Source organism: Oryza sativa, chromosome 6 (genome assembly GCF_034140825.1).
Source record: "Oryza sativa Japonica Group chromosome 6, ASM3414082v1".
NCBI classification, from domain to species: Eukaryota; Viridiplantae; Streptophyta; class Magnoliopsida; order Poales; family Poaceae; genus Oryza; species Oryza sativa.
In genome coordinates, this window is record NC_089040.1 from 17152971 (window position 1) to 17208479 (window position 55509).

At 43.4% G+C, this 55509-nt stretch overlaps 3 protein-coding genes, 1 long non-coding RNA gene and 1 pseudogene across 5 annotated transcripts in view; 2 read left to right on the plus strand and 3 right to left on the minus strand.

Moving 5' to 3' along the window:
- Nucleotides 1-202, plus strand: part of LOC9269452 (protein RADIALIS-like 1) — a 12530-nt gene extending 12328 nt beyond the window's left edge. The window contains exon 4 of the mRNA XM_015785897.3: nucleotides 1-202. This exon is cut by the window's left edge and continues 315 nt beyond it. The gene's annotated coding sequence lies outside the window, so the exon portion shown is untranslated.
- A 2529-nt stretch (nucleotides 203-2731) lies between these two features.
- On the minus strand, nucleotides 2732-4756 carry LOC9270989 (uncharacterized). Of its 2 annotated transcripts, none has more exons than XR_010742199.1 (4): nucleotides 4262-4756; nucleotides 4059-4130; nucleotides 3641-3978; nucleotides 2732-3084 (listed from the first exon to the last, which is right to left on the minus strand). It is a non-coding gene; the product is annotated as an uncharacterized lncRNA (long non-coding RNA). The 2 variants fall into 2 exon arrangements; XR_010742198.1 differs by having other exon boundaries at nucleotides 2732-3300.
- An 11653-nt stretch (nucleotides 4757-16409) lies between these two features.
- On the minus strand, nucleotides 16410-22563 carry LOC136357005 (uncharacterized; annotated as a pseudogene).
- A 1854-nt stretch (nucleotides 22564-24417) lies between these two features.
- Nucleotides 24418-26623, plus strand: LOC107281276 (polygalacturonase At1g48100-like). Its single transcript, XM_015786832.3, has 5 exons — nucleotides 24418-24772; nucleotides 24884-25015; nucleotides 25283-25447; nucleotides 25555-25596; nucleotides 25695-26623. The coding sequence occupies exons 1-5, from the start codon at nucleotides 24527-24529 to the stop codon at nucleotides 26454-26456; spliced, it is 1347 nt and encodes a 448-aa protein (XP_015642318.1). The 5' UTR covers nucleotides 24418-24526; the 3' UTR covers nucleotides 26457-26623.
- A 14992-nt stretch (nucleotides 26624-41615) lies between these two features.
- LOC107276286 (uncharacterized) lies at nucleotides 41616-44993 on the minus strand. The gene is made up of 8 exons (XM_066311728.1): nucleotides 44487-44993; nucleotides 43704-44391; nucleotides 43442-43561; nucleotides 43041-43351; nucleotides 42873-42948; nucleotides 42200-42426; nucleotides 41851-42096; nucleotides 41616-41621 (listed from the first exon to the last, which is right to left on the minus strand). Exons 1-8 carry the CDS (start codon nucleotides 44808-44810, stop codon nucleotides 41616-41618), a joined length of 1998 nt encoding a protein of 665 aa, XP_066167825.1. The 5' UTR covers nucleotides 44811-44993.
- Between the last annotated feature and the right edge of the window lie 10516 nt (nucleotides 44994-55509).

Sequence of the window (55509 nt, forward strand, 5' to 3'; positions counted from 1 at the left end):
GTTGTTTGCGTCTTTCGTTGTACTGCTCTCGTGTCTCCATGTCTACGTGTGTTTGTAGTATTGTGACCCACCCACGAGGCTTGTCGATCGTTGGCTGCCGGCTGGAGATACGCTGGCCAGCTGATGGCCGATGTACGTTAATTGTCCGTCTTCTCTGCATGTCTAATCTATCAAATATCTATCCAGTTTGTGCTGTGCTGCATTGCCAGATTGTCTGACGGGAAGTTCTTCGGGTCTATGAGGTTACTCGATTGCAGGTGCCGACTCTTTGTGCCTAGTATGCACTTTCTTGATTTTGGCGCGCCACTGGATTGTTCGAGTGATGTATGCGAATCTGGGATGCTTTTGTTTTTTTTCCTCCTACTTGTTATGCGAGTCTGATCTTTTGGATGGCCAGAAATAACCGATTTGGCAAAGCATGGTTACGCACATATCTTTTTGATGGTCAGATAACCGATCTTTTTACTTGTTCTTTGTTGTTACCATGACATGTGATTTACTTTACTTGACTATGAGGGTTATCGAACCTTTTGATGATCGAAGACAGACAATTTTACTATATGAAATTGTGGAACAAAACTAAGCATTATAAGATAGCACCAAAGGCAAGAAAGGCATTTGGGCTGCCATGAAAAATAGGCTAAAAAACTATATGCGAGTCCCAGATAAAAGCATAATCGCTATCGTTAATATGTACTACTTCTATCCCATAATATAAGGCGTACACACATTCCAAGATTCAACTTTAAAAACATTTAACCAACAATTATTATAATATAAATTAAATTTTATTTGCTAAAATTAATATCATTAAATTGACATTTAAATTTATTTTAAGATGGTTATAATTTTGTTGCAATAAACTTTATAGTATATGAGATATTATAAGTTCAAAGATTAGTTTTGAAGACCGTACCAAGTTTGACGCCTTATATTATGGTATGGAGAGAGTAGTATATATAATGTTTTAATATTTTTATTACACAGCAGATGCACACGCGCACATACCAATAAAGACGGTCATATGCAACACCACACCCACACACCCACAAATGAATCCCTTAATACATGCTCAAAGAGACGGAAATCAACGGCATATTCCTAATCTCACTAAGTTCACATTGAAAGCACGCTTATATGTGCGTACTATTTCTGGCTTTTCATATACAGAAGAAAGTTAGTTGTGGCATCATCAATCTACACAACAAAAGCTTGATTGATGAGATAGTAAGTAAGCTATATGCGGAGGAAGATATCTTGGATTCGACTAAAAGATAAGTGGAAAATTATTTACATGAGTGTCTCTTAAGACCAACTATGAAAATCGATTTTATAAATGGTTATTGAACCGTCTACAGAAATTGATGATATAAATTTTGTAAATGTTGACCAATAATTTAAGAAAAATTGCAAGCCATATCTTTTTTTTTTTGTTCATGAAGCTCAATTTGAGGCTGTTTTATATTTTGACAAATATTCATTACATCTCGTATTTGCTTTGTTTTTGTAAGTGGTCATATACGATTCCATTTTTGTATACAGGGTTTTTGATTCCGATTCCGATGATGAAAACAAAATATGAAAACGAATATGATAGAGCTAGTTTTCATCCATTTCTGATATGTTTTCATCCCTATGTTTGGGCCGGCCTTGTGCAACTTAATTAGGTGGAAGGAACTTAGGTTGAAGGTGAAGAAGGCATCCTTCCGGGGATACCTATATGAAAGAGTTCACAGTTCTATATATAGTTGTATCAGACCCATGGGCTAAGTAGACAGTCTGTATGGACAAACCATGGTAGTTCCGAAAGCTCAACTCCTCTAGATTCTGGCTTAGAAGTTGCTTTGGTTGCGGTTAGAAGGTGTAATATATCAATAAAATATTCCTTGAGAAATTCATGAACAAAAATATGTAAAATGAGTAAAACTACTCTATCCGTTTCAGGTTATAAGACGTTTTGACTTTAGTCAAAGTCATACTACTCTAAGTTTGACTAATTTTATAGAAAAAAATAGTAATATTTTTAACCCAAGACTAATATATTATGAAAATTTATTTAATTATAGATTTAATGAAACCATGTTGGTGTTGTAAATAGTACTACTTTTTTCTATAGAGTTAATCAAACTTAAAGTAGTTTGACTTTCGACTAAAGTCAAAACGTCTTATAACCTGAAACGGAGGGAGTATATTTTTTCTGTGTGTGCATATATTATTTTTTGTTGTTTTTGGTTCTTGAATGCATTTTCATTATAGGTTTCATATTCATCGGAAAGGATAAATAAAATTATACAAAATAATGGAAAACATCCTAAATAATCTATACAAAACGTATAACCTATTGTAATTTTTGAATTTATTTTATCACTTGAATTGTTACCTCAAATAAATCATCTAAATCTGCAAAACCGAAATTAACACCTTGCCTAATTTACACCTTCACCATAATTTAATCATACTATTTCTAGCAAAGCCATTTGGTCATCATGTTAGTCATGATATATTTAATTACAGGAGTCTTGGCTTAATTTAATTCAAAATTTTAGCCACATGAAATGAGAGCCACAATTTCTATAAACAATAATTGATTGCAGTCAACATAGTAACTTAGCCTAATTTACAAAACTAGTTAGAAGCCCGTGCGTTGCAACGGGAAATAAAATCAACTATAACTCATACTACTCATACCATTTGCATGATGTCAAATGGTTTAAATCTCATCCAGACAAAATTATCTTGAAACATGTCTCCATTGAATAAACGCACATGAAAAAGTTTCACGAAATCATCTTACAAGCCCAGCTAGAAATAACTTAAGAAGAAGAAGAAGAAGAAGAAGATCAACCCCAAGATGAGAGTGACTATAAATGTTGAGGAAATTCTGTTTGACAGCATTAAAACTAAACAAATATGCCAACGCTGGTTCGATTTGATATATGTTCTGCTATCACCACTGACATGTAAATAATCCTTCGTTTTTGTATGAAAACATCAGATCAAGACAAAAAAAGGTGTACTTGATGATGCATGATAGCAATGACATAGATGGCCTTCTCTTGTAGTTTCGGCTAAGATTCTGAAAACCTGATAGAAGCTCAATCGAAACCATTTGGAAAATCAGAGCAACTATGAGAAAGTATAGAATAGCAAATGTATCATGTATTTGTTGGAGAAGGCAACAATTTATTAATTGGTCAATGTGTTAGCATAGTACATAATTGACTGCTAAATGCATTTCCAAACCTGTCTCTAAAATTAGCTTGAGATAACAACTTGATTGAGCAAAATTTGGCTGAACTACTACATGGCAAAAGGAAATAGTTAATGTATCATTAATATCATCAGTAGCAGTAACACACAACATGAGAGTTCAGAAACAACAGAACAGGGAATTGACTTGTTGGCTGCACATATAAAATGTAAAATATTTGTTTTCGATTTCAGCATTGTCATAAAATGTGATTGAAATAAAACCCAGCCGGTGGGGGATAAAATGTGATTTATTATGCAACCATATTAGAATTGATTGGAAATTTCAATATAATTACCACGCCTCGACGACCGATATATATTAGCCACTGCATGTTCAGAATTTCACACTTTCAAACTTTCAAACCAAAGTTCTGACTTTCAGAGTTACCTTTTGTCAATGAATATTCCAAAGTTCAGACTTCTAGAATCTCAACCATGGTAACTTATAACTTAATACTACCTCTGTTTTTTAATAGATGACGCCGTTGACTTTTTCTCACATGTTTGACCATTCGTCTTATTCAAAAAGTTTACGTAATTATAATTTATTTTGTTATGAGTTGTTTTCTCACTCATGTGATTTATATCTTATATATTTGCATAAAATTTTTGAATAAGACGAATGGTCAAACATGTGAGAAAAAGTCAACGGCGTCATCTATTAAAAAACGGAGGGAGTATATCTTATCATGTGCTTCCATGTATGCCTATTTACATTCTTCTTCTCTGCAAAAATTGACACCGAAATAGATGTAATTAACACCGAACAAGTGAGGGATGTGGTCATGGGAGAGGGTGGCACAGACCTGACAGTACTATGTTGCCCTCGAAGACCTCACTCATGTTGCTCCCCTCAAACTCCTCAACCTCACTGAATCCTGCACATAAGAATGAACATTAAACAAATTATAGAGAGGGCCATATAGACTGCCAGAACAGTGATGGAGGACATCACTTAAACATGTCAGACGAGTAACATGCCAGAGCAGGAATTTTCTTTTCTCTTTACCTGGTCACCTCTAGCCGGGATCGATTTGCAACCGCCATCGCCAACTGGATCAGGTTGCCATATGATCGTCTAGCCGCCGATTAAGTAACTGCCCCGTGAGCAGGATCAGACAGCCGCGACGGCGACCTAACAGCAAGGATTCGGCGATGGCTGGCTGGGGATTGGGACGGCGTGGTGTGGCAGCGGTGGTTCATGGGGGAGGGGGGAGAGAGCGGAGAAGCGATGCGGCGTGCGGCGGCATTGGAGGTGGTCGAAGGGGAGAGAGCAAAAGGATGCGTCTGCCCGCCGCCGAGCTCTCCTCGTCCGGTCGTCGCCCGGAGTCAGGCTCGCGGCGGATTCCAGATGGGGCAGCGGCGACGGGGAGAATCAATGGGTGGGCTGGGGCGGCGTGGCGCTAGGGAGGAGGGAAGAGGGGCGTGCAGCGAACGAGGGAAATAGCGAGCGAGAGAGGGGGAGACGCGTGCGCGAAGCTAGGGGAAGAGGTTTGCCACGGATGGATTGGGGCAGGTGCCGACATCTTTTGCGCTTATTCGGGATCGCGACGAGGAAGGAGGGAGGAGTCAGCTTTTTTTTTTTTGCGTTGTGGAGGAATTGTGCGCCGTTCTTTTCGTTGTAGATAACGTGTAGTTGTACCTTTCTATGTGTCGATGTATCTTTCTATGTTGGATCGTGTGTCTATGTTGGTTTCACCATCACCACCACCAATTTTTTAAGTAGTAGAGATAATGAAAGTAGTTTAAGTAATTTCTGTTCAACTGAAAATAGTGTAAACTTGTAAATTCATAGAAAATTAATTTTTACTCCAAATGAGTTGAACCAATTTTTTTAGAATCACAAAATTATGAACTATTGTTATGTGAACTAAAATATGGAAGAACTAGTAAACATACCTCCAAATTTAGGTGATATGTAAATAATCACATAGGGTATAAAATTTTTGCTAAATTCATCTGAAATTATTTACAGCTCCAAATGAAATGATTCCAGATTTGTTAGATTCAAAACTTTATGAACTTAATTTATGATTCTCAGGCTTTATGCAGAAAATGAAACTACAAATAGGGTGAGGGACCTCAACCTCTCTTCTATTTATACCCTGAGGTGGATGCACAAGAGGCACGAATCTAACATGGATAAGTATTCCTAATCCTATAGGAAATCTACCCATACAAGTATACAACTTATCGTATTACAATTCAAACTCCAATCATTCCAAATTTGGACTGCTTCCAAATTTGACTCCTCATCCCATATGCACACAAGCCCTCTTATATGCCATAAGAAATCTTTACCACCACGTGTATTGTTCTTTAGCCTAAGAATCTTGCATGATTGTTGACGGTCGTTACAGATAAATTTCGATCGCCAATATAACTAAAATAATGGAGAATTAGCTATGTTTACAATGCGTGTTTGTTTTCAAATAATATATTTCCACTTGTACTTGGAGAAATAACATGTTGCAGGAATTTATCAAATAAAATAAAGAGAAAGCGGAGAAAACCTCACTCATAAGCAAGCAAATGGATAAGGAGGGCCCATATTCCATATTTCAGGTGTAACCGCCGGAAACAGCCTTAACTGCCAAAACCGCCATGAGGACCCACCTGTCAGCCACCCTGCTGAAGCTGGAAGCCTGTTGGGCCAGCGCAGGTTCGGCCGAACCACGTGTACGATCCGGATGCACTCTCAATGACGGATTTGAGGGTAAAATGGACAATTCGCATGGGTACAACCGTCATACCGACCCTATAAAAGGAGGAGCTCACTTCACTTCTTAACACACTCAAGCAAGCTCAATTCCTCTTCATACATTAGTGTTAGTAGTATAGTGCTAAGTGGAATAGTATAGAATAGTGTTCGGAGTCCTCGGAGTCTTTAGAAGAGTTTTCGGTATGGCTCTAGCAGCTCTTGTAATCTCTTCTGTAATACTTTCCGAATTAATGAAATACTCTTATTTATATATCTTCGGTTCTTTGCTTAGTCTGAGTACTGGTTTTACTTTATATTTGCATTATATTAATTGTGTGGGTAGCCTAACAGAGAGGTGTAATGGTGCGGGTTTAATGTTTGATTTATCAGTTGCTCTATATCGGGTGCACGGGTATAGAGTAGTATTTAGTAATGTAAGCATGATGCTTAGATAATTAAATATCATTAATTGGGCATATATGTTGCGGGACAGTAGAGATGGGCCGCTGATTTCCTAATCGTCTGGACATCAACTTGTCCATAGTTGACTCCCGATCCATCACCGGAAACACTCTCCCGAGACATCTAGACACAACTGCACATGAATAAACAAGAAACCATATCCGAGCACAAGTGCTTTACTAACTTGAGTAAACATTACCATACAACAATAGTACACACGTAAAGAAATCATCTAGAAGTCATAAACTGAAATAACCACAAGTATCCAAAGAAACAACTCGAAAACAATTCTAATCAGGAGCCAGCGGTCAGACCGTCGGGCTGACCAGTTTGACCACCGCCATACCTGTGGTCTGGCCGCAATACTCCCTATGGTCTGACCTCCCTCTCCGAGTGAGAAAAACTACTTCACCAATTATCCACCAAATATCAAAACCAATATAATTTACATGCCAATTATTCATCACAAAATATATAAATCAAAACATTTTTCTTATTCTCTCCTTTATATAAGTTTATAGTTTGCTTATAGTCTACTTGCTCTAATAGATTAGACATATATCCAGCTGTTGGCTCTGTTGTTAGTTTTGTTGACTTGCTCTTACTCTTGCTCTTTATTGTTGACTGAAGCTGACTCCAAACCTATACACATTAAAAAACTGATAACTACAATTAGTAGATCTAGTTGATTAGGTTCTTCAATTTACACTTGTACGTGATAAGTAAACCGAACAAACTAAGCAATAACATAGAGACACAATGATTCACAACTTCAAAAGCAAAACACAATAATGAACTATATATCAGTAAGGACAATTAGATTCTTAATCTTCTTCTTTTTAACTAAATTATGCTTTTACCACTACTTATCGTAATTTTGTCCTTACCCTTACCTTTTGTTTTACCCTTACTTTTTAAAGTGAAGCTTGCATTTGTCCCCATTTAGTTAAAATGACTTTATGGTGTTAAAATTTACATATAGCCTTGTAGATTTGTCATACTATTCTAGGGACTTTGTGATTTTGCCACTGTTGTGACATTATGAATTTTCACATAATTTTTCCCCGATTTTATATGAATTTTCACTTATTCTGTAATAAAAAATAAGTGTGTGAACTGGTTTGAGATGAATTTTGCCTATGTTTTGAAACGAATTTTGCCCATGTTTTGACATTGTTAACCTTAATGGAAGGGGGGCAAGCACAAACCTTAGTTAAAAAATAAGGGAGAAATTATAAAGTTCAATAGTAGGTGTAAAATTACAATTAAAATTGAAAATAACTGTAAGAACGCAAATGGGCCTATCAATAATGTTCGAGCATCCTTTCTCAAAGAAACTATTCTCTTGCCACAATCAATGTCAAAAAAATAAGTTCATTTCCTGATAAGCTCCGTTGTAACTATCACTTGATCGGATTGAACAATATAGATTTATACTTCATTATCTGTCTTTTTAATGTTTGACACCATTGACTTTTAGATATATATTTGATCATTTGTTTTATTTAAATGTTTTGTATAGATATAAAAATATAAGTCATGCTTAAATTACCTTCAGTGATAGATAAAACAATCACAACAAAATAAATGATAATTACATAAATCTTTTGAATAATGTAAATGGCCAAACATATATCAAAAAGTTAATGAAATCAAATATTAAAAATTGAAAGGAGTATATCGCACCATTTTGAAATTAAATTGTGTCAATTCATTTGCTTTAATGTAATATTCCCACTGTCTCAAATGTACATGTAATCCTAACATTTAAAAGATAAATTATCAGGGAGAAGAAGATCTAAATATCGTTGATTATATAAGAGATGGTTAGGGTTGGAATGATGGTTAGGGACTTCGGGTAGATATTGATGAAGGCTGGTTGAAGAAAAACAATACTTACACAATAACAGTTATTTTGAAACAATGTTGAAAAATTTAAATGCTAGGACCATAGGACAGATGGAGTATTCCATAGTACTGATAGATACTTCTGCCACTTATCTACCACAAAAAGTGAAAATATATAGCAAGCAAATATTGAAGAGATCACAACTTGGTGCCAAAGCTTGTAAGTCAATGTGGTTGTTTGTTGGTTTTCATTAGCTAGAGTGGAAGATTTAGTTATGCAAGATATGCAAGTATAATTGAGTAAGTAGCTAGCTAGCTGGCAGGGAAGTGGAGTTGTAGGTGCATGATTTAACATGTCAGGATTTATATCTTATCATCCATAAATATTACACAAATATAGATGTGCTTTTAAAAAAAAATTAGTGAGACCAAGGATTTATGATTGGCCTTTGTCTCTTTTGATGTGTGTTAGCAAGCTTATCTATACTTTCTATAAAGTTGTAACCCACTAACTCTAAAGCTTAACATGTAATCATGCCACATCATCCCATATTAGAAATAATTTACATACTTATGCAACATCATCTACAATCTATTTAATTCTACAAATAAACATGTAAGCATATCCAAACATCACCCCTCACACCATTTTCATAATATTTCAGTAAATATATCATTTTATAATCAATATATTCTACATTAAAGCGTGGATATCATTTGTTTGTTTTATAATAAGTACTGATAAACACTAACGATTCATTATTTTTTACTTTTTATTCCTAGCTCAATTATTAAAAATAAATAAAATTGCTAGTAATTCTTGTAGCAAAGGGCGGGGAATCACCTTGATTGTGGATGCGTGAGTGCAGTGAAAGTGTGTAATGGTGTATGTGCATATTCCGTGTAATAAAAAAATACTGAGAGGGAGAGAGAGAATGAGAGATGCATTGCTTACTCAAGTATCATTCTTTGATTTGTCAAGTTGTTATTAAGAGCCACTTGGCAAGTGACAAAGAATGGGACGAGACGAACAAACTACCACCTACTTTTGGGAGCCCGTGAACTCTTTGTAAACAAAATTAGTTCCCATCAATTTTCTTCTAAGAGATTACTGGCCCTAAAATTTTTTTCATTAAAGAAACTGCGTGTCCTATTATTTTTTCTAAATAGAATAAGTACAACAACTTTTTCATTAAGAATTTTTACAAACGCAGACATCATGCTACGCGCCTATGCCTCTATATCTCGATGATTGCCGATTTATCTAAGTAGTTTTTATTCCCCTTTTGTTGGAAAAGGTGTCCCACAGTGCGATCGTCGGCATAAACATATTTTCTTGCGAGTTAATACATTCTGAAGAGTACTACTAAATAAAAACAAAAATCAGACACCAACAACTGAATTTTAACACCTGTCGAATAAAAAAAGTTAAATTTGCATCTTGAGGATCGATCCTGACAATGGAGTTGGATAAAGAAAACAAGTTTTTTTTTGAGGGAAAAGAAAACAAGTTTAACTGTGTGCTCAGCTCAAATTTTCTCTAAGAACAAACATTTTCCGATGAAAAACAAACGGTATGTGATTCTCTAAGCTCAATTTTTTAACATAATAATTTTATAATTGATTTTGTTTTTTTTCATTTTCAATCATGGTTTTTCCTGTCAAGACTAGAAGTACAAGAATCATGGTCCAAAATTATTTTTCTTGACCTCGTTCACTTGTGTTTGCTCGCCTTATAACCCACAGCTTTAAAAATGCCTCCAAGCATACCTACCCAAAACTTGTTTTATTTTAATATTATTTCTGAACTACATAATAAATTGTATAATTTATTAAATCGAAAGGAGTCACGATTACTGATAAATTAATTACCAAAAAAGTAAAATTGAAACAAAAAAGGGAAAACCGTTCCACTAGTACCCAAGACATAGCGTGAGGGTTTGCAATTGCATAATCGGGCATATGATCTGCCGATGTTGTTGCTTGTCCAATCACAGCATAGTAATTTAGAAGGGTGTTCACATGCGTCCGGCCAATTGGAATCTGTATCAGGTCATTGTCGAGACACGACTGTTTTGTTGAACATATCACTCAGAGTATCCTTAAAAGAGTTGTACTCTACTCCCTCCGTAAAAAAAAAAGCAAACCCTAGATTTCTGTGTCCAATTTTGATTGTTCGTCTTATATGAAATTTTTTATAATTCATATTTTTATTGTTGTTAGATGATAAATCATGATTAATATTTTATGCATGACTTGTCTTTTTAATTTTTTTCATAATTTTTTCAAATAAGACGGACGGTCAAACGTTAGGCACGGAAACCAGAGTTTGTCTTTTTTTTGGGACGGAGGGAGTATGTAGTAATTTTTGAAACTTCTTTAATTAAAGTCTTTGAAATAACCCGATGTTTATAACTAGATTAATTAGTAAAAAACAATTTTGAGTAAATTGTGCTAATGAATACATGAATTCAAATGGTGTACTCTCAATGGACTTTTAGGTTACTCCCTCCGTCCAATTTTAAGTGCAGCCATGAGTTTCCGTGCCTAACTTTGATCGTCCGTCTTATTTGAAAATTTTTTGAAAACATGTAAAAACATAAGTCACGTATAAAGTATTATTTATGTTTTATCATCTCATAACAACAAAAATGCACTATCTCCGGGAGATACCCATATGATACTTGTATGACTTCATGAATAATACTTGTATAAGATTAGGTCAATTGCAAAACCCCGTGAACGAGGAATGTATGACGAAATCCATTACACATCAATCCTAGAATAGTTCTGTTCGTTAATTATGAACCTGTCATTCTCCGAAGAAGACATGGGCTCACATGAGGCTCCTACGTGTTATGCGTGGCGTAGGCCAATCACCCGGGTCCCTCTCGGTCCCTCAGGATCCTGCGTGCTGCTATCGCTCATGCTATGTATGGCGTTATGTATAGCGTCATGTCCGGTTTCTATTACTACTTCATATTATGTTATTTTTAAGTAGAAATTATGGAATAAGCAAAAGTACAGATGAAGCCGTAAAAAAAAAGGCAGTCCTTAGATTGGCACGTTAAGTGAATTGTAGACGATACTCACTCCGTCCTAAAATGTACTATCTCCGTCCCAAAATAATTATATTTCTATGATTCAAACTTTGTCCCAAAATAATTGTAATTCTAGAGTACTAATTGCCCCATCAATCATCTCTCATTCAAATTTCTCCCTATTATACCCTCAACCATCTTTCCACTCTCACATAAACACCATTTAATGAGGGGCACTATAGTCTTTTTTCTCAAACCTTAATATATGCTAAACAACATAGAATTACAATTATTTTGGGACGGAGGTAGTAAGAGATTTTAGATGAATGTGACACTTCTATTATGAATCTAGATAGGGAGCCTGTCCAAATTCGTAATATTAAGAAATAGCTCATCCCTTCAAAATCCCTTATATTTTAGGACCGAGGGAATACATGTTTTCTCTCTCTTGGTTAGGGGGAAGTAAAAAAAAAAGTTGAAAACTTATTGCTATGTCTAATCATTCTTGTCTTTTTTTCTCATCGTGATATCCTAAACCCCCTTATATTTGTAGACAAACCAATAGTTATAATCTCTTATAATTACGGGTAGAGTGAACTTATTTTTGGCTTGATTTTGTTGACCTTTGGATGTGCTATATGCTGCGCAGCCAGCCAGTATCACCTTAAGCTTCATCGTGTACCGGTGTCGTCTCCATTCACATATCAAGCTCAAGGTAATATTATCGAGATACTAGGTAGAATAGATTTCGATTTGTAGTACCACAGTATCAGGATACACATAGGATTAAGGTACTATCAGATTTTATAGATACTATCATATTTTAGAAAATACATATATATATAAAATATATAATATGTTGTATAAATTTAATACTGGTTTTGATAAATTTAATTGGTCTATACGTAAACTTAAGCATATTTATTCATATTATTTTCAATCCACCTTATTTTAAATAATATTTTGGTAGGATCATAGGGATAGTAGTATCGGCATACCGTTGACGGTTGTTAAGTACCAAGTTTAACCGTCAACTTCTGCATACAAAAATTCAAAATGTAATATCAAACTAGTTGTAGGAGTTTACTACTAACTTTCTTGACGAGTTTTGGTAACTATATATATATGCAGGTCATTTATGTATGAATATACACCCGATATGTGATAAAATGAATCTCCGGTCAATCATAGGCGAGTACAAGGATTACAGGCCCACAAGTTAGGTGAAACTGATCTAGGTATAGCACATCCCCTTAGAGTATTCTAAGGGTATCGAACACGAATAACGTGTGTGCATTATCTACGACCAGGATTCAATCTAAGCATAACAACTGAGGATAGTTTGGCAAGAGAGGATTCTTATGTCTTTTAATTAGCTAATTTAAGTTAAAGATAAAACTCTATCGAATGCTTCGACCACTGGTCTTACCCTGGTCTGCTAGGCTGAGCTCGACCTTGAGCTCTATAATGTACCCAAACGTGAAGGGATACAAAGAACGAATATGGCCGGCTGTCATCACCTACCGTCTACCTCACTTTTTGTGGAGCACACAACAAATGAAGGTAATTTCTAACCTAGACACTACGCTTGAGTTGTTAATTACTACTCTAGCCTTGCGTTGGAACTTCCTTCTTTATCCAAATTACTAGTACTAGAGCACTCAGTTGCACACTAAGAGACAAACCTGTACCAATCAAAATATATCACACTGAAATAAACTAATTAAAGAACATAAAGAAACTCAAACACTTACTTTGATAAAGGAATCATCCACCAAGGTAAAAGCGAGAGAAGAAGGCTGACAATCCTGACTTTCTCCGTAACTCCGTTGAAAGAATGCCGACAGTCCGACACTCCTTCCGGAGCTTCCCCTCACTCTCTATTAAACGAACATACTAAAGATGAAACTACAAGTGAGTTGTACTCTACTTGAGCTCAAGTTGTGTGTGTTGTGAAGTGTGAAGCCTCCTTTTATAGTAGTTAATGATGGTTGTATGACGGTTGTGGAGGTTGGTGTGCCCATAACTGTAATTGAAGAGCAATTAGGGATGTACATGTGGAAGGCCAGGATTAGAGGCGCTAGTGGCAGTTCAGCCGAACCCTTGGTTCGGCCGACCCATGGGCCCCACATCCTGGTATATCCTTTGGCCAGGAGACTCAGTGGTGGGCCCTCCAATCCTTGTATCCGGTTAGGATGGCTTGGCCCCACTTTAAGTCGGTTTTGATAGTCAGGTGGGTCCTCCAATCCTTGTATTCGCGCGTGATTGGTCGGAGGTTCATTTTCGTCGCATGGCAGATGAATTTTCTCTTGAAATGACCTACATACATATATTTAGCAAAACTATTAGAAATGTTGGCAATAAACTTCTACCACTAAGTTTTATAGTATATTTGATTTGTTTTATGCAGGAGTTGACGGTTAAAGTTTGCACTTAATGACCGTCAATAGTGTGCTCCACGAAAAGTGAGGTAGGTGGCATGTGGTGATAGCTATGTCCATCCCTTGTATCCCTCCACATTCGGCTACATCATAAAGCTCACGACCGGACTTAGCTTAGTAGACCAGGGAGGGCCGGTGCCCGAAACATTTGATAGAGTTTTACCATTGTGACAACCTAGCCCAATTATAATATGGCCTGTGTGGTCTATGAGAGCTATGTGCGCATGTTTAGTACCACCTTACTAGTTTAGCAAGGGTGGAACCAACTTATAAGGCCTCTTCCCTCCAACCATGCAAATCCCGGGTTAACCCTTTTACACAAAGCAAGGACGAACGTGTAAGTGGGCTCGCCCGTTAGATGGGCTAGCTACGCGGTTCTGGAGGGAGGGCTGTTACAAATGGTGTCAAAGCCGATCCTCACTGTTGCACGTACGGGTCAATATGCAGGCATATGGTGCATGGCGCATGTGGACTCTGTGTGAAGTATGATATGGTGCCTGCACTGGACGTACGGGGGTGTGTTCCTGGACATTTTCGTATATGCTTGTGTGGCTATGTGGGTGAGTTGGAGGCTGTTACAAATGGTATCAGAGCCGACCCTCGCAGTTGCGCATACGGGTCAATGTGCAGGCATATGGTGCATGGCGCATGTGGACTCTGTGTGAAGTATGATATGGCGCCTGCACTGGACGTACGGGGGTGTGTTCCTGGACATTTTCCTATATACCTGTGTGGCTATGTGGGTGAGTTGGACCGACGGGGACGTCAGGTCCTTTGAGGGGGGTGTATGTGACATCCTTGCCCAATTAGGATATGGCCTGTGTGGCCCATGAGAGCTGTGTGCGTATGTTTAGTACCACCTTGCTAGTTTAACAAGGGTGGAACCAACTTATGAGGCCTCTTCCCTCTAACCATGCCTTGTGGGTGAGTTGGACCGACGAGGATATCGGTTCCTTTGAGGCCTCTATCCTCTAACCATGCCATGTGGGTGAGTTGGACCGACGAGGATATCGGTTCCTTTGAGGGAGGTGTATATGACATCCTAGCCCAATTAGGATGTGGCATTTGTGGCTCATGAGAGCTATGTGCGTATGTTTAGTACCACCTTGCTAGTTTAACAAGGGTAGAACCAACTTATGAGGCATCTTCCCTCCAACCATGCCAAGTACTCCCGGGTTAAACCCTTTTACACAAAGCGAGAACGAAAGTGTAATTGGGGTGGTATGTGTAAGTGGGCTCGCCCGTCGGATGGGCTAGCTATGCGGTTCTGGAGGTAGGGCTGTTACAACCTTTAACTTAAGTAGCTAGATGAATCCATAGGAGTCCTTTAACTTAAGTAGCTAGATGAATCCATAGGAGTTCTCTCTAGTCTACCCTATCATTAGTTGTTGTCCCGTTCGTAGATATACCCTTGGAATACTCTGAGGAGTCCTTTAACTTAAGTAGCTAGATGAATCATAGGAGTTCTCTCTAGTCTACCCTGTCATTAGTTGTTGTCCCGTTCATAGATATACACACACATTCTTTGTGATTTGATTTGATACCCTTGGAATACTCTGAGGTAATGACTATATCAAATACCAATAGATACTATCTAAAATTTTGTAGAATTGTGTGGAAATGAATAGTAAGAGCCAGATGGCCGCAAGGACGGCGGCAGCGGCACGCTTTTCTTCTTCTCACCCAGGCAACCTCCATGGTTGGGGTACCATGGTTGCTCGGTGGCGGTTCCGCCAGCGATGGCGAGGAGAGCGGTGGAAGAGGCGGTGGGGGAGGGGTTGCGCCAGATCCGGTCTTTGGCGGGATTGGCAGCGGCGACGACAAGCTATGAATACGAGTATCGATGGAGGCGAAATCCTAGGAGGTAGAGTATGTTTACATGGTATGTTTCCATCAATTTAGTTACAATGCACATGCGTTTCTGCACATGTTCACATGCATTTTTTTTCTATCCTAGGTGGGCAATGTGTACGAAGTATGCTCATGTGGACAAAGATGGACAAGTGACTCACTTACGCCGTGTTTAGTTCCAAATTTTTTCTTCAAACTTCCAACTTTTCCATCACATCAAAACTTTCCTACACAAATAAACTTCCAACTTTTCCGTCACATCGTTCCAATTTCAACCAAACTTCTAATTTTAGCGTGAACTAAACACACCCTTAACTCACATTATTGATCCAGATATGCATTTTAAAACTAGAGTAATCTACATGACATACCTAAAATATATTTTACTCTGAAACTTTAAAATCATAATACCTATGGTTTTATGTCATAATTCATAATACATATTGTTTTCTGCAATCTGAACGATGAAACATGGGCTTTCCATAAAATACATCAGTAGTATTACAACTTGCAAGGTGGGTGCAATTTAGTCACTCATCTTGCGAAATGCTTAAATGAGTCGATATCTTATTTCGATGGTGCAAATTTATGAAATACATGTCAAATGAATTGTTTGTTTTCAAATTGGAAGGTGCACTGACCTTACATAATGTATTTTTTAGCTATGTGAGCAGAGCAAGCAAAAAAAAATAACAGTCATATTTTTTTTTGTATATATGGTACTATTGTTTTCAATGAAGACGGTCATATAGTGCTTGGCAATCAATAATAAAATTCATCTTCTATTTTTTTTTGCGGGGAAGGGTAAATCTATTACTCAAATTTAGCGTCATCATAGATTATCTGTGATATAAAGTTACAAGACCCTTCCAACCAGAAATCAGAAACATTCTCAGACCGAGCTTTATTCGCTAACGCATGGCTAACCCGATTCTGACTCCGATGAATCTTCTTGACGACGAAAGCCCGCTGATCCGACAGCAGATATTTAATCTCTCTGATTACGTAAGCATGGGCTGATAGGTCCCCAGCCTTGGATTGAATTAGCTGACTTGCCTCCAGGCAATCTGTTTCAACTATCAGGGGGAGCAGAGTCCATTGGATCGCCAGCACAACTCCTTCTGCGATGGCACAGAGCTTAGCTTCTAACTCCCCACTGCAACGTCCGATGGCCCTGCAGGAAGAGAAAATGACATTTCCACTATCATTTCGTAATACCATCCCAATACCCCCTCGTTCCAGGAGAGGATCAAATGAGCCATCAACGTTTAATTTCATCCAACCACTTCTTGGTTTCTCCCAGTGTGCATCCGGTGGTCTGACGAGCCACTGCATGCAGAACAGGAAACTGAACCACATGTTTTCCTTTTTCCAGGTTTGCCAGGAGGTGTTGTCTGATTTGCAACAGTGTTGAGGCATAGCTCTCTAGAAAGCGGACTGAAACTTGGATTGGTGGGGCAGATTTACCATGCATTATTTCATTACGAATAAACCAGATATGCCACAGTATCATCAAGAACATGGTTCTGTCTCCCTCAGATATTTGCTCCAGGCAATCAAATAGCCATGAACCACTTCCATGAACATTATCCATACTGAGTGTAATATTCCCAGCTTGACGCATTGCCAGCCAGAGTTGCCTCGCATGAGGGCACCTGCATAAGGCATGTGCAGAGTCCTCCTTCTCCCTCTCGCATATAGCACACTCATCATTCACCTCCAATTTCCTTTTTCTTTTATTATCCAGAGTTGCTAAACTATTAGAGGCCACTTTCCATGCAAAAATCCTTATTTTTTGGGGGACGTTACATTTCCAGATTAAGTCCCAGGATCTCTTACTGTTGGCAGCAGAAGAGCTCGAGCCCTCCTCTTTGTTCTTTAAGCTGACTGCAAGATGATACGCACTATGAACTGAAAACCTCCCCAGTTTGTCAGGGTACCATGCTACGAAATCATCATCAGCTCTGGGAGATAAACGAATATTCAGAATTGCATCAGTATCAATACCCAGAAAATGTTGATTAATTTTATTCACATCCCAGGTGCCAGCGGCTGTAATGAGTTCAGAGACCCATTTGATCCGACAGTTCGCCTTCACCGTGATCGGCCTCCTTGTGTGTTCTCTCAAAATCCACGGGTCCCGCCAAACTCGCACTGAATTACCATTGTCGATTCTCCAAATTAAACCCTGTTTCAGCAGTTCAAGCCCATGCAAAATTCCTCTCCAGCTGGCTGAAACATTACACCCAAAAACCGTATCAGTCTGAGAACCGTTGGGATAACACTTAGCTTTCAGAACCCTAGCACATAGACTTCAGGAAATTCAATGAGTCGCCAAGCTTGTCTTGCCAACAAAGCCTGATTAAAAAGTTTGATGTCCCTGAAGCCTAGATCACCACACTGTTTAGCTTTTGTCAGAGTATTCCACGATCTCCAATGGGTCTTACGATGACCACTCTCAGCCCCCCACCAAAAATTCTTTGTTAGCTTATTAAGCTCTTCGCAAACAGAATCAGGCAGCTTGAATATTCCCATGACATACACCGGTATAGCCTGAAGGACTGCCTTGATCAAGACTTCCTTACCTCCACTTGATAAGTAATTTTCACCCCATTGGATTACTCTTTTCCACACTTTTTCTTGAAGACTCTGAAACTTCCCTTTATTCATTCTCCCCTCAGGCGTTGGGAAACCCAAGTATTTCTCCTCAAAACTATCCCTATCAACCTGAAGGACATTTTTTATAGTGGCCTGGACAGGTTGTGGTGTTGAAGACCCCATCATAATCGAGCATTTAGATGGATTAATCAACTGACCTGTACCACAAGCAGAGTTGCTTAGCACTTCCTTAAACACTTGCGCCTGCTGCTGGTTTGCCTTGAAAAACAGGAGTGTATTGTCGGCAAAAAGCAGGTGTGAGATACCCGGCGCATTGCGACAAACATGCAGAGGAGAAAGATCATTGTGCGCCACCTTCTCTTTCAAGACAAGAGAGAGCCCGTCAGCCACGAACAAAAAGAGGAAGGGCGAGAGAGGGTCTCCCTGGCACAGACCCCTGGAGGGCGCAAATGACTCGATGAGGGTTCCATTGAATTTAACAGAGTATCTCACCGTGGTTACACATGCCATAATCCAGTTAACCCACTTGTGAGCAAAACCCATTCTAGTCATTGCTGTTTCCAGAAATTGCCAATCCACTCTATCGTACGCTTTTGACAGATCAAGTTTGTAAGCACACATAGCTTTATTTGGCTGCTTGTTCTTCTGAATTGAATGGAAGCACTCAAAGGCCAGCAGTGCATTATCTGTTATCAGACGCCCTAGCACGAATGCACTTTGCTCATCTGAGACTAAATCATCTAAACATAACCTCAACCGATTAACCAAGCATTTGGAGACCACTTTGTATACCACATTACAAAGACTTATCGGTCTAAAATCCTTCAATCCAACAGGTTGATCAATTTTTGGGATGAGGACAATGACCGTTTCGTTAACTCCCGATGGCATAGATCCAGTGTGAAAGAATCTCCTAACTGCAGCCATAATATCCTGCTTAACGATATTCCAATTACATTGATAAAAACGCACTGGGAACCCGTCGGGCCCTAGCGCCTTCAGGGGTCCAATCTGAAACACCGCCGTGGCAATCTCCTCATCAGTAAATCCCACACACAATTTGTCATTCATTTCATCTGTAATCCTCTGCTGGATCAAGTGAGTGACTCTATCAGGAGATATATTGGGGTCGGCAGTGAACATTCCTTTGAAGTAATCCGTTTCCATTGTCTCCATTTCCTTTGTCGTGTTATGAACAGTTCCATCACTATCCCTCAACTTGGAAATACGGTTCTTTTTTGCTCTCCAGACAGCTCGGCTGTGGAAGAATCGAGTATTCCGATCACCCTCCTTAAGCCAGTTAACTCTAGATCCTTGTAACCACAACATTTCTTCTCTATATAGCAGCTCATTCATATGATCAGTAGCCTTACGAATAAGCAAACTGTCAGCATTAGTCGCTTGGAGCTCAGCGAGCTTCTTCTAGCTTTCTCAATTTATCTGCCCACATTCTTAACTTTCCTATTACTCCATGATTTCAAGGAAGACATGACCTTAGCTAGTGCAGTACTCACTTCCCCTAGATCACCTTTGCCACCCGCAATAGACCAGGCCTCCTCAACAATTTGGCTAATCTCTGGTTCTCTTTCCCAGATGATTTCATAATGCAGACATTTTCTACTAACCTGAAGGTTCTCCTTTACCTGAAAATTCAGGAGAATTGGACAGTGGTCCGAGCAAGGCGACACCATGTGGACCACCTGTGCTGCTGTGAATATGTCCCTCCACCTATCGTTTGCTACTGCAAGATCCAACCTCACTTTCACATTACTCCAACCATCTCTACAGTTATCATACGTATGGGGGAGCCCTTTAAAACCAAGATCTTGCAGTTCACAGATTTGTAAAGCATTACGAAAGGCTTGCATTTGGCTCACTTCTTTGCTTTTTGGAGAAATGTTCAAATTGCCAAAGAGCTTCATTGAAATCACCCATGACCAACCACGGCAAGTTGGAGGATTGCCTTATTGTATTTAACATGCTCCACATACGGTGCCTATTCTCCACCCGTGGCTCTCCATACACAAAAGTAACATGCCAAAGAGGATCATCCGGAGAGAGACAGACATACGCATCAATATATCTCTCATTCATATCTTTAATATCAATAGAAACAGACTCATGCCAAAACAAAGCCAGACCCCCACTCAAACCATCACTATCAATACCCGCACAACCTCTAAGACCCAACCTTTTACAAAGACGACTCAACTTGTCCACCTTCTGTCTAGTTTCACACAAAAACACGATCTGGGAACTTGTCTCTTTAACCAAGGCACATAAGTCACGAACTGTCGTGGCGTTCCCAGCCTCGCGACAGTTCCAGGCTAGGCAACTTATTGCTCCTGGTGGAACCCTAACACGGGCCCCACCAGTTTACCAGCAGCCCCTGGGTTGGTTGCTTCCATGTCATCCTTCTCGGTCCCTCTTCCCGCCTCCTTCCTAGAGCGCTTCAGTGCCCTTGTCGAGTCCCCTACCTTTTTCTGCTCCAGATCTTGGTTTCCCCCGTGCTGCTCGTACTGCAACAGCGCCTGTTGCACCTTGCCCACCCTTCTGACAGATGAACTGTCCAGGTTCTTTCTCTTGATTGGACTGCATGTATCTTCCATGGAGCTCTCCTCAATTGAATCCTGCTGAGTATTCAAAAAAGAATCGCCGGGATCATCTCACTTGAAGTCTGAGACGCCGGTTCCTTGCTAGCAATTCCTTTCACCAGTGCACCAGCCTGAACCTTCTTAAGCTGCATCCCTTCCTTCTGTTGGCACTGCCCCAAGCTATTCATGTCCGACACATGCATCAAATTAGTCTGGCTGGCAAGAAGATCATCTACTCTTTCATCACCCTTCCCTTCCCTATGATCAAAGACATCAAATGCATCAACTCGCGAAGGGAGATCTGTAGCATGAACGCTTTCAACCTTGTGCCCTTTTGAAGAAGAGCTTGCACTGCCAGCCCCTCTGAAAACCAGCTTCCTCGATACCCCCATATTCTGCAATGCTTTGACCCTGCTCACCTTCCTCTCAAAAGGTTTTAGAGGCGAACAACGAAGGTCAGCTGAGAAGGGGAAAGGCACATCCTCGTTCGACACCTGCTTTGCACATTCCTTGTCAGAGTGGCCAATAAACCCACAAGAGAAGCAAAAATGAGGGACCCTCTCATATCTCACATTGAACTTGCGTGTCTCTTCCTTCCCATTAATCTTGATTTTAATATCCAACTTTGTTTTTAGGGGCTTGTTGACTGGTAAATCAACTCGGATACGAAAGAAGTCATGTCTGTTACTCCCGAACGCATCAACATCAACCTCTCGGACCTTCCCGATCTTACTTCCATACAAATCACCTCTAGCCTTGTTCATCATAACTAGGGGAAGGTCATAAACACGTACCCAGATGGGTACAGTATCCAATGGCACCATTGATGGATTGGTTAAACCGTCAAACTCAGCGACCAAAATCGCATCACCACGATGCAGCCAGGGCCCCCCTTGGAGCACAAACAGATAATCCCCTTCATTAGAGAAAGTGATGATAAACAGATTGTCCTTTAGTGACTTGTAGCTCATCTCTGCCCGAAGTCTCCAAGCCCTTCTCATGTCTTCAAACAGAGCAACAGGATTAGGAAACCTCATCGAGTAGAATCTGGCTAAAACAGTCAATTGCCCTGCCTTCTGCACTTCTTCCTCTTCCAGGATCACTTCAACAGCGTCATCATCCTCCTCATCAACTGGACCTTCTGTAAACGCAGCAGGACCTTGTAAAGACTTGGAACCACCCTGAGATTCTACTGGTTTCTGACGGAAATCCTCTTCACGTGATGCATCTGCCAAACCAGAGCCTCCAGCCAAAGCAAGCTGTTGATCAACCAAGACGACATCGAGCGGCTTCGGGCGGGTAACCTTCTCACCGATGGTCCCTTTTTCGCCCCCACCGCCGGTATCAGCCATGGGAAGGATCACATGTAGTTGGCGTGGAAACCCTAGATTGCAAACCAATTTTGTTTTCCAAGAGGGGAGGGTATGAGCCCCTGGGCTCCCTAACGATCTGATTTTATATATCGGAAGCAAGGCGTCCTGATCCGAGACGAAAAGCAGCCAAGGAAACTGTCCCTGACCAAAACAGCCTTTATCTCCACTCAAATAACCAAAACTGATCTGAATAACAAACCACATAAGAAAGCCAAGATCAAAACCGACCAAAATGGAGAACATGCCAAAAGGATCAGCATCAATACCCAAGGCAGCCTGAATTATCCCATAACCATTGGAAACCGAGACAAAACCAGGAATATAACAGCCACGGGAAGCAGAGATATCCCAGAGATCGTAAACTGGATGAGCAGGCGGCATCCCTGCAAAATTCCACACTGGATCGGAGAAACCTGTTTACACCTAAATTTGGCACCTATGGACGAAATAGGGGAAAATTGCCAAAGTTTGGAAAGTGACGGGTTTTCTTCATAGGGCCGGTCAGACCACAGGTGTGTGGGCGGTCTGACCGGCTAGTAGGGCCGGTTTGACCACAGGTATGTGGGCGGTCAGACCGTCAGGGTCCAAGTCCGAGTCTGTTTTCGTCGGGTCCCGGGTTTCCTTGCTCGGGAAGACATGTTTCGTGTTTCCTTTGGTTTCTATCCCGAGTTGGACGTGGAGAAGGGCCTGTAGAGGGCAAGACCATCCCCTATTTAAGGGACAAGGCCGGTTCATTGTAAAACCCCCGAATACAATATACTTGAATCGTTCTTTTACTATGTTTTCTATTTTACCCTAGTTTAGTCCATCTTTGTCGGTTTGCGCCGTAAACCGTCCGCCGCCGCTGCGAGAGTGCGACACCTCTTTGTAGGTTTGTCCTGAAAACCTTCCGTTTTGCCCACAAGACGGGTAGTTATCCTCATATTGATCTAATCGGCCTAGAGGCTGATTTTGATCTCTAAATCGGCTCCGCTAGCCGGTTTAGCTTTTCTTTTTGCAAAACCCATCTTGATTTGGCCCTTTGGCTAGATCGAGGTGGTTAGCGACTCCATATCACCGCAAGGCGTTTAGGTGTTGCGATCGTGCTTGTCGACTTATCAAAAAGTTGCCAAAAAAACCCTCCATCCAAACACATCTCCCGCTGGAGATAATGGCCGGCGCCACCTGATCGCCCGGGCGCCGCCAAAAACCCTTCCGTATAATCCGGACCTAACACTTCAGGCCATTGATCTTTTAAGTATTAACTCCTTCCTAAGAATCTTAAGTACTCGTGATCTGATTCTGATGAGGATTTTAAATTCATCTTCTATTAGATTTTACTACCGGTAAAATTACATGTTGGCTTGTTTATGAATCACGTGTGACCATGTTGCGAAAGAAATCAACGTGGCATCCAACTTTATTGCGAACACCCCCACACATGTTTTATGTGATTTGTACTGCCAAAACAAAATAAGTGACTTGTTTAAGCATTTTACAAGACAAAAATTGAATCTCGCAAGTTGTAATACTACCAGAACATTTTACTCATTATATAAAATCTAAAAACTTTTATACATTGCCACATGATGAGGTACGTTAGCAGCTTCTTTTCTCCCATAAAAAAAAATACACAAATGCTAAAAAAATATTCAACATCATCTTAAATTTAAAGACCTGTGCAATACAAACTCAGTTTACTTTCGCTACGATTGTGCAATGTAAACTATTTGAACACTGAACAAGCATACTAGTCTAGAAGAATCTGGGAAACCTTGGAGTTCACAAGTAGTTTGGCCTGGCTAGCCAGCAATATCACAATCCCGTATAGTAGCCTCTTGAAGCGTGCAACGAAACTAGTTAATCGGTCGGTCTCTTCCAAGAACAAATGAAAGGTGTGTTGGTTATTTGCAGCTTCGAACTTGTCATATAGTCACAAACATGGGTTGATCTTGATTACACGTACATCTTAGCCGTCTAAATCAGCAAGGTCACGAGCTCCTCCTCAAGCGTCATGCATTCATAATTCCATATACAAACAAAAGCAGGATATCAGTTAAGTCTATAATCCTGTACAGCAACTACTAGCACTACTAGTTAACACTAGTGGATTATTTCATTCCCAGTGCAATTAACAAAAGCTACCCGGCTTGGCAATTGATTCCTTGCAATCAATCCCCATTTCCTATCATGCATCGATCGATCGATCCATCAGTGAATACATATATATATATATGTACCCATATATTTATGACTGATCACGCATGCAAACTAATAGGCACTCCTGGTAGTGTGGTTAGTAGTAGTAATTAACTTGCCATTACAACGAGATCAATCACATTAGTAGCTAGAATCAAGGAGATCGATGATGAGAAGGCCAAGAAGCCTAAACGCCTCTACCGCCGGCAGCTTCCCCTTCCTCCTCGTTCTTGTTGTCACCTCCTCCTTCCTCTCCGGCCGTTGCCTCGCGACGACAGACTCCCATCACCGTCGACCGCCCGCCGGCCGCCACGGCCCACCAAGACCTGTTTCGCCGCCATCGCCGCCGGCGACCACCTTCAGCGTGTTGCAGTACGGCGCCGTCGGCGACGGCGACAAGGACGATACAAAGGCAAGTGCAGAGTGCAGACACACGCACATACACTCACGATTGATTCTACATACGTTAATTGTCATGTGTAAATTCATGGTTGGTGATGTACTTGTGTGTGCTGTTTTCTAGGCGTTCGTCCACGCGTGGTCGGCGGCGTGCGCCGTGAGGTCGTCGACGGTGGTGGTGCCGGCGGGCTATCGGTTCGTCGTCGGCCCGGTCACGTTCACCGGCGACTCTTGCCAACCCAACACCGTCTTTCAGGTGAGTTTCGATCGATATATGTATGTGTTGCGTGTACCACTCGTCAAGCAGAACTGGACGGCACGTTTCTTTGGTAGTGCGTACCAACGCCAAAGAGCTTGTAACAAGATACAAATGCTTGCACGTGTGATGACTTGGGGTTTGAGAACTCGTATTTGTTGGCTATGTAAAGCAGTCCTCGCCATTTTGTCCAGGAGACATCCGACAATTTAAGACTGAAATTTCAAAAAAAAAATTGTCTTAAATTTTAGTCCCCCTATCTTTCAGCTGGACGGAACGATCGTGGCCAACACGGACTCGGGTGCGTGGTGCTCCGGGAACGCAGTGCAGCAGTGGCTCGAGTTCAGGAGCTGCACCGGGCTCACCATCCAGGGCTCCGGCACCGTCGACGGCCAAGGCAGCCACTGGTGGAGCGGCGGCGCACCGGCGACGGTAAGGATCCTTCCATGGCAAACAAATAAAAAATGATGGACCTACATATAAGTATGTGTGCGCCCACAAACATTGGAAATTTTGATCGTTGTTGTCTATTTCTACAGGACATCGACGCAGATCGCGTCGGGACAAACAACAGGCCAACAGTAAGAACAATTCTTCCTTTAGTGATTAGTACTAACGACATGTTATCAGTGATTATTGATAATTATGTGTATTTTAATTTGTTGTTTGTACAAAAAAGGCTTTGAGGGTGTACGAGAGCACGAACGTGGCGGTGACAGGGATAACCATACAGAACAGCGCCAGGTTCCACCTCACCTTCGACACCTGCCGCGCCGTCGAGGTGCGCGGCGTCGCCATCCGATCGCCGGGCGACAGCCCAAACACGGACGGCATCCACCTCGCCGGCTCCGTCGGCGTCTCCATCCAGAACGCCACCGTGGCGTGCGGCGACGACTGCGTCTCCATCCAGGACGGCTGCTCGCGCGTGCTCGTCCGCGGCGTCACCTGCGGCCCGGGCCACGGCATCAGCATCGGCGGGCTCGGCAAGGGCGGCGCCATGGCCGTCGTGTCGGACGTGACCGTGCAGGACGTGTCCCTGGTGGGGACGTCGGCGGGGGTGAGGATCAAGACGTGGCAGGGCGGGTCCGGGTCGGTGAGGGGCGTGCTGTTCTCCGGCGTGCGCGTGTCGGCGGTGAAGACGCCGATCGTGATCGACCAGTACTACTGCGACCACGCGACGTGCGCCAACCAGACGGCGGCGGTGGCCGTGTCCGGCGTGGCGTACAGCGGCATCACGGGGACGTACACGCAGCGGCCCGTGTATCTGGCGTGCAGCGACGCGGCGCCGTGCGCCGGGCTGCGCCTCGAGGACATCAAGCTCGCGCCGGTGAAGGAGGGCGGCTACGGCCGCCTCTACGGGCCATTCTGCTGGAAGGCGTACGGCGACGAGGTGCGCCCGGTCGTGCCACCGGTGGACTGCCTCATGGCCGGAGAGCCGTGATGACGCCGGACATGACATTGTTTACTTGAACTGCATGCGCGCCACGATCGCCGTACGTGATAGTGCCGACCCCGTTTGTAGCTTACACGGATTGTACGATATAGATGAATGTATGTAAATGTAAATGTTAGTATTAGCAGAAAACGAAGATAGAATTACGGGATTCATAGACAGGACAGGACAGGCTGATTCTTGAAGCATGATTGTCACACCCCGCCCTGGCACCGCCGTACGGTACGGCGCCAAGGGGGGTGTGCCACACGGGAATAGCGAACCGTCTCCTGCGGAACCGCGTCTGTCGGTACCAGTCCCAGGATACAGATGCTGGTACCTGCGGTAAGGTGATGAATCATAGCAACACGAATAATAAATTATACCTTTATGTGGCACCTTCGGGTAATCGCTGAGATGCAACCTTCAATCAAAAAGCAGCAGCAGAAAATAGCGTAGTTAGGGCTTCCAATCCACGAGCAGTGGCTTGGGTCTAGGGACGAAACCATAGCCTTCGCCATCTTCAACCTGAACTAAAAACAACAACAATGGGGGATTGAGTACTTTCGTACTCAGCAAGCCACGGGGAAATATGTAAATGCAAGCCTCAACGGAAGGTTAGGTTCATTTGGCAAACCATTTATTTTAACAACATTTTTAGAAAACTCTAGTGCGGTTTCTTATAAAACATTTGAAAAGAGACTTACCTTCTCGATCCTACCACGAGTTGCTTTGCAACAACTCAAGCGGAAGAGGCAAAATTTTAGTTTGATTCACTTTACTCTATTTTCCTTTATTAGTTTCTTCTCACTTTCTCCAATTGTATATCTCCATCAGATATCTCAAACTTCGCCTCAGGTCAGGGACCTCTCGTCCCATCCCATCTTGGCTGCTCTAAGCTATCCAACACCTATGACACTCTGCTTCCTCTCGGGAAGCCTACTCTATGATGCTATCTCGACATCCCAAGTCACATAGGCCCATTTCAAAACCACTCAGGTCATCCGTCAGCCACACAGACCGACTCTGGTAACGATTCCCATCCTACAGCAATATTCCACAAAAGCACAGGCAAACAAATCTACGCTAAGAGAATCACCTCACATTCGCCCTTGACCGTGGGCACAGCTGTCCGAATAGTTTAGTTAAACTCTACAGAGGTTGCACGCTTTACCCACACGACACGAAACTTACACCGGTACTGGCCGATACCGGAAGTTCGTTGCAAGGCCTTTCCAAAGCTAGTCCATTAAAAATCCTATGCCACATAGTAGGCCGAGTCTTACGACAAGCATCAGGCAGTCTCAGCCCACGTCTACTCAAGGTACACTAGGGATGCTTCTACGCCTATCTGTACCGTATCGCCACAATAGCGGCGGGGCCACTCATGGCCAAAGATCTGATCAAACACACACAACTTTGTCTCCTCATCCCCAGTGTCCCACTACTACTAGCATACAAGATAATCATGGAATAACTAAATATTTTTCTAGGGGTATCCCACAATACCCGTATGGTCACAGTGTAAGATGCTTGGATGGAATTCCCAAAGGAATCGGTCTTTACATGCGAATACGACAACAAGCCACTCAAGCGAGATTCCGCATCGCGAGCTTTCACAACTATATTTTCCTTTTCAAACCCACCGACTCCATGAGTCGGGTTTTTCTCAATACTTTCACAACCCAATTTTCCCATATTGACAATATAATAGTGGTTGTAGTGTTGGTGGGCACCTACGCTCAAGGAGCGTAGTTTCCCGAGTAACACCTTGGTGAGGCGACAAGGATCAAGTTTAACGGTAGACCGAGGCCGATTATAAAAACGTGTATACTAATCATGCAATTTGCAATCAACACATTTTATAAACTAGGAGCAATATGATTGAAGAGTGGCTTGCCTTAGTTGTTGGTCTTCAAATCTTCGAGAAAAATCCGCGTCTGTCGAATCTCTGGAACATTCGCTACACACTCCAAAAGAGAAAATCATCCAAAACCCTATAAACTAGATATAAACTATTATAACTAATAGTGCCATTGGATAGATCTCAATTTTAGAAAAAATGTGGAAGTTGAACAAAGTCAATCGGACTTACGGTTGAAGAGATATGAATTTTCAAAGATCAAAGGAATATTTGGAGCAAAGGAAATGGAGTTTCTTTAATTGGAAAGGAATATTCGGATGGAATATTCTTCGGGGCCCACTGTCAGTGGAAAGGAGGAGATGGCGCACGGTGGACCAAGTCTACCGAGCGCGCGGCGCGCTGAGGTGGCGGACCGGGCTCATGGACCACAGTCAGTACGCGCGGGGCCCAATGGTCAGTAACTCGGCGCACGTGGACCGGGTGTGTGGATCGACGGAGAGCGATGGGTGGACAAGGTCCACGCGGGTAGGAGACCGGCAACCGGGCCCACACGTCGGCGACATCGAACAGCGGACCGGGTGCACGGTTGGAAGGGAAAGGTGGGTCCCACAAGTAAGTGACCCGACGATTAAAAGGAAGTTTGATTAGAGATTAAGTATAAATGGGCCGACATGTAAGTGATACAACAGGGAAGGATTAAAGAGAGATTACTGCACGTGGCTTGATTAGTAACCGTGGGATTAAGGGAGATTTAATCAAGGATTTGGGGCAACCGGGCCCAATTGTCAATGAGATAATAAGGCAGGATTAAGAGGATGATTACTGTGCAAGAGTAATTAAGGGAACAGGGTCCCACCTGACAGTGTCTCTCTTCTTTTCCCCATCTCCTCCTCGATCTCCTCTTCTCGTTCCTCTTTCTTCTTCACGCACGCGCCGCGCGCACGAGCGGAGGAGGGCGAGGCGGACGAACCGGGGCGGCGATGCTCGTGGCCTGGTTCGGTGACCGGCGACGGGACGGTGCGGCGCCGGCGGCTCGGGCTGGTTGACGACCGGGCGCGGGACGACGCGCGGACGGCCGTCGGACCCGGCGGCGCGGTCGTGCGCAGGTCCGGAGGCAGCGCGTCGCGTCGGCCGAAGGGCACTCGGCGCGGGCGGCGCGACCGAGGCGGAGGGCGCCTCATGAAGGCGGTCGGCGCGGCGATATCGGCAGGCGCCGCGACGGAGGAGGCGGCGGAGTAGAGGTGGCGTGGGGAGGAGTAGAGGCGAGGCCGGCGGGTGACGCCCGATTGAAGGAGGTGGCCACGCGGCGGCGCGGAGGAGCCGGTGTGAGGAGGTCGCGGCCGGGGCGGCTATGCTCGCGCGTGGTCGGCCCGGCCGTGCGCGGAGGCATCCTGCTCGACGGCGGCGATAGGGATGGAGGCGAGCTGGCTCGGGGAGGGATGGCACAGAGGCGGTGATGGCGATGGGAATGGCGAAAGTTGGCGGATGGTGGTGTGAGGCGGATCTGTAGCTAATGCAAAGCTTGGCTTCGAGGAGAAGGGAGGAGCCAAGCTTCCAGGGTAAGGAAGGCTGAGGCGGCACTGTGGCGGCACAATGGCGATGGCAGAGGCGACGCAGCGGCGTGAGCTCGGCTCACGTGGGCGGCGTGAACACGCGGCTGCGGGGGATGGAGAGCGAGGGCGCGATGCTATGGACAAGGAGCAGCGGCGTTGACGAGGCAAGGATGGCGACGGTGGTGCAAGGACGGCGACGCCGACGCGGCGGCGTGAACTCGGATCTCACCTTCGGTGTGGACGAGAGACACGAGCTCGCCTAGCGCGTCGATTGGCTCAGTGGACGGGGTGCACTGGCAGCGGCCATGGTGCGAGAGGTGGATGAGGAGGAGCGAGGTGGCGGTGGTCTGGGCGGCGTGGACGCGGCGTTGGCGTTCGGCTTGGACGCACGACTGTGGGCGGTGGAGAGCGAGCACGCGAGGGTGGTGAACCCGGAGCAGCGGTGCATGAGCGAGCGACGGCCAGGGAGGCGGCGTAGTGACCGTCGGTCACTCGGCTTCTCCTGGGCACGCGTCAGCCACAGACGGAACGGGCGGCGCCGATGTGGGGCCGGATGTTGACATCGGCACAGGGCGGCAGCGACGCGGAGGAGCATGAGCCCGGCGCATGCTTTCTGCGTGGACGCACGGCTGCGGGAGCTCGAGCGCGAGAAGGCAACGCGGTGGGCTGGGAGCAGCGGCGTTGCCATGGCGCGAAGGACGGCGTCGACAACGTTTGCCACTGTGGGCGGAAGCTTCTACGGCAAGGAGGAGGGAACGCGCCCGGATTTCGTCGTAGTGTGGAGCAGAGCAGTGCGGCACAGATCGGGGCGGCACACGGGACTGTGCGGAGGGTGTGGGGCGGCTCGGCATGCTGCTCGCCCGGCTCGACATTTCGTCGAGCAGGTGGCGGGCACGTTCAACCGGCTGGCTGGGGAAGAAAGGATGGGAAACAGACTTCAAGGGGAGAGGGGGTGGGCCGGACCGAGTGAGGGAAGGGGCTGGCCCAGGGAGGAAAATGACAGAGGAGAGGGAGTTGGGCTATGGGAAAGGAAAGGTGGTCCAAAGGAATAGGGATCTTTCTCAATTTTTCTGGGGAATTTCAGAGATGGACTTTTGGAGAGTATTTGATGGAATTGTAAATGGACTTTGGGACTATAATTTTGTGGAGACTTTGTATGTGGAATTGGAGTGAAATTTGTGTTCAAAGATTGTAAAGGGACGTTGGACTCTAATAAGAGGTTTAGGAATTTGTTGGTAGATAGGAATTCAGACCATTGGATTTTGAGATCTTTAATGGCACAACCAAAATTCAAATAAGAACCAAATTTTGAAAATAATTTTGTATTTAAAATAAGATTTTAAACGGGAGAAAAAATCGGGATGTTACAATGACAGTGAGCAGGAGTATAAATGCAAAATCGTACGGAATTAATTAAAATTACAAGCTTAAAGAAAGGGAATTCGGCTACTCTATATTACTCTGTCCCAAAAAAGACAACTCCTAGCAATAAACCTAGACACACATGTGTCCAGGCTCGTAGGTAGTATTGGGTTTATTTTTTTGGGACGGAGGGTTATGTTTGTTATTTGCTGCGTAATTTGCAGTAAAAAAATCTTTACAAGATTGCCTCTTCATCGTCAACTTTTTTCAGAATACATTGTTCTTTTAGGCATGGCCAATTTGGAACGCCCAAAACCGTCAAAGTTGCTGGCCCATATCATTTTCTGAGCTGGACTGTATATGTGCACTTAGATAGGCCGGTTTTCATATTAAAACTAGAAAATCGATGGGCCAGTTGGCCCATTTCATAACTTATAGCCCCCGTGTACTATAGAAGGCTTCTTTTGATTAGAACACATTTGGAAGTCTTTATATAATTAATTTATTTGTTTTAAAATCCTAGAGTATTAATTTATTTGAAAATAACCCTTTAATGGGCTGTGTTTGTCAAATGTTGAGAATTGAATTATGATAGTAATATATGCTGTGGTAGGATTATTGTACAGGTTATTCGACATTGCTAAGTCGGTGAAAATTGTAATAAAAAGAAAATGCATGTTTAGTAAAAAAACAATTGAGTTAGCTTTTCATAATTCGGAAACTTTTGTATGTTAGATTTTCAATTTTTACCACATTCAGTTGACCGGTTCTAGCGATATGGTGTGACTGAAGTCGGTGTGGCACCTTTTATTTTATTATTATTTTTTTACATTTTGAGCTTTCGTTATGTTCTCTATTTATTTTATTTGTGCTCCGGTTTTAGAGACCTGCTTAGAAGCCTCTGTCATGGCCTAAACTTCGCTAAATTTCCGAACTAATTTATGCATATAATCCTTATCCAAGCATCAACAAATGTACACAAATCGAATATTCAATAAACAAACCCAATATAATTATAACGTTTAATAGTTACAGAGGAAAATAAAACAACAGCAGACGAATAATCTAGGGATGGCTTCAGCTCCACTCTCATAAGCAACTCAATTGGGGTACAAGCCAAATGTCTTCTCCTTAGAAAGCTTTCTTCAACAAAGGTTTCATGATTATTGCAAGTAAATATATGGAATACTCCATAAGCCACACAGCAAATATGCAGTGAGTGAAGGAGGTGGGGGGCCGATTGGACTTTTGGAGGGAGAGGAGGCGAGCTGGACTGCAGCTCAAATGGAAGGGTTAAGAATTATACTTGGCTGGGAAGGGACAAGAGAGGAACTAAAAACATGTGTCAGACCCGGAGTTTTATCCTTTTCCGTAGTTTCTAAATCATTGTTAAATCGTCTATAGAAAATACTCTGTTAACTAGGAGGAAACCCGAAATAACAATGTGTTTCATAATTGGAATTGTCATGGAGAATGATTTCCGAATTCTCTTTGCTTCAAATCACTAACAGGTTGGTCAGAGGAATAACCAGAGCAGAGGAAGTAATAATATTAATTTAAAATGTCCAGAGTTGAATTAATAATTCTTTCCTCTCCCTCCTTTGGTCATGAACAATCCCCGGTTCACTCTCCCCATTCGCGGTTCGTTGTATCCGCCAACCCCTTTGCCTCCGCGGTTTCGTTTTGTATGACGAGCCGAGTGTTGACGGCTGTTAAATATAAAATTTAAGCCGTCAATACCTGCATAAAACCATAAATGTAAAACATCCAACATAGTGGTAGGGTTTATTTCTAACAATTTCCACGAGTGTTGGTGTATATTTATATGCAGGTGACAAGCTACCAAAGTTGAGGGAAAATATACATAAAGGATGAGAATATAACTTCCATATCCAAGCCCATGGAGTCTTGAGCCCATAAACCTAATAAGATGCAATCATTTGAGCCAATCTTCAGAAGAATATACAATGGGGCCCACATATCAGTCTCCACGGGGAAGGGCTGGGCCAGCAGAGCCGGCCAGTGTTCGGCTGAACCCCTGGTTCGGCCCAACCTAGTCCAGCTTCGGTATGCGGTTGTGCTCCTCATCCTATGATAGTTACGAGCGTTAATACCGGTAGAAACCATCATCAAGTGGACACATGGCAAGAGGAAGATGAAGATGCTCTTTGGATTCTATGGAGAATATTCCTTAGCATCTCCACTCTCTCAAGTCACCTCCACACTATAAATACCCCTCTCCTCTCCCTCATTCACACACACCAAAGCATGAGCTGAATTACTAGAGGCTAGTGTACTATATTGTATATTAGAATAGGGAGAGAGTAAGGTAGAATAAATCGGAGGAATTCCGGAGTTGTCGGTAATCTTCTCCTACTTTTGTATCTTGTTAATTACTCTGCTTTAATAGAAATATCATTATGAGTAATTAAGATTTGCTTAGTGAGAATTACTTCTTGGTTAGTTCCTAATTAGCATACGGGATCATTGTTCACTATAGTCTATTAATTTATAGTGATTGATTTAGTGTTTGATCGGCACTAGAGTAGTTATTAATTGCGTAGATGCGGTGTCTGGGTAATTAATCTCCAGTGGTTGCTGCGTATCGCACAGTACGTTTGAGGTGAGTGTAGAGGTGGTGATAGCCCTCAAGAACACTTAAGTCCTCCCTGTTCGGGTACGTAGTAGAGCGACATCTGGGAACAACAGGTTGCCAGTGCCTGAAGTATTGCGTTAGAATTAAAGTTAAACTTTCCCTAAATATTGTTTCTCATTAGAAAATCTCTCCGCCCTTTGCCCACATTAGCTTTGTGTCCTTGGATGAACCTGACGAGGAGATAATTACACACGTTCCCTTGGATTCTATACCCTTGGAATACTCCATAGGGGAAGTGCTACATCGGTATATCCGTGCGCTTGCGGATTTTTTCTGTGACGTTAAGATTCACTAATTTAGATCAGTCTGGCCCAACCCTGTCTATACCTGATTACGTGCTATTGCAGCATTTTCATACGGGTTTAGAAAGGGAGTCTGCATTCTACCTTGACATAACTACTGGAGGGTCATTCATGCACAAAACTCCCGCCGAAGGCAAGGAAATTCTCGATTGCATATCGGAAAAATACCTCCTTTGTCGCGCAGTGTGTTGAACCCCATCTAGAAGCATTTGTCAGGAAGGGAGGAACCTTCTTTTGCCGAGCCGAAACCCGAGCCTTCAACATCGGGCCTGACTAAAGAGCCCTCCCTAGAGCCATCGCCGGATTTCAAAGAAATTCAAGCTCCAGGTTGCGCTCCTAAATTTAGGGATGATCCTTATAGCGATTATGAGAAAACCTTGATGGGCATCCTCCCTGATAATACACTGATAGAGGAAGTAATGGCGGTTCTGCTTCATGAGTCTCCTGAATCTATTCTAGAACATGATGATCTTTATTTCATTCAAAAAGATTCTCGAGACCCTTGAATTGCTCTCCATAGAACCACCATCACAACCTCCTATCGAGCCTAAACCTTGTCCCTCTGGCCTTCAGAACGTCGTTCTCGATAATCATCAAGAATCAACGTCGTTCTTGAGCGATGTCTCTCTTGAGAAGGAGAACTTTCAAACCAGGGACCCAAGCCGCCATTGCTTTGCCGCTTTCAACCGCTCGTCGCCGGTGCTGGGGACCATGCCGGGCGACTCCGCCTCCACCCTCAGCACCACAGTGCCAAGCTGCGCCTCGGCCACCGCCCAATCATCGCCTTGCGCCGCTAAAAGCCCACCCTCCACGTTTGCCGGTGAGTTCCACTTCAAACGCCATCTCCGGCGTGGTTTTCTCACCGCTCCCGTCGCCCATTCTCCTCTCTAACCCCTCCAATCGATCCCCTAGGTCTCGCCGGCCCTCGGTCTCTCCTCCGCCTATGCCGGACGCCGCTGAATCGTCGCAGTCATCCTCGCCCATGGGACGCCACCGCCTCTCTCCGCCGTCGGCCCCTCGGTGAGCATTCCCCTCCCTCTCCCTCTTCCTCCCCTTCGCCAGCTACCTCCCGGGCCTGCTCGTGTTGCGCCGCCGCCGCCGGTGGCCGTTTGGCCGGGTCGCCGCCGCCGCGCTCTGCGCCCGCGCTGCTGTCGGCTGTGTCAGGCAGCCGGCTGCTGCCTCCCCTGCCGCGCGGCTAATCTAGGCCGTCGGATCAGCCCCGGTCTCCATTCGGGACACTCGTGCTTCCACACACGTGGCCGCCACATCGGCGCCCTGTCGGCACCATGTGTGCGCCATGTGGTGCACCCGTCCCGTGCCTCCGTGGGCCTGGTCCACGGTGGGCTGACCCTATTGAGTCACCGACAGGTGGGGCCCACTTGCCGGCGCCACCCCTCTCCTCTCAGTGACGTCATAAATGGCTCTTAATTGCGCAATAAATCATTAATAATTATAGAAATTCATTTAAATGGCCCAAAACTTCTAAAATTCATTACTAATTCATACGAACTCCAAATTGAGCCAATCAACTTGCAAAGTTCATCTAAAATCGAGCTCTACATGTTTGTTTACTTTCTGTGTACTATTTCCTTGGTGTTTATTAGAGTTTTTCCTCATTTTGCGTTCCAGCGCATGGATTCCGCCACTTCAGAAGATCGTGGTCACGAGAAAAAGAGTTCAGAAGTTTCTTTTGAAGAAGCAAGGCAAGTCACATAGTCCCCTTGAGCATTTTGATCCTAATTTTCAAATGTTTTACCATTTGCAAATAAATATGCATGTTTTGCTAATTACATGGGAATAGAGTTTACCTATCTGCTTGCTTGTGCCATATTACTTGATAACCGTCCTTTGTCAACCTTTGGTGATAATTCGACTAGCTTGTGTTACTTATGTTGACCTAGCTATAAATATATGCTTAGCCATGCATAATTACCACTAGCTCACACAATGGGATAATTGCAGTATTAGACATTTTAGTATCAGAACGAGCTGCGTGCTCGTGACATCTAGCCATGTTTCAGTGGTCATAATTATCCAACTAAAATGCGACTTATTGGTGGGTTTTTGGTGCATGGTTTTGCTAGTCGCACCCATGGCAATTAAGGACCGGTTCCCGGGATGCACTGGAAGACTTACCGCGCTTACCACAAGCGGGAATCAGTAACTGCTTGATCTGTAGTATAGCTTTCATCTGGCTGATGGTCACAGGCTAGGGTGGGCGTGATGGAGTTGGGTCGGCCGGGGTGTTTGGTTGATCGGCTTCCGGATTCACTATGGCACAAGGTGGGGGGGCTGCCCGTTGCCTGCTGGGGACGGGGCGAAACCTGAGGTGTGGTGCGATTGGTCAGAGGAGGTTATATGAATGGTCTTGTCACAATCACTCGACATGGTGGCATGTCAGACATGACGCGATGACATGTCAGACCTGACGCGATATCATATATACTATAATATATGAGATTAATATTAATTGGAAAATTCCTGTGGTTTATATATTCCTGTGTTCCGAACGCTTCGTACTATCAAATTCCTTTGTTTTTCAATCCCACATTTTGCATATGCAATCCTATATTATTTCTATGTTTTTCCTATTCCTATGTTTTTCCTATCCTGTGATCCGAACAAGCCCTCAGCCTAATGGAGTGGTGGGATTTTTTTACTCGTACTTGAGAATCCGGGTGGGAGAACTGTTTGTGAAAAAAGAAAGGAAAATCCGGAAGCGTGAAAAATGAAAAGGAGAGTGGGACGGTGGGAGCGCCTCAAAAAACGGAAAAAGCGGACGGGGCCGCTACTGTGAGTTGCGCTACTTTGTTTCCTAGCGCGCGGCGCCTGTGTGTTGCGTCGTGTAGCATGACCGGTGGCGCTACGAAGCTTCGTAGCGCTACTTACGACTTCCCCCACCACCAAGGCAACGAACCTTCGCGTGGAGTTAAAATTTAACTTAGATACAATTAGGTGGTGCGTTGAGATGACATCGTTGTGGAGTTAAAATTTAACTTTACAACGTGAGTTATCTAAATTAGAGCTACATAAACTCAAAATATGAATGAGTTAATTAACTATTAACTTTGATGGCGGTGCGCTGTGGAGGTGGCCGTCGTGGAGCTCACCACCGCGGAGGTCGCGCCGTACGCGTAGGGGCGGAGCGGCGGCCGGATCCGCCGCCGCGTTGCCTCCTGCCCGTAGTAGCCCGTCACAGCCGCACCCGCCGTCACCCGTGCAAGATCCACGCCAGATCCACGCGCGTGGGGCGTGGAGCGGCGGCCGGATGCTCCGCCTCCTCACCTCCTATCCGTAGTCGCCCGTCGCCGTGGCGCCCGCAGCCGTGCCGTGCCGGATCCGCCGACGTCGTGCCCGCCGCCAATCAGCGATGGAGGTGGAGCTGCCATGCCTCCAGCCCGCATTCGCTTGTCGTTGCCGCGCCCACAACCGTGCCGAGCCGGATCCGCCGACGTCGCACCCGCCGCCGCTAGGCGGTAGAGGTCGAGCCATCGCGCCTCCCACCTGCCAATGCCGCACCCGCAGTCGCCCGTCGCCACCGTGCCCGCAGCCAATGCCATGTCGGATCCGCATCGTCACTCCTCATCATCCCCGAACCACCACCGCCTCTCCTCCTCGACGCCTGTTCTCCTCGTCCCTAAACCGCCACCACCGCCGCTCCTCCTCGACACCAAGACGTCACCGGAACTGCCTCACCGCCACTCCTCATCCCCTAACCGCCATCGCCGTTCCTCTTCTCTCCACGAGGAACCACAAGCCGTCGTTGATCCGTAAAATGTGGAGAGGGAGAGGAAAGAGTGGGTGGACAGTTTCTACGATGGGAATCTGTAATATATATACCAGATAAAGTCAGTACATCGAGTTAAAAAAATAACTCAATGTGCAAACACCGTTGGATCACAACACACACATTGGCTATCTTGCTAACAGTTAAAAAATAATTGGCTTCGTATTTAACAATTCATTGTATGATTGAGTTAAAAAATCGCTCAATGTGCAACCACCGTTGGATCATAAGACACACATTGAATAACATCAAGTAAAAATTTTACTCTGATTATGAGAGTGGGGGGAGGGGGCGAAGGGGTGGGATTGAAATTGGTCGTCGGTGAGTTAAATTTTAACTGCATACTATGCATCTGGTGGGGGCAGGGTGGGGATTGTGTGCGGGTGGGGTTTTAATATATATATATATATATATATATATATATATATATATATATATATATATATATATATATATATATATATATATATATATATCGTGTGTGGGTTAGTAAATTTGTTTGGTGCTCCATGGTGTCTGGGCACCATTGTTAAAATTGAGTATATACCCAATTTAAATGAGTATGAAACTTTTTCAATTACTTAGGTATTAACATTAACTACTTTACTAACTAGTTCAAAGCAAGTTTGAACTGAATTTAAACTTGTTTTTGTTAGATTTTGATTCTAGGTATATAGCATCCATATATATAATTAGTTAGATATTTAATCATGGATTGTGAAATATAAGTTAAATTTGAGTTGTTTTGTTGATAGGTATAGGTATGAATCGAATTATAATAACTAGGTATATACTCACAATTTGAAAATTTTAAAAAATTTGAGTGATTTTGTGCATTAGATACTATGGTGCCCGAGCACCATGATGCCCCATATGAGTGTCATATATATATATATATATATGTATATACATATATATATGTATATATATATATATATATGTATATACATATATATATGGGACACTCATATGGGGCACCATGGTGCCCGGGCACCATGGTATCTAATGCACAAAATTACTCAAATTTTTCAAAATTTTCAAATTGTGAGTATATACCTAATTATAATAATTTGATTCATACCTATACTTATCAACAAAACAACTCAAATTTAACTTTATTTCACAATCCATGATTACATACCTAACTAATTATATATATGGATGCTATATACCTAGAATCAAAATCTAACAAAAACAAGTTCAAATTCAGTTCAAACTTGCTTTAAACTTGTTAGTAAAGTAGTTAATGTTAATACCTAAGTAATTGAAAAAGTTTCATACTCATTTGAATTGGGTATATACTCAATTTCAACAATGGTGCCCGGGCACCATGGAGCACCAAACAAATTTACTATATATATGTATATATATATATGTATATATATATATGTATATATATATATATGGGGCAAAATTATATACTTACTCCTTAATATTCTTTTTAATATATGTATTCTATTTGTAAACTTATTTTATTTTTAATATGAAAAAAATGAAATGAAGCATATACTCTCCTACCATATTTTTAAGAATATGCGTGTTCTATTTATAAATTTAATTTTTTTTAATTTAAAATTTATGTATAAAGTATATATTATATGGAAAAGATCTTCTTACTCCTTACATAAAATTTGCTATATGACACTTAAAAAATAGTCTTTACTAAGAGACACGGCAAAATTTAGTAGATGCTATAGGACACTCCAAAATTGAGGTTATTTTCCCGTGGGTAGTCTTTCCATTAAAATAATATATTCAGATGATTAGAAGAGAGAATATAGAATACTCTCAAAATGACATCAATACCCCTTTAACCTTGTTCCAGAAATATTAAGATGGGCCATTAGGAAGCCACTCGCCATTTGAGAAAAGAAATAGGAAGAAAATTAAGGGAAAAGGAATCCCCAGTCTCTTCACCAACCGCACAATGTTACATCTCAGATCGAAGCTTCAGATCAATAGCAGAATTAATATTGAGCCATTGCGGAAGCTAGCTAGCCAGTAGCCAACAATGGAGACAAAAATTATTAGTAATGGTGAGTCCGCTGCTCCTGTGAGCAGAGCAAGTTTTTAACTTTGCATGCGCGATGGATGAGATCATGCGGCGATGGTCGCTGGAGCAAGCTCCCGTAATTGGTGGGAGGGAGCACGACACATGATGTCACGTCCCCTGCTGCTGCTACATCAACTCCTGCCGGTGGACCAATGGAGAAACGGCCCATGCGGCTGAGGAAGCCCAGCATCAAGACTGGGAGGTGTAATGAGGAATACTTAAATAAATAGGGCCTTGTTCGCTAGCTGTGGGAAATAATCCAAAGAAAAACTAACCCACGTGGGGTTTGGGTTGTCCCCGCTCCCCACACCCAATCCCTTCCCCCCAATCCCCTTGTTCCCCCAATCTCCTGGCCTCTATTCCCCTGTTCGCTAGCTGGGATTTCCCTGTTGGTTAGCAGTTTGGAGTAGAAGGTGGGATTAGAGGTGAGATTAGAAGGGATTACTACCATTCAAATTCAGCGTGAGAAACTATCATGGAAAATTCGGATAAAATTTAAAAAGCTGAAAGGTCACGAAAGTCAAAATAATTCAGAAATGACAAGATAAAAAACGATCATGAAAATGGAACAGAAATTCAACGTGCAAAATAATTCTAAAAAGCGTAAAGATAGAAAATCATGGATTTACCACAAATGGATTCTAAAAATAGTCGAGAATATTAAAAATTATAATTTTGGATAGATTAAATTCTACAAGCAGTAAACATCCAATTGCCATTGTGCAAAGCAAGCTACAAAATAGGTTCTTTGAACGTAATATATCTCTATCCGATCAAACTAAATAATATATCTATGTCTGATCAAGCAAGTGTTAATCCTGTAGAAAAAAATGGTTCCTGCAACCATCACAGCTACATGAATTAAGAAGCAGTTAGGAAAAATTGTCCTTCATCCATCGCATTTCACAATTCAAGCGGTCTCTATGAACTATCTTGCAAAAGATTCCTTTCAATGGGCACAACTAGCAAATGGGCCATGGAACTACACAACCAAAAAGAAACAAGTCTTAGACACTAGACAATGGTGATTGCTAATATGTAAACTAAACAACAGGTAAAATGAACTTGAATCAAATCAGATAAATATGCAGAAGATGGTTACTTGTACTCAAGTTTTTGTTGAGCACAAGCAATGATACAATTACACATCAAACACACTCACATACACACACAGAGAGAATCACTCTAGCACCTACTTTATTACCATGTCACAATTAGCTTAGATTTGTGGTAGGCAGACATAGCACATTATACCTGCAGCATAGCACTGCATATATGTAGCAGCAGTAGAGAGAGATGTTCACACTGCCAGTTAATCAGTTACAGCAAGCACGCATGATAGATCGATAGATAAATAGATAGATAGATTGATTTTAGGAAGAAGTAAGGTGGTAGGCAAGGAATGTAAGTGGATGAATGGATATAGGTAGATGTAGATCGATGTAGATATGTACTAGTAGTAGTGGTGCGCGCGCACACACACTAGCATGGCTGCATGACAGAAGAGAGGGGGCATGCTGACAAGAATCAAAATTATAAAAGTTCAGAGGCATACTAACAAGAATTATGTCAAAATTATGCTAACTTCAGCCTAAACCTGACATAAATATAACATGAAAATCATGTCAAAATTATAAAAGTATGAACGGGTACCTGGAAAGACAATATCCTTTTAGTCCAAAGGTCATTCTTACATGGTCTGCATTGTTACACAATCGCATCATAAACAAAGTGCAACGTGGCTAAAAAAATGCACCTATGAAGAATTGAATTTCAGAATTGCACAAATTAAGATTATGCTAGTAACAATAGTAATTCAAACTTACCAGCATCGTTCTTAACCATATAAGACGAGTCATAGGCCCTGCACTCATGAAGATCTCCCTATTCTGCGCGTCCTTGAATACTCCAAAAGATTTGACCTTTTCTTCATTTGAGAGCTCCTCCATCGATTCCACAACAGTGATGCAGTTCCTTATTGAGCAATCATCAGCCTTGCTTGCCTCCTCCCTCTTCTTTGCTTCCTCCTCCCTCTTCTTTGCTTCCTCCTCCTCAGATTGTCTTTTTCTCATCTCCAAGTAACTTTCCATCATATCAACAACATCATTCCTCTTATTCCTCTTCGGTGTCTTTTCTACTCTCTCTCTCTCTCTCAGTAGATTTGGTCTTCTTGACATTCTTTTCTCCATTAGCTCTTGAGGTGATAGTAATGTGGCTTCCCTGATTTTCATGCTCCACTGCATTATCTTCATCTTGAACTTCAGTGGTCTCATCATCATCAGCAACCCAATTTACATCAGGAAAAGAGTCACTTCTCTCAAGATATTCATTCACTTGTGTGAGAGTAGCATGTTGGAATGGCTCAATAGAAGTGAAATTCATGTTGCCCTCAGCAGTTTGGCCTATAAAAAAGGTTGCAATTCACTACCCATACAAAAGTTTCAGTATATACCTATTAGGGAAAATACTAGATCCGAGAAGGGAGATGCATAACTAATGGAACATTGATCATACTGCACCAAAAAAGAATGTGTTCACTAGCAAACAGAATTAGCCATTTAAAGCCTCAATCTTAGTAAACATCATGAGCAACCAAATAATTTGGCATTGATTTCCAATATGCGGATATGAGAAATGTCACTATGCATAACTAATCAGCTATGTTACTGTTGTTTCCTAAGAGGACTACATCATACAAAAGGAACATAGCACAGGTGCAGGATATGTGAAGAAGCCAAAGAAAGAAGGTAGCAGTGCCAAACAACGAGAGAAGAAAACAAATAACAAGGTTGGCTGCACTGAACGTAAGCACAAGGAATCAAAGAATTATGGCATCAAGTAAATTTACCATCATAAAGTTCACCCAAGGATTCAAAGAGAGGAAAAGATTTGTTTTTGCTGAACTTCCTTACTTTCTCATTTGACTGCACAAGATACAAAAACAGATAATTATGGCATGAATACAAATAATAGTGATTTGAATGAGGACAAAACAATTATGCTCAAAATATCATACCGTAATTACGTTTGCCCAAACAGCATCATCAGCAACAATCATGCACCGTTGATTATCCCAAGAAGCTCCACTCTGTTTCCTTGCCTCCTTAAGCAATCTATAATCTCGTTTTAACTCCTTCTCCTTATCTTGGATCTGTTGCTTATTCATGGTGACATAGGGATGTCTGTCACGAAATTCTTTGACGACCTTGTTCCATGCTTCACTTGTCCACCCGTTTTGGCACCGGTAATGTGGGTTATTGTGCTCATGAAGTAAATCAACTATAGCCTTTTCTAGTCCCGGGTTCCATGAAGCTCTTGATTGTTGAGCTATTAGACAAAATTAGATTATAGTAAGTAAAATTTGTAATCATTAATATGAAAGGAAAATACTTCACAAAAAAACAAGTTAGATACTACCTTTTGGAGAAACCTTCTTCTTCTGTATGCTACAGCTCTTTGGTGATGCCTTCTTTTGTAGATGCCTTTGTTGCTGCTGCAATAGGCTTGCTATCGGAGATAGTCTTCCAAACATCATAACTATATTGTAATATTTTATTGAATGAGAAAATACAAACTACGTTGCTTACTATTAATTTGTCCATATCATAAATGTTGATTGCATAAATAAATACAAATCATGCAAAACCAAAATATTATCTATACTATTCTTGCTAGTTACGAACATAATCTTCCCACATCTTCTTAGCAATCATATCTCTAATATTATTCCCACTGATCATTTGATTGCTAAGAGATGGCACATCATTTCGGTATTCACTGTCACCTTCTGGTAGATCGACAAAATTAGTAGGTTCTATATTATCAGGTTGGTTGTCCAACCAGCCCTCATCACCATTAAGCAACCGGATCATGTTGTGGAACACCGCAGCAGCTGCTGGAATCCGCACTTGGTTCTTTATCCGATGGAAAGTGCCTACTTTCAGGATGGGAAATCGCTTCTTTAGAACCCCTAGAGCTCTCTCTACATGGTTTCTCAGAATGGCATGGCGATGATTGAATAACTCCTTGTAGTCTCTAGGTCGACGATGACCACGTCCAAACTCCTTTAGATGGTACCGAACACCACGATAAGAAGTAATGAACTGTGGTGTATTGGCATAACCACCATCTACTAGAAAAAATTTACCATTTGGGACTTGAAAGCCACTATTCATTGCTGATCTAAGGACCCTAGCATCAGTTGCAGACCCCTCCCAACCACATGAGATAAAAGTGAAATTTAGGTCGAAATCACAAGCAACCATCACATTTTGGCTCAAAGTCCCTTTTCTGTTCCTATAATGAGCTGCCTTCTCTCCATCTATAGTTATAGGAATGTGAGTGCCATCAATAGCCCCTATGCAATTCTGCAGCAAAAAGGGAAGAAAAGGACAGAATATGCATGAGTTATTTAATTGGAAAAGGAATGGAAATTCATTTCTAGTTTGAGTGCCAGATTCACCTTGAAGTAAGGAAAGAAGCGAGGATTTGTTCTAATCTTCCAATGCGTTTGGTCGGCATGAGGAAGCTTGAGAAATCTATAGGTGAGAGCTAGGATTATCTTGAAAATAGACTTAATATGTCGATGAAGTGTAGACCCACTATGCTTGAATTCATACTGTAGATCTTGAAAGCTTGCATTGTGAGCGAGCATGAACATAAATATCCCAAGTTTCTCCTCAATCCTCAAGCCTCTACTATCCTTTAACAACTTTTCCTCTCTAAGATAATTCGCTATTGTCTTGAAAACATGAGGCTCCATGCGGAATGCAACTTTACAATCCATTACATGTCCTTCAAGGATTTCTTGAAGCCGCTCTTTACCGGATAGTCTTCAGATATGTCTAGGTATTTTCTCACTATTTGTCATACCGCACAGCATATACATCGCAGGAAAAACAAAAAGCATCATATCATCGTCCTCTTCTCTCCTCCTTTTAATTTCATCCGCCATTCTCGAACTGATTTTATCACTAAAAGAGATATAGAATTACTATACTTTAAACTATGTGTGAGAACATAATAATATGCATATGTATTACAATATTATTAAACATGAAATTAGAGGCATTCAAGGTGGCTACATGCATAAATACTTTTAATACTTTCAGCAAATAAACAGTCTGCAATGGGAGGAGGGGGATCAATAATGTGTTCAGATTTTGACTAGTTCCAGAAGTACTTTGTGTACTTAGTTTTGTTTAAACCTCAGAGATAGCAACTTTAATAAAGTGAGGATATCCTTCTAGGGTAGGATGTTTACTTGAAAATAACAACCTCCTGTTCACTAGCAAAAAAAAACTGAGACCATCTGCCTCCTGAGCAAGATCACATAACATTGTACCTACAATCTCTCTCTCTCCAACTTCAAATTACTTCTGTTACTCTAGTAAATATGCAGGGGCAAGATTAAATGCTTCATATCAGGCAAATGTAAGTACAACTGTATTTAGTTTTTTCTCAAATACCTTGAGTAATATCAACTCCTTCAGCTTTACTTTTGCCAACCCCACACGCCTGTGCCTCTCCTGAAATTTAATTCAGCACAACAGATTATATTTTTGTCATTCAATAGCAATTTATATAGCTTTGTATGGTATGACCTCTAGTAATATATCTGAACACCCAGTTTCCTGAAACTAGTTGTGAACATAGTAGCAGTTCAGAATAGATAAATATGCTAAATTGATTGCTAAGAGTAAAATAGGTATTCGAACAAAAGATGGACAGCTACATTTCTCAAGTTTTAACAAGAGCATTTTGCTAAACAAAAAGCCATGGAAAAAATTACCAAAACTAGAATGTATACTACAGTGTCCACCTGACCACCTCATAGCATGACTTTAAAAATTTTTGTATCTTCTTGCTCATTCAATTGGCATATAGTATTGGTCGTTCAATCTGAAGCTCAAATGACCTTGGCCAAAAGCAAAGTGATGCATTCTAGACAGCAACAACAGAGTGCACTAGTTTTTATTTTTTAGGTGTGCTCCCACTGCATCTACAATAATTCCTGGAGAATCAACAAATCAGGTTTCTCCCTCACAAAAAAAAGAAAAGAAAGAAGAGAGCCCATGTTCAGAAATATAGGATCTGCCAATTCAAATATATATTTCTTTGATTACAGAGCAACTGATAGGCAAGATTTGCGCACACACACAGAGATGTGCATGGAATTTTCTGTGGTTTCAGGTTCTACTACTACAAACCACATCACCCCTCCTTCTAAGCAGAACATGACTGATACTTCAATCCATACAGCCACTCAATACATCAACTAGCAACAAATTCATCCACTAGATAAGTCACAAAATCTTTTGAGTGGGAAAAGAGGAGATCAAGAATCAGACCTGCTTCTTGGTGTCCGGGCTGTTGCCCTCGACCTTGCCCTCTCCCGCAACCAGTGAATCCGAAGCGAGGAAGGAGAGATGGCGAGCGCCGGCGACTGGCTGGGATGGAGAGCGGGAAGGAGAGCGGTGGCGGCGGCTGAAGCGGGATGGAGACCGGCGGCGGCTGAGGACGGGATGGAGACCGGCGGCGGCTGAAGCTGGATGGAGATCGTCGGCGACCGAGGGCGGGATGGGGGAATGCTGGCTTGGAAAAAAAAATCGTCTCCGAGGCGATTTTTCTCTCCCCGTGGGATTGGTGTGGATTGGGTGGAGAATACTCCCACCCCGGCCCAGGCGAACGCATACATGGGCCACGGAAGAAAATTCGACCCGGCCGGGATGGCACACGGGGATTTTGGCCCATTCCCCCCAAACCCAGCCTAAAAGAACAAGGCCTAAAAGAACAAGGCCTAGGTGTGTGTGAGAGGGGCAAGGCATTGTAACTTGTACAATCTGAACACGGCTCTGGTCTTCCCCAACCAGTTCATCTGCCTTCCCCAACTCTCTTCTTCCCCCTTGAATCCTTTCTACGTTCCTGATCCTTTTCTCTTAGATCGGAACGTAACACATGAGCAAGCTCGAGATGGGTACCACAGTGGCACAGTCTCACTCTATCACCGGATACAACTCATATGGATGAAGAATGAACTCGCGCGCGCTGCCGGTGGATGGAGCTTAGGTGGACGGGTGCTGCCGGTGGATGCAGCACGAGAGGATGGGAGGTGGCGAGCAGTGTGGTGAGAGAAGGAAAAAGGAGCAAGAAGATGGGTGGACAAAAAAGAAAAGGGCGAAAATGATGTTTCACATTGTTTGTCTTTCCTCAATTGTGTATATATTATTTTAATGCCTATCGTGCCCAGCAATAAATATACATAGAGTGGTTTATATGTGATGTCTTTCAGCAAAGGTCACGTTTTTTATGTTATATAGCAAGTTTTGCCTAGCAAGTTTTGCCGACTCCTTAATATTATTTTTAAAAATAATATGTTCTATTTGTAAATTTATTTTATTTTGATTAGAAAAAAAATATGAAATGAAGTATATACCATATGGAAAATTTGTGAACATAAAGTATATAATATTTAGTTTAATATATATAAATTGATGTCCTTGATGAATTTTTTTTAAAAAAACAGCATATAGTGTATTTTTTTCATTTGAAAAAAAATAAAAACATATAATTTGCTTCTTTTCGTATTTCTGTCAAATTGAAAACAAAACATATTAACAAATAGGACACTACCTCGGATAACAGGTCAACACCATGTCCGTTGGCGCTGAGATGACTGTCTATTTTTTTAATAAGTTTTTGACACGAACTATTATTTAAATAAGTTCTTCGGAGAGATAAATTTGTCAAAATATCGGTGATTTCCAACCGACAGCACGATCTCCCTGGATCCAAAGCCATTCGGGCTGGAGATGGGGAAAAGAGCAAAGCTTAGCAAAAAAGCTAAGGGAGAAGGGAGAAGGAGAACCCAAATCCACTGACGCTGCTGCAGCCTTATGCGATCCGATACATATTCCTGTGGATCCAACACACGTTACCAAAAAGCAAAAGCAAAACACCACCGGCGATCACACTCAATTACAGGCCGGGATAACAATTAACGTATAGTACTAATTCAGTTGTTTCACTAATAGTGTCGTCCGTCTCATCGTTGTTGGTCCCATCTTAATTAGCTCTCAAATGGTTCACGCACGCACGGACCAAAGGTTATGAAATCAATCTCATCTTATATATAGCTAGTTTTGCTTATAAAAACGGCTATGTTTAAAGATATCCTACGAGATCAGATCCTTCATCAAAGAAGGACTGCAGGCCGGCCTTTCTCGAGTCCCGGGGTGTTCAAAGATGCTCAGAGATCGACGAGCTGGATCACAAGTCACCAGCTTTAATTTATCCGCTTTTTCTAGCTTGGACTAACACATTTTTTACGTATCATATATACAAAGCCATATTGCTACTCTCTTTGCTGCTTGATTGCGCAGTTAGTCGTCCAACCTCGGCCTGCTTGATTTTGCATGCATATATGCATGGCTTCTGAACTGACCCATCCGATGCCGTTGTACGGTACTAGTCGATACCCTCCTTACTCCGGCGCCGTCGAGCGCGCCGGCAAGCGGCCGCCGGCGGACGAGGATGGCCGAGGATCCTTCGGCCCAGTGCTAGTCGTGCTCGCCGTCATCTCCTTCCTCGCCGTCTCCGCGTGCATCGCCGGGCGGCTCTGCGGCCGGAGACCGTCCAAGTCGTCGTCGTCCAGGGGAGAGCAGATGCGTGGCGGTGGAACTACCGCTGCTCACGCGGACGCCGAGAAGGGCTTCGGCGTGATGCAGAATCCGGCGGCGGCGGCGGTCATGAGGCCAGTGCCGAGCTCACGCGCCACGGTGCACGACGTCGACGACGACGTGTTCGAGATCAAGTTGTGCGCTCCGGTGAAGCCGCCCACGGCCGCGGGACGGCAGGGAGGATCAGGCGGCGACGGCGGCGGTGGCAGCGCGCCGCAGCCGCGGCCCCCGCCTGCAGTGCCGCTCGGCGTGCCACGGCAGTACGCGGCAGCGGCAGCTGCGGCGGCGGCGGCAGGTTTCAGGAGGGCTCCACCGCCGAGCGGCGGCGCCGCAGTGAGGCTGACGCATCCGCAGGTACTCGGCAGGGGTAACGGAGGAGCGCCTTTCGCCCATGGAAAGCAGAGTAGATAGTTAATATAGCTTATGATTATGACAGGGTCTAATTACTATAGTTTGTTTGTGAAATTCGATTTGTACTTGCTAGTTAAGTTTGTAATCTTGAGGGTCTTTTGCGTCCATTTTGGGCCAGATTTGATATGATTTTAGTGCAACCCAAATGTTATCTCCGAAGGATGGACTATAAGCTGACACTGTTTAAGTATGTACTTCCTCCGTTTTACAATGTAAAACTTTTTAGCATTATTTACATACATATAGATTTTAATAAATCTAAACATATACATATGTCTAGATTTATTAATATTTAAATGAATATGAGCAATGCTAAAAAGTTGAAACGGAGTGTGAAACGGAGGAAGTAACCGCCAACGTTACAGCTGTTGCTGGGCTTAATTATCGGACTTCAATCCGTATAGAATCTTGTTAAATAGACTCTCCTTAGTAGTGAGAATTTAGACTATTTACCATTTAATTTACGTGCCTCAATTTTTTTACCACTCAATTCGCGTGGCCTCTATAATATGTTATTGGGAGTGCTAATTAGTCTATTTGGAACCACTTTCTCAGTTTTTAATGTATTTCTTATTTCTTAATTCCATTTGTATTTCTGTTCAAGAATTGTGGACTGTTTTGCCCCTGGGCCCACTGTCAGAACAATGAGAACCTCTTCTCTGGATCGATCGATCGGTCTCTGTCTCGCTCTCGCCTAGTGCTATCCCGAGCACGAGAAGGACTCCGCCGCCAGGCGCCACCACCCCGCGCCGAGCGCCTCCACCCCACCGCCGAGCGCCTCCACCCCACCGCGCCGAGCACCGCCGCCGGCCACTGCACCCTGGCGCCGCCGCCCAGGCCGAGCACCGCCGTGCGCCCCACGACCGAGCGCCTCCCCCGTGCTGCCTCCTACATGTATCAGGAAAACTTTCCACCGGTCTTTACCACTTGAGCAGTTTTCATCTGATTGGTTCATTTCTCTTTTTGTCATTGCAGTATTTGATTTGTCTTGAGCAGGCAGAGCGGCAGACCTCCTCCTGGAGCATTGCTGAGCACTATCATTCTCAGATGAGGAAAAGATGTCTAGTGATATTCTCAAGATGTACAAAGCCTGCTTCCTCACTAAAGAATCCTTGTCAACCTGGTGTGAAGAGGTTAAGCAGCAGGATGAGTATAAAGAGCTAAAAGATTAGCAGAATCAGAGTTACAGACCCAGGAAATCTGGAAATGAGCTGATGATTAACTGAACTTTGGTAAAAGCTGCATATACAGAGGTGAACCAGCTGGGTGCTTTTGCCATTCAGTTAATCTAATCATCCCTCACACACTAGTACTATCAGATTATACATCATGGACCAGCTTTTTGAGCCTCCATTTCTGAATTAATCCCTACACTAAAAAAAACTACTGATAGCATATCCAGTTGTAACACTGAAGAAAAAACTACATCTTTGCTACTATCCAGTTGCTGAAAACTACAACTTTGCACAAATCCAGCTATGCTCATTGCCTCCATCTTGCACGGGCGGCGGCGGAGTGGTGGCGCTTGGCGTTGGGGTCATGGCGCGGCGCTTGGTGGCGGCGCACGGCGGTCGTCGCTGGTGGCGCACAAGGCCGGCCGTCGCTCGTGGCGCTCGGCGCTCGGCGCATGACCTGGAGCCCCGCGGCAGGGTTGGCGACGGGCCCGGCGGCGCTTGGCGGCACCCGACGGCCCTTGGTTGGCGGCCCCCGGCAGCGGGGTCCCGGCGGCAAACGGCGCCCGGCAGCAGGGTTTGGTGGCGCACGGCGTTTGGAGACTGGAGGGATCGATCGATCCTGAGGAGGAAAAATCACCCTGACAATGAGCCCAGGGGCAAAACAGTCCACAATTCTTGAACAGAAATACAAATGAAATTAAGAAATGAGAAATACATTAAAAACTGAGAAACTGGTACCAAATATACTAATTAGCACTCCCAATAACATATTATAGAGGCCACGCGGATTGAATGGTAAAAAAATTGAGGCACGCGAATTGAATGGTAAATAGTCACGTTGGCGTGGACGTCAATCGTTTCGATGAAACTACATACAGAACATTCGATATTTCTTTTAAAAAAAAAGATTTTGCTATATGCAAGGGTGGTAGAAAAAATCACAAGGGAAATGTCAAGAACCCACGCTTGGTACCATTACCTCCGTTTTCACGGAATTAACATGTCATTTAGAAATTTTCTGAAAATTACATACAAGATACACACTACTAGAAAATGCATTTTTCCCGATGTGGGATCTTTTTTTTTCAGGCAGATATGACCTTTGGAGCCAAATAACCACCTACAAAAATATAAATCGAGGTTAAGTTCGTTGTCCGCCTGCGAAAATGCATTTTCACAGGCGAACTACTTAAGAGCAAGTTTAATAGTATAGCCCACTACTAACTCCAAATCATCTATAGTCAATGTAATAGTTAATTCATACAATAGTTGCTTACTATACTATTAATACCTGGCCCCACCTGTCATACACTCATTACGTCTTCGAATCCGTGCTGCAGCTGGCTACAGATCTGTAGCCCGCTGCTCTTCTCTCTCTTTTTTTATCTCTTTAAAATATGTTTATAGTTGGCTTATAGCCTGCTATTGTACCTGCTCTAAGCAACGCCTGCGAAAATTATTTTCATAGGCAGACTACTTAAGTGACGCCTGCAAAAATGATTTTCGCAGGCGGATCTTATGTGGTCCGCCTGCAAAAATCGTACCTAACTAAAAAAATCTAAGTCTTATCTAATCCACCCCCTCCCCACCACTCATTTCCTTCTCTCCCTCAACACTTCTCTCTCCCTCAACACTTATCCAATCCCCACCGGCCGGGCTCTCATGTAACGCCCCGATTTTCGGTCGGGATTAAAAATCATTAAATAATGCATTTTCTAGAAATTTAATAAAAGTTAAATCAATTTAATCAAGTGAATTATTGAGGGAATTAAAAATTTCCTTTTAAAAATCATTGGCCGAGAATATTTTGTAATATTCTTTGTGCCTTCAAATACTCTCTGAAATTTCCCGTGAATTTTCGGAGCTCAAGAGATAATTTCAAAGTCACAAAGATCATTCAATCAATTTAAATAAAAAGAAAAACAAATAAAACCTCCCCTTCCTCCTTGGGTCATTTTCGGCCCAAGTCCCTTTCCCCCTCCCGCGGCCCGTGCCCCTTCCTCCTTCCCAGGCCAGCCTCCCCCTCTCGGCCCGCTCGGCTCGCCTCCCCCTTTGCGCAAGTCTATTTTGCCTCCCTCTTCCATCTCTCTCTCCCTCTCTTCCCGACAGGTGGGACCCGTCATCTTCCTCTTCCTCCTTCGGCCAGCCGCCATGGCCACCGAAACCGCCCACTCCGCCGTCGTTTCCGCACCACCCCGCCACCCCCGTTCGCGCCCAAGTGGCGGAGACCGAGTCTCCCCACGTCCCCCACCTCCTCCCCAGTTTTTCCCACGAAAATCGGCGCCGAAACCGCCCCACTCCGACCACGTCGGCGCCCCCTCATCGCCGGCCGATTCCGGGCATCTCGGCCACGATCTCCCCCTCCGGGGCCTATAAAAATGCACCCCGGCCTCTTCTCATTCGTTTCCCCAAATCGCCGCCCCCTCCCGCGCGCTCTCCCGAGCTCCCCACGCCGCTCCCGTGCGCCGCCGCACGCTGGCGACTCTCCAGCCGCGCGCCGTCGCCGCTTCCGTCGCCCCCGCACTGCGCCGCTGCCACCTATAGCATCGCCGCGCCCCACCGCACCTCGGCATCCGCTCCATTTCCCCCCACCCGCCTCCGAAGCACCGCCGCCACGCGCACCACCTTTCTCCACCGCCGCCGCCCGCGTGCACCGCCGCTCCCCTTGTCGCGCCGCGTCGCCACCTTATCGCGTGCGCCACCGATGCCCATGCGCGCCGCCGTTCCCTGGCCGGCCGGTCGGCGAGCCGGCTCCCGCCCGCCTGTGGTCGCTTGATTCCCCCTCGGGTGAATCTGGACCGTCCACGTGGCCGTTCGGCGCCGCCCCGCGTCGGTGCCCTCGTGGCGCCACGTCGGCGCCACCTCTGCCGCCTGTCCGCCACGTGGCCGTCCACGTGGTGCGCTCGCGCCTGTGCCGCGGTGGACCGAGTCCACCGTGGGCCGCTCCTCTTGTGCCGCTGACTCATGGGGCCCGCCTGTCGGCGCCGGCCTCTTTGATGACGTCAGCGACGGCCCTTTTCCTTTGAAAGAATAATTATTAATTGCGTCATAAATCGTATTTAATTCTAGAAATTCATTTAAATAGCTCAAAACTTCTAAAATCCATATCAAATTCATTCGAACTCCAAATTGGGCCATTCAACTTGCAAAATTCATCTAAAATTGAGCTCTACATGTTTGTTTACTTTTGATGTACTGTTTGCTTGGTCTTTATTAGAGTTTTTCCTCATTTTGCGTGCCAGCGAGTAGATTCCGCTGTTTCGGAAGATCGCGATCGCAAGGAAAAGAGTCAGAAGATTGTTTTTAAGAAGCAAGGCAAGTCACACATTCCCCTTTTCCCCTTGAGCATGTTGATCCAAATTTATAAATGTTTTATTGTTTGCAAATAAATATGCATCATTTTGCTAATTACATGGGAATATGGTTTACCTATCTGCTTGCTTGTACCATGTTATTTGATATCTGTCCTTTGTCAACCTTGGGTGATAAATCGACTAGCTTGTGTTACTTTGATGACCTAGCTAGAACTATATGCTTAGCCATGCTTAATTACCACTAGCTCAGTAGATGGGATAATTGCAATATTAGACATGTTAGTATCATGACGAGCTACGTGCTCGAGACATCCGGCCATGTTTCATGGTCGTAATTATCGAACTAAAACGCGACTGAGTGGTGGGCTGTGGGTGCATGGTTTTGCTGGTCGCACCCATGGCAATTAAGGACCGGTTTGCAGGATGCACTGGAAGACATACAGCGCTTGCCACAAGCGGGAATGGGTAACTGTCTGACTTGAAGTATAGCTTGAAGATGCACTTAAACCCCCTAGTGGGTTTTGGTGATTAATGACAAGGTGGTTAAAGGGGACTAACGTGTTTATCAAGTTTATTCACAGGAGTTTAGTTCTAAAGCAAGTTGTGATGGCTAAGAATGCAAGGAGACCCCCCCAATTTGAATATTCCTAAGTGCGAAAAACACCGAAGGTGATTAGACTAGGTTTTTCTCTTTCGAAATTGAGTTTAGGAAAAACCGTACTATTAAGAGGGGTTTCAAGTGTGGTTCTAGGGTATACAAAGTGCTTTTAGTCATATCCATGGGTCAAAATATTTTTGGAATCATTTTTGAAAAATGATTTTTCTCCCCGGGACAGAGAGGGCTACCCGGAGGTTCTGGCCGGAACTTCCGGGCGCCGTTTCATTGCAAAAATTTCCTAAGTGCTGCTCGGAAGTTCCTGGCACTTTTGCCCGAACCTCCTGGCAGGCTTCCAGTTCAAACTTGTGAGTAACGGCTAGATGATGTCACCTAGCCGTTATATATATGGATTTCGTCCCCAGGTCACCCTTTGGCCATTCCACTTCAGCTCTTTCATGTTCTAGGGTTTTCTAGCCACTCCCAAGCTTCCTTTGCTTCCTCCACTCAAATCTAGAGCCTATCTTGTGAGATTGAGAGATTAGATTAGAGTGTAGGAGTGTTTTGGAGATGGCTTGAAGATTAGGTTTGTTTGAGCACTTTGGATACCTTGTGGGCTGTCACTTGGGCTTATTACTCTTGGAGATCTTCTCCTAGACGGTTAGGTGTCGTCCGTGAGTTTCCAAAGATCTTGTGGATGTCCCGGGAAAGTTTGTGAAGGTTTTCCTCACCTCCGCAAGGAAACGAGGTAAGTGAGTAAAGATTCTTGTGCTGAGTTTTCAGAGGTTGTCCTAGGTAGAGCAACTTGCACTTGTGGTCTTTTCTAGAAGGAATTGTGAGTTGGATCTTGGTGGTCACTCAATTCTAGAAAATGACCTAGAAGTGTTGAGTTGAAGGCTGTGGACTTCTTCTGGGATCTTTGCATAAGTGAGGCAAGGGGTTAATCAAGACCCGGCTCTTTGAGCACCTCAACGGAGAGTAGGATCCGCGTGATCCGAACTTCGGGAAAAAATCACCTTTGTCTCTCTTGTGCATGATCTGTGTTTGAATCTGCTGGTATCTTGTGATTTACATCTTGTGCTACCTTGTGCCTGATTGTCTCTAGCTAGGACCTGTTTTACATCCCCGATTTCAATTTTCTCTGTTGCCCGGAAGTTCCTGGCCCAAGAACTCCGGAAGTTCCGGGCTGCTCATCACTGCCAGGAAGTTCCGGTGTTCTTCACCAGGAGGTTCCGGGCCCTGTTAATTTAACCGCTGCGATTGTTGAGAAAATTTCAAGAAAGCCTATTCACCCCCCCTCTAGGCTACATCT

Bases quoted from the DNA above. Each gene is read 5' to 3' on its own strand.
- LOC107276286 (XM_066311728.1), bottom strand. From the start codon at position 44,810: ATGGATTGTAAAGTTGCATTCCGCATGGAGCCTCATGTTTTCAAGACA. The intron at 42,949-43,040 runs GTATGATATTTT...TATCTTGTGCAG, and splicing joins TTTGGGCAAACGTAATTACG to TCAAATGAGAAAGTAAGGAA. The intron at 42,427-42,872 runs GTAAATTTACTT...CCTTTTTTATAG, and splicing joins CTTGGGTGAACTTTATGATG to GCCAAACTGCTGAGGGCAAC.
- LOC107281276 (XM_015786832.3), top strand. From the start codon at position 24,527: ATGATGAGAAGGCCAAGAAGCCTAAACGCCTCTACCGCCGGCAGCTTC. The intron at 24,773-24,883 runs GCAAGTGCAGAG...GCTGTTTTCTAG, and splicing joins GCGACAAGGACGATACAAAG to GCGTTCGTCCACGCGTGGTC. The intron at 25,597-25,694 runs GTAAGAACAATT...TGTACAAAAAAG, and splicing joins GGACAAACAACAGGCCAACA to GCTTTGAGGGTGTACGAGAG.